This window comes from Lithobates pipiens, unplaced genomic scaffold, assembly GCF_037356315.1.
Source record: "Lithobates pipiens isolate NorthernLeopardFrog02 unplaced genomic scaffold, aLitPip1_a1.2 Scaffold_19, whole genome shotgun sequence".
In the NCBI taxonomy this organism is placed as follows: domain Eukaryota; kingdom Metazoa; phylum Chordata; class Amphibia; order Anura; family Ranidae; genus Lithobates; species Lithobates pipiens.
In genome coordinates, this window is record NW_027507764.1 from 25,729,706 (window position 1) to 25,801,794 (window position 72,089).

Genomic DNA, 72,089 nt, shown 5'->3' on the forward strand with positions numbered 1-72,089 from the left:
AACAGTGCGGGTGAAAATTGTAGTACATACACCCTTACCTGAAAATGTTGCTTGTTTGTGAGTGTTTTTAATCTTACCTTTTACCATTAAATAGTTAACTCACTGCATTTAGAGGGCACCGTTCCTTGTCTTTTACTATGTTCCAGAGTCTCTTCTAGCTTTTGAACTGGCAACCTCCTAAAGACAGCAAACCACGCTCCTCACATGGACATATTGTCATATATATGGACTTAGTTGATCACCCAGCCCACCCCCTTGTTGCCAGTAGTATACAGCCATATCCTGAATGTGCCATATTATCCAATTGTTTGTAGTTTTTTATATCTATATACAAACGTTTTGCCTTTGATTTCTATTTTAAACTGAATGGGTTGTTTTGCAAGGTGAAGGTTTACCTATACTTTAACCCATTCCTGCTCACCATGTAACAAAATGGCAGGCGCAAAGTGCTTAAGTTATCCTGACTGGACGTCATATGATGTCCAGTAGGATAAGCTGATAGCTGCTCGCCTATAGGGGTGCGCAGCACAGCGATCGGTAGTGTGGTGTGTCTGTCTGACACACTGCATCTCCAATCCTGGTAAAGAGCCTCTGACATAGGCTCTTTACCATGTGATCAGCTGTGTCCAATCACAGTGTAAACAGGAAGAGCCCTTTATCAGCTTTTCCTCTACTCGCACTGACAGACGTGAGTAGAGGAGAGCCGATCGGCTGCTCTCCTGACATGGAGGTCTGCGCTGATAATCAGCGCATTGATTATCAGTGCAGACCCATCAAGGATGCCCACTAGAGACCACCAGGGATGACAATCAGTGCCCATTAGGATGGCACTCTGTGCCCATCAGTAATTGCCTGGCAGTGTCTCCTGATCAGTGCTGCCCATCAGTGCTGCATATCAGTGCCTCATCATCAGTGCCACCTCCTCAGTGCCAATCAGTGCTGCCTCATCAGTGTCCATCAGTGCTGCATATCAGTGCCTCATCATCAGTGCAACCTCATCACTGCCAATCAGTGCTACCTCATCAGTGCTGCATATCAGTGCCTCATCGTCAGTGTTGCCTCATCAGTGCTCATCAGTGAAGGAGAAAACGTACTTATTTACAAAGATTTGTAATAGAAGTGAAGCGCAAAAAAATAAAAACCCCAGTGGTGATCAAATACCACCAAAAAAAGCTCTATTTGTGGGAAAAAAAATGATAAAAATGTAGTTTTGGTACAATGTTGTATCATCACGCAATTGCCATTCAAAGTGTGACAGCGCTGAAAGCTGAAAATTGGACTGGGCAGGAAGGGGGTGAAAGTGGTTGTAAAAACAGATAACAAAAATTAAACTGAACATTTTAGCTAACTCAGCAAACCAACACAACTCATTAGACATGTGCAGAATGAAAAAAAAAAATTGTTTTGTTTCAATTCATTATTTACATAAATTTGTTTAGTTAAATTCATTTAATTTGTTTCATTCGTTTGCGGGATTAGTTTGGTTTATTTGTTTTCAAGTCGATTCGAAAAGTTTTCTAATCGAATTCGAATAGTTTTAAAATTCAAAAACTTTTCAAATTAAAATAGTTTTCCAATTTCCAAAAATAATAAAATAGAAAATAAAGGAATAGAATAGTTTTGAAAAAGATTCGAATTCGAAAACTATTAGAAAACTATTTGAATTTCATTATTTGTGATTCGTTTAAATTCAGTACCATTCTAATTGGAAAATTCAGATACATCTGAATAATAAAAATTTGTCCGAATTTCAATTCGGAACAAAACAAACTGCACATATCTACAACTCCTTTGTGTACAGTCTGGCAGGGAAACGAGGGGCCTGTCATCTGTAATTTTTCTTGCTTTGTTACTGAAAAAAAAATATAACACATGCAAAAAAAAGAAAGGTTGTAGCTGGGTGTGCTGGCCTGTAACTGGTCTTTTGCAATATTGTGGATATTTGGCTGGGATGATTTTAAAAGATTGTGTTGTACTGATGAGCAGAGTTTCTTGTGTAATTTTGAGCTGTCAGTGAAGACAAAGTCTGTCATTATTTTCCTGTTTTGCTGAATAAAATGAACTTTAAGTTGACTGACATCTCCCAGCCCGTTTATCCCTCAGATCCTGACAATTGGTGGAGAATGCGGGCAGTTTGAGGGGATCAGGCCAGTGCCATGTCCTGGGTTAGAGCTAAACAGGCTGTGAAAATTTCTGAAAAAGCAATGGAAGAACTGATTAAACAATTAGCAGTGACTAATGCACAGGCAGTTGCTACTCAGCAAGACCCAGCAGGCTGAATGGGTGAGAGGTGACCCCATTGTGAAGGGTGACCCACGGAAGGCTGTACAGTGGACCCTGCAAAAGATGACAGCCACAGATAATGTTGATGCTCACTTGGCGATCTTTGAGCAGATTGCAACAAGGGAAGGACTGCCTGAGTAAGACTGGGTGGATGTGCTGGCTCCTTTCCTGACTGCAGATCCCCAACAGGCATACTGTGACATGGCCCCAGAGTCAACATGGGACTACAAATTGCTAATGGCAGAAATATTAGCCAGGCTGGGAGTGACTGTTGATTTAAGGGCATGCCAAGTTCATGGCTGGCGATTTGACAGGGCTAAGCCTTCTGGTGCGCAGCTGTATCATCTAATGCTGCTGTTTCAGGACTGGCTGAAACCTGAGGAAATGACACCAGCTAAGATTTTGGATCGAATTTGCCCTAGACTGTTTTTTGCATGATCTTCTCAAGGATGTGCACTGATGGCTGGTACAGTTGGAGCCTCAGTTCCTGAATGAGATGGCTTCCGCAATCTAAACAATCTAAGTCTGCGTGAGTGTGCGATGTGGGTTAATGGACAAATGGTGGTGGCACTCCTCAACTCGGGGAGTGGGGTTACCCTGCTCTGATCGGACAGGTTTCAGGGAAAGCTGATACCTGGGAAAAAGATTGGGGTAGTGTCTGTACATGAGGTTGTCAAGGACAATCCAATGGCCCCAGTAATCCTGTCCACATCAGCAGGTACTGCTACATTAACCACTTGCTGACTGTCTCACGCTGTATGGGTACGTATGAACCTTTAAGGGAGATAGCAGGCTCACGCACTCTGCCATAAGCGTGCATGCGCCCACTGCACGGTGGGAAACCAGATGCGCATGGCCGGCGGGCTTGATTGTCAACGGCCACACGCGATCGCATGCACGAGAGCAGGAACAGGAATTTGTGTGTGTAATCCTTGTTCTGTCAGGGGAGAGGAGACAGATCGTTTGTTCCTACTAAGTAGGAACAATGATCTGTCTCTTCCTCTAGTCATTCCTATCCCCTCACAGTTAAAACACACCTAGGAAACACACATTTAACCCCTTGATCGCCCCTAGTGTTAAGTGTTGAGGTGCAGGGATGCTTTTTGATACACTGTATGCTACAACAAGAGTCTATGCTCTTTTGTGTTGGAATATTTTTCTAAATAAACATACTTTTTTTTACCTCCCAACAAGTCTCATCTCTGCCTAATTAACCTTCTGGCTGCCCATTTTGGGTGTTTTACTCCCTTCAGGTGCAGCTTCTTTCTTCTTTTTTGTTTCACTTACATTCTTGGTTCGAGGACACAGCACCAAATGGTGGTTGAGACATTGGTTTGGTATTCATTTACATTCCTCCATTCTTTTCTAGTTGTACCCTTTCACATCACAGCTGTGTTTCTGTCCCCCTTCACAGCTCTGCCCCCTGAAACAAATTTTCAGCTGCTGTTATCTTGTGTGTCGTTGAACTTGTCAAAAGTGACTCTGCTGATAACATAGGAATGAAGCACCAGAAAGACACAGCACTCAGAGCTTTGGAGACAGATCAGTAAACATTACAGATATATGTGCTTAAGTCACATTTAATGAATGGGGTTTGCAACCACTTTAAAAGCTGGATGTGAGGCTGGAGGAGGTAAGTAGGCATTGTGTGCTGTCATATACTTAGATCTTTATGGTATAAATTCTGACAAGTACTTCTTGTATTATGACAAGAGATCTATGTGTGTCATTTATATATTTAATTTCTCATATTTACATTGAATAATAATATCCCATTAAAATATTTCCCAACATCTTATCCAGATCACTTATCGAGTCCTTGACACTCCCCTGAGTGATGGAAAAATATATCCAACTTTATTCCATATTGTACCAGGCGACCGGGTCCGTTATGCAGCTATTTTTAAGTTATTTCAGCATTTTGGGTGGAATTGGGTTGGCATATTCTCATCCGATGATGGCAGCGGTGATGAGGAATCCCAAGAACTGAGTAATATGATGAGCCAACATGGGATCTGCACAGAATATATCATTCCACTCATTGGGGATATTGAAAATGATATTCAGAAATTAAAGATTGTTAGGGAATCAACAGCTAAAGTTGTCATAGTGTGTGGACCTTACACACATGAATTACATCGGTTTGCTAATCGTATGCAGTGTGTTATAGGAACTATCACATTTATTTTTCCACCATCATGGAGTAAAATAAGTAGTCAGTATCTCGGTGACTGTAGACTAATCAACTGCAGCTTCATATTTTTATGGCCACCAAAATGCAACCTAGCCAGAAGTACTTATTATTATAGCAATTTTCCTAAGCGCTTACATGACCCAATACTGGAAGATATTTCTATTTTCAATTTTAGGTGCGCCTCCACAAATATACACAAAAATGATGTTTTTAAAATGATCATTGATCCTATTTTTACACATTGTAATTCAACAGATTGGTCATACATATTAAATATGCATACAAATATACCTTCCTCTGCATACATGGCTGAATATCTTCTGGGCAGAGCTCTACATAACATGTACATGATGACCAATAAATATAAACTGCATGGATTCCAGCACAAAGAAGTAAGTTAAATAATAAGTGTTTATATTATTGTGATCCTATATTATATAAGAATTATGTGAACAAAGTGAGATCCCTCAAAGTGTCCATTCACACTTGTGCAATTTCAAAATCATGTGATTTTCATTGCGACTTTACAGTGTGACTTGATGTGGCTTCAATGCAATTTTGATGGGACTTTGAATGAATGCAACTTTGGCTTTGACCAATGTGATTGTTTGTGCTCTACAGAGTCACATACAAGTTGCATGTGTAACATGCAGGTGTGGCTTTAATGCGACTTGAGGGTTTACATTGAAGCCTATAAATGACACTCAAGTCACATGAAAGTCTGGACAAAGCAGTGTAGGAACTATTATGAAGTTGTTGCTATTTAATTCACACAGATATGAATAGTGCTCATTGGGAAACATGTGGTGCGACTTGTCATGCAACTTTACGGTCCAAAGTCATGCAAGTGTGAACGTGAATTTACTGTGTAGGTGATCATGAAAACTGCAATCACCTTTTTTTTGTAATTTATTGATTTTTCTTTTACTATTTTTTTTTAATAAAGAGAGTATATCTCTTTAAAGATTTTGTGCATCTTGATTATGAGCCGCTGTCTCTAGGACTAAAGCCATTAGGGTGAAACCTCTCAGTGAAGGGTGGTCTTCAGGTGAGCCCAGCAGTGTGTCTTTGGGTGGCTCAATAAAGTTTTAGCGAGAAAGTGATGTCACCCTATGCTTTTATACTGAAAACATAGCCATGGTTATCAACAAAATGGTGTCCACCGGTGTCATTTTGTGGAAAACCACAGCAATGTTTTCACTACAGGGCAGCACCTCACCTCCCATCCTGGCATCTCCCCTGCACTCTGGGCACTTGCTACAGGCAGCTAAACTGCCTCCCCTTCTCCTTCCTCAGTAGAGATTGGCTGAACACCCCTGGGTTCAGTTCACGCCAGAACTCTCAAACATCACAAAATTTTGTCCTGAACAGCGAACCCTATTAAAGTCTATTGGACCCAAACTTGAAAAATCAAAAGTCCCCATTTTGAAGGCTTATATGCAAGTTATTGGCCATAAAAGGGGTATGGAGGCCCGGGTACGTCCCTGGGGGACATGTATCCATGCAAAAAAGGAAACTTTAATTGATTTTCCCTACAAGCTTTCTTTATTTTGTAAACAACGGAATGAGGAGCCAGTCTGAAGACTAGAATTTTTTTTCTAGATAAAATCTGGTGTCTCTTTTGCAGATTTTGGATAGGAGTAACAGGTGGGGAAAAATTGGTCTTTGGATTTTGGTGGTGCCTTTACATGGCAAACCTATAGAGATACTCTCAACAAAAGCAAGAATTGGCCTTGCTGTCAAAAATTTAAATTATATGTCCAGGTGAAACACGTGCAAAAAAATTGGTCTTTGGCTGCTGGTGGTGCCTTCACACTGTAACTCTTTGAAGGTACTCTTGATGAAAGCAAGACGTGGCCTTGTTGCAAAACATTTAAATTACATGCACCTGTCAACAGGTGTGGAAAAACTGGTCCTTGGGTGTTAATTGTGCCCATAAATTTTTTACCAAACAATTACTTCAAGATAAAATAAGTACCCACAAAGCTAGGCAGCCTAGACAGTCTTGTACAGATTTGAGATCCCAAAAACACTTAAAGCGGAGCTCCAGACAAAAATGTAACTCCTTTGTAATCATATGTACTCAGCCCCCTCTCTCGTTTTTGAATATTGTTTTTTCTTTTCATACCTTTTTGGTATGTTTCTTCGTGACTTCTGTCCCACGGCACTGTGGGTGGTACATCACTTCCGATGTTTGTTGGTGCCCCCCTCCTTCCCCCATCGCCTTCTGGGACCTGTGTGTGCCCCAGAAGATGATGGCCATGCACAGTATGAAACAGGCTGTAAAGCTGCAAGGCTTCACTTCCTGTTTCTCCTACAGATGCTGGCACTTGTAACCGTAGCCAATCGATGGGTTGGCTTCGGGTACCGACAATGCGCTCCCTAGACATTGTCCTTATATTAAAAGTCAGCAGCTATTTGTAGCTGCTGACTTTTAATTTTTCTCCCTCAGGCTGCAACTCCTCTTCAAACAGGGACATCGGCATCAAGGGTTTGATAGCTGCTGATAATTCTAGACTGATGCATTTTGACAAATGTCAGCCAGTCAATGGAGTCTGTGGACAGGCACACTCTGTTATCTGTCACAAAATCTCTGACAGCAGTGAATGCCCATTCATAAAGCCCAGCAGCTAAATTGTATACTGAGCAAGTTCTGGCCAGTAGTCTATTTTCATGACCCAGTAATCCAGTGGATTGTCTATTTGAAAGCTCACCATGGCTGTTTTTGCCCCTAAATAATATTCCACCATAATATGCAGACGGTGCCAATAGGATGTTGGGTGCTGAGGACTAAAGCATTTTTAAAATACATCACTGAGGCTGCCTCCTTCTCCACTGCTTTTCTCTTGACCAACAGAAGCCTCAAAACTAGCTCACAAGACTTTCCAAAAGACTGTAACCTACCAGAGTCTGGAAAGGTGTTACATCAACTCCTCTTTAAGGCGTCCTCAGGATATTTCATCCTGTACTCCCTCTGCGAAGGCAGGATGAATTCCAAGACTTTCTCCTTGTAACGATGGTTAAGAAGGATTGCCAACCAATAATGATCCTTCTCCTTGATGCCACAAATTCTCAGGTCCCTTTGCAGGCTTTGAAGAATAAGAGAGCCCATGCATCACAGAGGCCTTATAAGCAGAGTCCTTGGGGTCACTGAAGATTACAGTATCTGGAACTGCTTTCTTGGGACCATGTACTACTCCCAAAGTTTCTGGGGACTCAGAACCATCTCTCAAGGTTTGACATATGTCTTTCTCTGCTTCAATGCCTCCAAAATTTCCAGAATCCTCCTACTCATCCTCAACCTCCTCCATCTTCTCTTGTGTGTTCTGTGGCATTGCTAGAATGGTGTTTGCATAAAGCGGGCCTCTCGCTGCTCTGCCTCGTGTGCCCTGTCCATAATGCAACGCAAAGTATTTCCCAGTAGGAACACAAGAGTTATTGTCACTGTCACAGTCACTGATGCGTGCATTTTCATGGCTCACCATCCTTGTTACCTCCTCAAATGGTGACAGTACAGTGCAGAAAAAATTTCTGAGCTCCCCTGAACCTGTCCTTGTGCCATACTCACACAGGTAGTCATTAATGGCACCCTGCTGCATGTGCAGCCACTGCAGCATTGCCAAAGTTGAGTTCCACCTGGTGGGCATGTCAAAAATTGAGCAGTTTATGGGCATGTGCAATTTCCGGTAGATGTCAGCCAACCGGACACTGGCTGCATCACACCACCCAAAATGGTTACAGACTATTCCGGCCTGCCTTAAAATATCTTGCAACCCTTGGTACCTGTTTAAGAAATGCTGCACCACCAAATTGAGGACATGTGCCAGGTATGGCACATTTGTAAATTTTCCCTGTCGAAGGGCGGACAGGAGGTTAGTGATATTATCGCATACCACCATTCCTGGTTTAAGCTACTGTAGCGTGAACCACCTCTGGGCCTGCTCCTGCAGGACTGAAAGAATCTCTGCTCTGTGTGGCTCCTGTGCCCTAGACAGACCAGCTGAAGCACTGCATGGCATATTTTAGCCTCATTAAATAGCCTCTTGATTACTTAGGGGAACTGGTGGTTCATAGGACAATTCAGCAGAGGAGGGCATGGAGGAAGGAAGAGGGGATGGAGCTGACAGATCTCGCATCATCACCACCAGCTGTATGGAGTCATGGCGGCAAAACAAGCTGCAGCACTGAGCCCTGTCATGCATCCTTCCTAGTTGCAAGCAGAGTTACCCAGTGTGCTGTGAATGAAATATATTGTTCCTGACCATGCTTGCTGGACCATGTGTCAGCAGTAATGTGGACCTTCCTGCTGACTGCCTTGCCCAACCATGCCAAAACATTGCCTTCCACATGATGGTACAGAGCTGGAATGGCCTTACGTGCAATAGAGACTGAGAACCTGCCATTGTGCTACATCACATTCTGTGTTCCAATAATTCAGCTGACTCCTCCATGCATGATGCTGTGACTATGCCAGGAGTAGCTGTGGACAAGGAGACAGAATAAGCCGCTCTGGCAGCTGCGATGGACTGCGCACTAGTGTCAGGTTGGGTCAGGGGCATTGCTAGGTCTTCTAAAGATCTGGAGTTAGAGCCCTTAGCAGTGAAGTAAAGAAAGCCATAAGCTTGGGTGGGCATACACATGTATATATGAAAAAATGTGTCACCAGCGCAAACATATATACAGTAAATCTATAATAATGTGTGATTTTACCTTTTGATTTTAAATAGCAGATCTGCTGCAGTTATAGAGCCGCAACAATAGTGTAGGGTAAGCAATGTTACAGAAAAAGGTGTAATGCCGCGTACACACGATCGAATTGTCCGGCGGACTTGGTCTGGCAAACAATCTGGCAAACAATCCGCCGGACTTTATAACGAACGGACTTGGCCACACACGGACACTCCGAAAGTCCTGTGATTTCTAGCACGATGACGTACAACACGTACGACGGGACTAGAAAAAGGAAGTTCAAAAGCCAGTGGCCAAAAGCTTCCTTCTCGTACTTGCTTCAGAGCATGCGTCATTCTTAGTCCGCCGGACTAGCACACTGTCGAACGGATTGTCCGCTGAAAGCCAAGTCCGGCGGTCAAAACTACTTTCTAAGTCTGCCGGACTTTTACGATGAAAAAGTCCGCTGGAGCCCACACACGATCGAATTGTCAATTCAATCGTGTGTATGCGGCATAACAGTGCCGACCCTAAATAGTATATTTATCTTACCACATATAAAAAACAATCTTTATCAGCTATTCATCATCATGAATTCAAATAAAGTGCATATTTAGTGAACTGCAATATTATAAAGGAAATGATCCTTCTTAACCAAGAATAAAATAATTTAAACAAAAAACAGCCCCAATATTCCTCTTCAAAAGATGGTTATCTGAATCCCACGTGCACAAATCCACATTCGTGATTGGAAAACTTTCACCAATTTGTGAAACACCACCACCTTCTAAAATGGACACTCACCAGAAACAAGGTAAAAAGATGCCTTTGGTTTATGTTGGGTTAACCTCTCCACTCGTTTAAGCATGCCTGAAGATTTCTCAATTGAATGCCAGTAATCTCTCCATGCATCTCCACCTTAATCTCAGAAAAAGCAAACAGCATCATTGTGCAATATTATAATTTATTCAATCATTAAGTATAGGGAATTTTCACTCACAAGTGTGGTGCCTAAAGTGTGGTGCCTAGACCGGCACTAAGTCTTTCCAGCAATGTTCTTAGGGCTAGCAACGTTGTTCCGTCTCCCAGGATTGGTTGTACGATCAATGCCTCGATTTGGTGCGGGTTGGGACAAAAAGTGACGTTGGCGTCACCCAGAAGTCTCTACGCGTTTCGCATCCAATCATGCATCTTTGTTTAACACATGATTTTATTCTTCATTAAAAAGGATAATTTTCTTTATAATATCACAGTTCACTAAATATGCACTTTATTTGAATTCATGATGATGATACACATGTATATAATGTGTGTGTGTGTGTGTGTATATATATATATATATATATATATATATATATATATACACACACACACACACACACAGTCAGGTCCATAAATATTGGGACATCAACACAATTCTAATCTTTTTGACTCTATACACCACCACAATTAATTTGAAATTAAATGAACAAGATGTGCTTTAACTGCAGACTTTCAGCTTTAATTTGAGGGCATTTACATCCAAATCAGGTGAACGGTGTAGGAATTACAACAGTTTGTATATGTGCCTCACACTTTTTAGGGGACCAAAAGTAATGAGACAATTGGTTGACAATTGGTTGTTCAGCTATTCCTTGGCCAGGTGTGTGTTATTCTCTCATTATCCCATTTACAAGCAGAAGATAAAAGGTCCAGCGTTCATTTCAAGTGTGCTCTTTGCATTTGGAATCTGTTGCTGTCAACTCTCAATATGAGATCCAAAGAGCTGTCACTATCAGTGAAGCAAGCCATCATTAGGCTGAAAAAACAAAACAACCCCATCAGAGAGATAGCAAAAACATTAGCTGTGGCCAAATCAACTGTTTGGAACATCTTTAAAAAGAAATAACGCACCGGTACGATCAGCAACACCAAGATCAAAAAATACCTGGAAGACCATGGAAAACAACTGTGGTGGATGACCGAAGAATTCTTTCCCTTCACAACAGTTGGCCAGATGAAGAACACTCTCCAGGAGGTAGGTGTATGTGTGTCAAAGTCAACAATCAAGAGAAGACTTCACCAGAGTGAATACAGAGGGTTCACCACAAGATGTAAACCATTGGTGAGCCTCAAAAACAGGAAGGCCAGATTAGAGTTTGCCAAATAACATCTAAAAAAGCCTTCACAGTTCTGGAACAAAATTCTATGGACAGACGAGACAAAGATCAACTTGTACCAGAGTGATGGGAAGAGAAGAGTATGGAGAAGGAAAGGAACAGCTCATGATCCAAAGCATACCACCTCATCAGTGAAGCATGCAGCTTAAGGGGCATAAGTCAGGTATGGTACATACATATTTATATTGGTCCAGGTACACTCTTCCCAGGGATGGAGCCCGACCTGAAAACATCTAGGGGTCAAATGGCAAACAAGCGGGACTGCATAGAGCTATGCAAAGCCTGTACTTCCTCCCAGCTCTCTAATCCTTGCTCCCAGAGCTGAGCTGACAGATGCCGCTGTCACTAATTCTGCCAGTAGGCGGCGCCCCTCTCTGTGCGGCGTCTGGGGCAGGTGACACCCCTGCCCCCCCACCCCCTAGTTTTGTCCCTGCTTGTTAGTAGCATACTGAGCCCTGCTCTATCTCCAACAACACACTGCAAAAGGTTCCGCTGGGAAGGAACCTTTTATAGTGTTTGGTAGCACAATGAGCACTGAGCAATAATTGGGAAAAGTCATGATGACTTTGTCCAATTATGGCTCTGACAGTGCTCTGTGCTCTGATTAGGCAAAGCCCTGCACCTGACCTGACCTGATAGTAACCATGGCTTTCTCATTTGTCCACTTCTACCTGAGGATAAAACACAGGTGCCACTCTAAGTGCAATATACAAGTAAATTTAATAGACGAACGGGTGTAGGTACTCACAAGAGTAAAGTAGTAAGAGGCAGGCCTGAAGGAGGGGTGCATGCTCCGCAAACGTGTCACCTATTGGTGCACCATATCCTTGAAGTGACATCATCCCCCGGCTCGCTGTTTGTTCCAGATCAAGGAAGTGTCGGCAACCACCAGTGTGGCCCACTCTGAACCACCAGTGAGAAGCCTCTCAGGTGCACTCTCTCCATGGGCAGCCGGCAATTTGTGCCCAATGCTTTTTACTACTTTACCCTTGTGAGTACCTATACCCGTTTGTGTATTAAATTTACTTTTATACTGCAGTTAGTGTGGCACCTGTGTTTTATCCTCAGCTATTCCAGAAGTTACCTTTAACCTTCCACTGGGCTGCCTTTCAGGTGCTATCACATGGACTACAAGGACTTTTATTAGTCATTTTTTAAATTCCTCTTGACCATCTCCATCCTCATGATGTCCAACAGGCTGGCGTGCTAACACTTAGCTTGTCGCAAGAGCCAACTTATCTCTGTTTCCATTTCTACCTACCTTCCATCATATCTTACACACTCCTCTCCTGCATATAGTGCTTGCTGTAATAAACTCCTCTCCTCTACATACTGCCCTCTTTCACGCCCTCTACACTTATCTCCTGTACATACTGCCCTCTGTCATACCCTCCACACTCATCTCCTGTACATACTGCCCTCTTTCATACACTATACACTCCTCCTGTACATACTGCCCCTTGTGATACCCTCCACACTCATCTCCTGTACATACTGCCCACTGTCATACCCTCTACAGTCATCACCTGCACATACTGCCCTCTGTCATACCCTCTACACTCACCTCCTACACATACAGTTCACCTTCATACCCTCCATACTCTTCGCCTACCTTTATTTGTGGACTCTCACCCAACAAGGTGGCCCCACAATTGACCTGGGTAAACTCTGTCACACCAAGCTCTTTGGAGGTTTCCAGGGACACCTCTGCTGTCTTAGACACTGTTGCGAGGGGAGATAATACATCCTGCTGAGTGGTCACCCCTGCTACATTTAGCTCAGCATTTGGTCTACATGACACAGGTATTTTCCCAGTAGCAGTGAACTTCATATTGATCAGTAATCAATATCACATATGTACCAAGCATCAAGCATCTTTAACTCTTTCATTCTCACTAAACAGCACATTGTAAAGAGTTGAGTGTCTCTCAAGGTAACATTCAGTGGGTCTCCAAACTGGGGTCACACCTACATCACAGTGGACAGTCTCGCAGTCAGTCTCTCACTGCATTAGCAATTCCAGCATTTGAGTCATGAGCAAGGGTCTTTCTCATCAGCATAGTAGGCCTCACCATTTTCATTTGAGTGTGTTGGATCTGGAACTAATCCAGATCTATCCCATGTCATGGATTCACATCCTTGTTCTTGCTATTTCCTTTCCCATGTAGGCTCAAAGGAACTTCTGCACTGTTGCCAGGTATGAAAGCAGACATTTTAGATATAAGACTGGGCTTGCAAGTAAAATCCCTTGCCCAGCAATTTTATCTCTAGCCATATTCCAAAACGTGGAAAATGTCCAGGCCATATTATCCAATCTCCAGCCATATTCCAAAACCTAGTCATGATATCCTACCCCAACTGATCACAGTCCAAGCATAGTAACAGATGACTTTTCACCAGATGACTTCTTCCCTCCTGGCGACTCCCAAGTAGAGTAAGATGCTGAGCCACATCTCCCCTGAAGTTCCTCCTTCCTGGCAAGACACTTTCTCTCATTGCCGGGAGATGACTCTCTCTCAGCTGAACCTTGCTGACTCTTTCAAGCATGCCGATTTGTCTCTCTTCCTCTTTACTTTGGCTTCATCATCTGTAGGCAACATCTTTAACATAAAGTCAGTAGGCCCAACCTCACCAGCATTGCTACGGGACACCTGTTATACTTCTGGTCAGCCTCCCGCTCTTTCCTGGCACTCAGAGCAGGCTTTCCAAATGCCTGACCATGTCGCCTTGTGCTGTAAGTTGGAACAAAGAGCACTTGGAGACAGCATGCCCCCACTCAATGCACTGCAAACAATACACTTGACTCAGTGTCTTGTTTGGGCTTCCCACGCTGAATCCCCTTGCATGCTGAGGACTTTGTAAATGGATAACTGGTCTACTTGCACCAGCATTGCCAAGGTCAACAGCATGTGCCTCCTGGATATGGACAGCCACTGGCACTGAGAGCTGGCCTGCCTTCCTCCATAGCTGTGGTTACTGCTCCCAACACACGTTGACAATATTTCACAGCAGACTCGGAAGCAGGAGGATTCTCTTGATAGCAACCTTCAGCACTTGAACAGGTGAAGACGAGACACTGAGGCAAGTTCAGACATGCAATACGTGTACAGAAATAATTTTACTTTTGGAAAAAGCATTTGGCCGCAGCCTTTATTGTTGGTTTATTTAATTTTTTTAAGGGCCTCTTCCCGACAACCCTGGCCGTTGGTTGACGGGATCTGCGGGCGGGGGGCTTATCGGAATCCGGGAGCCCCCTTTAATAAGGGGGCCCCCGGATACTGGCCCCCCACCCTATGTGAATGAGTATGGGGTACAATGTACCCCTACCCACTCACCTGTGAAAAAAGTACAAAAAAAACACAACACAGGGTAAAAATAGTTTATTGCACAGCTCCGGGGGTCTTCCGTCTTCGGGGGTCTTCTCGCCGGACTCCTCCGTTATCTTCTGCTAGCTCTTTTGCTAGCAGAGGAGCCCGGCTTTCTTCCTCGCCGCCGGCCTCTTCTTCCGACTTCGGGGGTCTTGTCCCCCTCTTCGGTGGTCTTGTCCCCCTCTTCGGTTCTTCTGCCGGGCCACAGTGCCTTCTTATAGCTCTTTTACAGGCGGTGGCCCAGTCTTCTGTCGCCGCTGTCGTCATCGCCGCCGCCTTCTGTTCTTCTGTTCTTCTCTTCAGATGTTGACTCGTCGCATCCTCCTCTCACAATGGCTCCGACGCGATGCGCGGCAACTTATATAGGGATATCACCGGATGATGTCCCCACCTATTATGGTGTCACAGTCCCAGCATCCTCTGTAAAATCTCTTTTTTAATTGGAATATAGATTAAAATTGCACTTACAGACATATGGAAAAAGTTCAGACATCAAAAGTGGGCAGCGCCGGCCGTACGCATACCCCCACAGACTGTCATGCTGTTTATCACCTCGTTTTCTTCTAATGCATGAGACTGGGAAAGGAGAAGTCTGTGGGGGTAATGCGTATGGCCGGCGCTGCCCACTTTTGATGTCTGAACTTTTTCCATATGTCTGTAAGTGCAATTTTAATCTATATTCCAATTAAAAAAGAGATTTTACACTATTGGAGCGCTCTCTCTTCCTCTTTATGGTTAACCACTGATAAAACTCACCGAGATTGGGATATCCTGTGGCACAGTAGTCGGAGTGGACTTGTGTGGGAGGATTGAGAAATCTGGACTATATTATCTATATGCTGTTCATTCTTAAGCATCTGGTAAGGAGCCAACTTATATGTTGGTGGTGGTGAAGTTTTCCACACAGCGCACATTGTGGACATGGATATGAAGCAAAAGACGTCTTACATTGCTAATCACTGTTTCATCACGTGGTGGAATTGAGTTTGGATTTCTTATGGTTGGACTATTTAAGGACTAATTCATTGAGATTTATGAACTTTATATATTTATTTAATTTCTTACACAATTATTTGGGTATTAATACTTTGTTATTTATATACGTTATAATAAGGGTAATGTGATTAGGTTTATCATTTGATTTTGCATATATGGTGTTTGATTTTTGGTATTAATTTTGGCTCCATCCATTATTACATCTATACGCTAATATATCCCCTCTCCCTTTTGCTATTATAAGGGCTTAAGGGGATCGGTGAGCTTAAAGTGTCTCTTACTTGGGTATTGTTGGAGGGAGCGCGGTTCTTTACATATTTCCTCATTTCTGTTTGTATCGTTGTCACAAAACACAACTGCAGCTCCTAGAAGGATTACATTTCCGAATATTTTTATATATTTTGCATTGACTGTAGCGCAATTTTTTTCGTGTTTTTCCATTAGTATGGGAATGGGCCTGCAGTGTAGAAGAGGAACAGTTTATCTGGGGAAGTGCCGTATAAGACCACCGGGTGGAAGATGATAATCTGAGATGTTCTTAGAGTCCATTCACACAGGAGCAACTTTGGATCCGACTTGAAGTCGTCCCAAGTTGCCTCAAGTCGCGCAACATGATAAAATCAATGTAAGTGAATGAGAGCCGTCTTAATGCACACTCCGCTCCGACTTCAGAAAAGGTTCCTGTACTACTTCAATCCGACTTCTAGGCAACTTGTACCCATTGATTTCAATAGAAGTTGCCTCCAAGTCGGATCCCCTGTCTTAACTGAAGCAACTTTCCAGGAAGTAAAAATAGTTTTCTAGGCAAACCCCTCCCTCCCACAGAGCTGAATATTATGTGATTGGCCACTGGTAAAGTCTCCTCTCCTGGAAGTAACTTCAAGTTGCCTTGTAAGTTGCCTCAAGTCGTGCAGTGATTCACACTCAAGTCGTGTCCAAGTTGCCTCCCAAAGTCTCGCTCAAAGTCGTGTTGCCCCTGTGTGAACGGACCCTTATGGTTAAAGTTTTGATACATGTTTTATATATTTGTAAATAAAAGGCTGCTTTGGCCAGTTATACCCCAAGTAAAGTGTGGTCTCGTTATTTTAGTTAGGGCCGGTTCACATTGCAGGCGATGCGAGGCGACACCGACTTGCCTCGCCGCGACCTGCCGCAACTTGCAGATGACTTCTGTATAGAAGTCAATGCAAGTCGCCCCGAGGTCGCCCGAAAGTAGTACAGGAACCTTTTTTCTGAGTCGGAGCGACTCGAGTCGCTCCTCTTAGAACGGTTCCATTGTACAGAACGGGGGCGACTTGTAAGATAGCGGCGAGGCGAGTCGTGTCGCCTCGCATCGCCCGCAGTGTGAACCGGCCCTAAGATGAAGGGGAAGATGTTTGGGGGGGGGGGGTATGGTAAATGGCAGCAGCCGTTATGTAAGGAGGGTACCTCTTATCTAAACTGGTCATGATGATTCCTTCATTTGTATTCACATTTATAGAATAACTAGTACATTGAATCTGACCACTTTGTATTTTATCTCAGACGTTGTATAACTCTATATAATAATGTGTGTATTTCTGTCTTCCATGAAAAGCTGCACAAATATATGAAAACTGTTCATTATATAGACGGAACCAAGGTCTACTTTAATAAGAGGAATGAACTTCCAACTAATCTTATGTTTCACAGCGTGGTTTATCCTAAACCTAAATGTTCCATTATTTATCTTGACATAATTTCCACTCTTTCTGGCCCAGACTATGTGCCTAAAACATTTCTTAATAGGAGTAATCACCGCTACTGGAAAACCGGCAAAGTAAGAAATGACTCGATGTTTTCTGTTTTTATATTGTTTGCTGAGGAGGTTCATAAATCTGGTGCCAAAGAAAGTCACCAACGGTGAACATAACAAAGGCACTAGCAGCGCTTTAAAAAAAAATAAAACTTAAACATAAAACTATAAGTATGAATTTAAAATGTAATACAAAACTAAGTATATGTAAACATCAACCTACACACAGTAAGAAACCTTATAATATAAAAAAAATATGTATATGTATAATTACTTTCAAACAGCATAAATACTGTATGTTATTTAAACTTAATTCGTTCCTCTATGGATCACTCTGCATACACATTCCTCATATTCAATAGGCATATGTCTATTCATATATTTGGTTGCAATACAAATGCAAGAAACCAAAAAAACGCCCTCGGACGAAAGTGATGACTGAAATGCGTCAGAGCGTAGGAGCGTAGTCACGCAGCTTACCTGATTGAATGATCGTTTGACAATCTACCCTTCCCGGGAACACCGTGGACGGCGGTGTAAGGTTAGACTGGACCGATCGTAATATGGTTTGAATTTTATGTGCTATTCAAGATGTTGATTTTGCGAGTGCGCATTTTGATGAGCTTTTAATATAAATAAATTGTTTGATACGAACGGGATTGCGCTATGTAGTTTCTTTATTCCTTCACATGTGCAAATCACCTTTTGGAAAAGTGATTAATATTTAACCGATGGGATATATCCGATGCCTTGTCATATGTGAGAGCTGAAGATACGATCGGTCATCTGTTGATAAGAGATGTGCTCTTGAACCAGGTGCTTCTGGTAAGTGCATAACCCATAGGGATTTGCACAGGAGGTGTGATGGTGGACTACTGAGATTCTGAATGATCTGCTAGCAACACTTGCCACATTTTTATATACCGTATTTATCAGCGTATAACACGCACCTTTTTCCCCTTAAAATCAGGGGAAAATCGCGGGTGCGTGTTATACGCCGATCCTCCGCGATTTCTGCGAGATTTTTGGGCTATGGGCGGATTTCAGCCGCCTTTGGCCTTTCTCGCGGCTTTCGGCCGAAAGCCGCCGAGTGCGGGCAAAAGCCGCCGAGTACGGCCGAAGGCGGGCAAAAGCCGCCGAGTACGGCCGAAGATGGCCGAAAGCCGCCGAGTACGGCCAAAGGCAGCTGAAAGCCACCGAGAACTACCAGGCGCTGCCGAGATACACAGGACATCTCGGCGGAGCCATTTTTAAAAATAAAAGTTGACATAACTGAGGGGACAACGATGCACAAGGCTGCAATGACAGACAGGCTGCATGACGGACAGGCTGCATGACAAGGCTGCAATGACAAGGCGGCAATGACGGACAGGCTGCATGACAAGGATGCAATGACGGACAGGCTGCAATGACGGACAGGCTGCATGACAAGGATGCAATGACGGACAGGCTGCAATGACGGACAGGCTGCAATGACGGACAGGCTGCATGACGGACAGGCTGCAGGACGGACAGGCTGCAATGACAAGGCTGCAATGATGGACAGGCTGCATGACAAGGCTGCAAATTACACTGACAAGGCTTCAGATGGACACTGATAAGGCTGCATTGATGGGCATTTAAATGTAAGTTTTTTTTCCTTAAATTTCCCTCCTAAAAGTTTTTTTCCTTTTAAAATTCCCTCCTAAACTTGGGGTGCGTGTTATACACCGGCGCGTGTTATACGCCGATAAATACGGTATATTTTTCTGCTTGCATTAATTTTATGAATTATTATTGAGACATTGATGTTTTTTTGTTTTGTTTTTTGTTTTTTTTGTTTGTTTTTTTGTTTCTGGCATATGTAACGGACTTTTTTCTTATTTATTTTTTTTGGTTTCTTGCATTTGTATTGCAACTAAATATATGAATAGACGTATGCCTATTGAATATGAGGAATATGTATGCAGAGTGATCCATAGAGGAACGAATTAAGTTTAAATAACATACAGTATTTATGCTTTCTGTTTGAAAGTAATTATACATATATTTTTTTATATTATAAGGTTTCTTACTGTATGTAGATTGATGTTTACATATACTTAGTTTTGTATTACATTTTAAATTCATACTTCTAGTTTTATGTTTAATTTTTTTTTTTTTAAAAGCGCTGCTAGTGCTTTTGTTATGTTCACCGTTGGCGACTTTCTTTGGCACCAGATTTTTTGAGTAATATAGCAGTGGCTATAGTTTAGCACTTACCGTGAGCGCTGAGGGAGTGGGATTTTAGTCTTCTAATATCTTGCTCATATTTCCTTGAGGAGGTTCATAATTTGGATTTATTGGGATCTTCTAGCCTTGTTCTACTAGTAATTGTGGATGTCCATGAAAGGGCTTATTTTTTCGAGTCAGTGAAGATTGTTGATTACGGTCATTTTGTGGATGTAGAACATTTCTTACAAGATACAGTATTTATATTCTATTTTGTGTATAGATGTGTTATGGAATAAAGTTGTTATAGAAGGTAATGGGGGCTGCAAATCTTTTGGAATATGTGACATGAGATGTAATTATTAAAGAGAAACAGCAGCACTGAAATCAAGAGATTGTCAGTAATACATCCAATGGGGCCCTCAAGAAGTTCAGAATTTCCTTACATGTTCTTAGCACTTCTTGAAATCTAAATGGAAAGAAAATAAGTTCAATGCCGCGCACACACGAGTGGATTTTCTGGTACCTCCTGGGTTCGGAGACTCTGTCTTTGTTGGCTGTCATTTGCTATTTTTGGAATAAAATTGTCGGAACGTTGCTGTGGTGTGCAGCCGTTCTTTTTTTATTATTGATCATCAGTGGCGAGCCGTGGCGAGCCGTGGCTTGCACCCAGTGCATCCGAACTGTAGTGACTGCTCACCTGGAGCGGCGTCTTCTAAATCTTCTACCCCATCGTCTGACATTTCTTAAATAGTTATGGGTTGGGGCCCCTCCCCCCCGGTGATCTTTAAGGCTGCATGCTCGGATAAGGGTCTGGTATTGTCAGAAACCATGAATCAGACTGAGACAGAAGTACAATTAAATCACACTTGTTTATTAATAAAAATAAAAAGGTAAATAGGAAAAAGCGTGGCCAAGCATAGCCAGAGTCCAGTAGCCAGATCGGGTAGTCAGCCAGTCCAAAGTTCATTAACCAGATCGGGGAAATCAGCCAGGCCAGAAGTCGGGGATCCAAGGAGAGCAATTACAAGCAGGATAAGAAGCCAGGAGGGATGTCAGCAAGCCAGTCTTGAAACAAACAGCAGGAGATGGTTCCTTGTGATGTGACCAACGCGAAGGCAAAGGAAAAGTGAGCTGGAAGGCTTTAAATAGGCAGGTGTAACGAGCATCATTGGGAATAGCTGGTAACTGTGGAAAGAGAAGAGAGCTGGCAATTAGCCGACAGCTGAGCAGTCAGCCCAGAGGAGGAAGGGCTAAGCCAGCCCTGACAGGTATGGATTTGAGGGGGATCCCAAGCCAAAATGAAAACAAAATTATATGGGGTCCCCTCCAAATTCATACCAGACCTGAATTGGACTGGTATAGATTGGAGGGGGGGGCGACCCACGCTGTTCTTTATTACAATTTTTTTAGCCGGCAATTTCTTTTGCCCTGCTGACAGCTGATGGCTCATCAGTTGTTAAGGATGTGGACGTGGTGGCCAGCTTCCCAGCCCACTGCTTAACAATCAGCTATACACTTTTGGTGTGTTTGCAGCACTTTTCTAAAATGCAGGGCATGCATTTTCTGTGTGGTTTGTCATGCATTCGGAAATGCACAGATGTGAATAGAGCATTATTGTTCTTGTGTAAGCACACCAATTTCACTTTCAGGTCCCACGCTTAGTTCTTTGTCTCTTTTTTCCCGTGACACGCGCGTACACGTGGCAATGTAGCTCATGGGACATTTTGGCATGTTACAGGCTGCATGTTTTTTACTGTGCGTTTTGATGCATTTGTTGCTCATTTTTTAATGTGGCAAAAGTGTGTTTGCTCCTGTTTTTAGTGTGCCGTTGATGGCACTGAAAGCGCAACTAGTTAATTTTAGATGTATGATGGTGGCCATTCATACATCTCCTCTTAGATTAACCAAAACTATATAATAGGAGGGCACACCATCTATCCAATCACTCTCTATATTCAATCAGGCAGGCCCCTGCACTACATACACTATATTACCAAAAGTATTGGCACTACATACACTATATTACCAAAAGTACTGCCTTTACACTCACATGAACTTTAATGGCATCCCAGTCTTAGTCCATAGGGTTCAACATTATTTGGTGGAGGGGGGATTATGGTGTGGGGCTGTTTTTCAGGGGTTGGGCTTGGCCCCTTAGTTCCATTGAAGGGAACTCTTAAGGCGTCAGCATACCAAGACATTTTGGACAATTTTATGCTCCCAACTTTGTGGGAACAGTTTCCTATTTCAACATCAGTGCCTGACCTCACAAATGCTCTTCTGGAAGAATGGTCAAATATTCCACTTGACACACTCCTAAACCTTGTGAACAGCCTTCCCAGAAGAATTGAAGCTGTTATAGCTCCAAAAGGTGGGCCAACTCAATATTGGTCCCTACGGACTAAGACTGGGATGCCATCAAAGTGTATGTAAAGGCCGGCGTCCCAATACTTTTGACAATAGAGTGTACTTTGCTTCTGCAGCATTCCAAATGGTATGTAGTTGATGGTAGATCTAAAGGATATTGTGAGCTTTGCAGAACCCAGGACATACTTCCCCTATTTTCAATATTACAGCTCTATCTACATAGGCTGTTATCTGATCGCTCAGCTCCTGCACACTCTGCCAAATGAACGATCTATGGCTGTGTATTTAGTGACAATGGTATTCACTAATTGCATAGAAAAAAACGCACACCTGGGGAGGGGTGGTAGCGATGTGGGGGAGTAGGAGGGTAGATGATGCAGGGTGTGTACTAATGAGGTCAGCTGGTAAACTCCTTCCAGGGTCACATCCCAAGGTCTGTCCAGGAAGTAATGGAGAATTTTACATCCAGCTAGACACTGAGGTAAGGGATGTGTAAGATAAATATAAAGCTTTTTTATTTCTGGAAATGTAGTACATTAATGGTATATTGGTACATAGGGGAGCTCCCCTATAGTTACATAGTGGAGCTGGAATTTAGAAGAAAAAAAGTGAACTTTAATCAAAAATAGAGGCTCTATCAACATAGAACAAAAATCAATAAACACCACAAATGAATGAAAACCCACAAAATACCGACCCCTGAATGGATCTCAGACCTGCAGAATTCACCTTGAATCCATTGGAGAGGAAAACCTGAACCTCATTCCTATTTGTAACACTTAGTTTGTATAGCCTCATGAGAAATGATCAACATTTACATTATAATAATGATAATATCTGATTTCAGGCTCCGGTATCTCGGTGCTCAGTTCCCTGTCTACCTGGCAGCAGAAAAAAGTTTGGATCTTCCATCCATAAATGCTGCTATGAGTGCGTCCCATGTCCAGAAGGAGAAATCTCCAACATTCCAGGTACAGTTTGTACACATTTTTCCCTGGTTTTATCACTTTAAAGGTTCCTGCAAGTAAATAAAGATACCTGTTGATCCTGCCAGAAATGTATTTAGCCCCTAAGTCTTGTTGATGGCTGACCGCACACAGGATTTTGTGGACTGAAATCAGAAGAATGGTATCAGCCCTGCCCAGTTATATTTTGCTACTACTACTTATTTATTACAGGTACTTATATAGCACCATAAATATACGCAACACTTCACGTATACACTATATTGGTGGTATGTAGAGGGCGCTAGTGAGATAACCAGTGGTGATAACAATAATCAAAAAAATGAATTATATACGTAACATATTATAAGACTAAAAATGAAAACACCAAGTGATAAAGATTAATGGTTGCCAAAAACACTATGTATATGTGAAAAAAATGATTGATCATAAAAATAAACAAAAGTGATGAAATAAAGTCCCAAATGTGAAGAACAACAAACAGAGTGGTCTTCTAGGTGTATAGACTCTTCTGTGTAGATAGTGGGAGTTCCTTCAGCAAGAAGCAAAAACGACACCCCACAGTGCTGAGTAACAAATCTGCTTACCGGATACAATTGACTTCTTTAAGGCCCCTTTCACACTGGGGCAGGAGGTGCGTCGGCGGTAAAGCATCGTATTTGCTGCGCTATTCGGCCAATTAAACACGTGTATCAAACACAAAAACAGTTCATGGGTGAATTAATCCAACAAAGACGTGTTCACAAGCAAAATCCAAATAATGAGTTTCCACCAATAGTGCAGCCCGTCACCTAGGAATAAGCAATGGAGGCTTACCAAAAAGCCAGGGACCATCCTTATTCAGGGGGGGGTCACATAAGGCTTAGTAGAGCAGCATGGTTGCTGTTAGGATACCACCGACTGTCCTGACAGGTACCAGCCAACGTCTGTGGAAAGTAGTTTCAAAGGCGCTTCTGTCAGGAGACGATCACCGAGCATCAGTGGACATTTCCTTCCACCAGTGGGATATAGTCATCCGATGGATTTCCGCAAAAAAGTTATAGGAAGAAAAAAAAAAGACTCCAATAGTGCAGAGATACCTTTGACTAGTTTTTTCAGAAAAGGTATCAACTGGTTCACAATACATAAAAACGTTCCTTGCAAGGATAAAAGATAAAAAAAAGCTCTACTAATCTCCAAAAAAAGCGATACGCGCACTGCGTGTATGCGCAACGTCCCTACGGCCGTTTCGTCACAGCTAACGTCATCAGGGGTGCGCCTTATATACCCCTCATGGCATGGCGAAGAAGCGAATCCATAGGTTGTTGTGCGTATTATTCACAGCTTATTGGGCAAAGCATAAAGAGCAGTTCCCGCCGATACTGGCGTCATCCTGATCAGCGGAAAACTGCCAATTACTAACACCTATAGGACAGTCATAATACTGCTCCAAAAACACTATATAAAATATTTCATTAAAATAGTGGCATCTTGTGGACAATTACCAAAATACCAAAAAAAGAAAAAAAAAATATATATACTAAAAATTGCTGGCATCATCCTAACCAGCAGAAACCTGCCAATTACTGACGCATACAGGCCAGTTATGGTACTGTTCCAACACGATATAACACAATGTAAAATATATAATATATAAAATAAACACGATATAAAATATTTTATTAAAATAGTGCCATCTTGTAGACAATTACCAAAATCCCAAAAAAGAAAAAAAGGAAAAGGAAGAATATATATATCTAAAGGGAGGGATGAGAGATAGTTTGATCTCTTATTCCCAAACCCATTAAACCTAATAATTAGGCCAATAGTATTTATATTGCAATAGGATGCGCTCCTTCGCAACTCCATAACACAAATATCTAAATCATCTCCTCATTGCCAAACATACAGTCTATAAAACAATGATATATATATAACCAGAGATAATTCATTGCCAAAAAACGTAAACATCATAATTACAATGTTAAAAATAAAATAAAAACATTAGATAGACCAAAGATCATAACAATGGTGAATGTAGAAAGGGACACATGGATCAATAGAGAGATCATCAACAATTGTTTATAAAACAGTTGATGTCCCACTCTACATTTAACCAATTGGGGACATGGGAACCGAGCTTATGGATCCAATTAGTTTCGGATCGGGAAATGGTTCTTCTACCGTTTTCTCCACGCCAATGAGGAACATATTTTTCCAAGGCTATGAAGATGGTACCCTTAGGTTCTCTATCATGTTGAAGGTCATAGTGTTTAGCCCACATTGTGTTTATCAAAACCCTTCTTTATATTTGCAATATGTTCACTTAATCTGACGTGCAACATTCGGATGGTACGTCCCACATACTCCAAACCACAAGGACACCTCAAGAGGAACACGACCGACACACTTAGTGGTGTATGTTATGAATGATTTAATGGGGTACGTGACACCCGTAGCCTCCTAAATAAATTCAGTTAGACTCCTAATCCGCAAAGCATTTACCTTGCATACTTTGCACCTTTTGCAAGGAAAAAACCCTTCAAATCCCCAAAAAAGGTTGGACGTGTAAGGGGTCCGGAACATTGGGTGCTACAGTGCCTTGCGAAAGTATTCGGCCCCCTTAAACTTTTCAACCTTTTGCCACATTTCAGGCTTCAAACATAAAGATATAAAATTTTTATTTTTTCTGAAGAATCACCAACAAGTGGGACACAATTGTGAATTGGAACGAAATCTATTGGATTTTTGAAACTTTTTTAACTAATAAAAAAATGAAAAGTAGGGCGTGCAAAATTATTCGGCCCCCTTGCGTTAATACTTTGTAGAGCCACGTTTTGCTGCGATTACAGCTGCAAGTCACTTGGGGGTATGTCTCTATCAGTTTTGCACATCGAGAGACTGAAATTCTTGCCCATTCTTCCTTGCAAAACAGCTCGAGCTCAGTGAGGTTGGATGGAGAGCGTTTGTGAACAGCAGTTTTCAGCTCTTTCCACAGATTCTCGATTGGATTCAGGTCTGGACTTTGACTTGGCCATTCTAACACCTGGATACGTTTATTTGTGAACCATTCCTTTGTAGATTTTGCTGTATGTTTGGGATCATTGTCTTGTTGGAAGATAAATCTCTGTCCCAGTTTCAGGTCTTTTGCAGCCTCCAACAGGTTTTCATCCAGAAGGGTCCTGTATTTGTCTGCATCCATCTTCCCCTCAATTTTAACCATCTTCCCTGTCCCTGCTGAAGAAAATCAGGCCCAAACCATGATGCTGCCACCACCATGTTTGACAGTGGGGATGGTGTTTTGAGGGTGATGAGCTGTGTTGCTTTTACGCCAAACATATCGTTTTGCATTGTGGGCAAAAAGTTGGATTTTGGTTTCATCTGACCAGAGCACCTTCTTCCACATGTTTGGTGTGTCTCCCAGGTGGCTTGTGGCAAACTTTAGACGAGACTTTTTATGAATATCTTAGAGAAATAGCTTTCATCTTGCCACTCTTCCATAAAGGCCAGATTTGTGCAGTGTACGACTGATTGTTGTCCTATGGACAGACTCTCCCACCTCAGCTGTAGTTCTCTGCAGTTCATCCAGAGTGATCATGGGCCTCTTGGCTGCATCTCTGATCAGTCTTCTCCTTGTCTGAGCTGAAAGTTTAGAGGGACGGCCAGGTCTTGGTAGATTTGCAGTGGTCTGATACTCCTTCCATTTCAAAATGATCGCTTGCACAGTGCGCCTTGGGATGTTTAAAGCTTGGGAAATCTTTTTGTATCCAAATCCGGCTTTAAACTTCTCCACAACAGTATTGCGGACCTGCCTGGTGTGTTCCTTGGTCTTCATGATGCTCTCTGCGCTTTCAACAGAACCCTGAGACTATCACAGAGCAGGTGCATTTATACAGAGACTTGATTACACACAGGTGGATTCTATTTATCACCATCAGTCATTTAGGACAACATTGGATCATTCAGAGATCCTCGCTGAACTGAGTTTGCTGCACTGAAAGTAAAGGGGCTGAATAATTTTGCATGCACCACTTTTCAGTTTTTTATTTGCTAAAAAAGTTTAAAATATCCAATAGATTTCGTTCCACTTCACAATTGTGTCCCACTTGTTGGTGATTCTTCACAAAAAATTGTTTGAAGCCTGAAATGTGGCAAAAGGTTGAAAAGTTCAAGGGGGCCGAATACTTTCGCAAGGCACTGTATTAAGGTTAAAGGTTAAAGGCCCCCCTAAACAGTACACAAGGGTTTTCAGCCAACAAAGGTCCGAAAATCCAATCATTTTTGAGAACTGACCAATGCTTTTTAATTATTCGTTTTATGGCTCAACGTTGGCTGGAATAGGTGGTAAGAAAGGCTAGGCCAAAGTCTTCTTTATTTTCAACTTGGGGGGCTTATCCCCCAATAAAGACTGACGATCCCCGTTCCCTACCTCGAAAATCAATGAATCAAGGACCGCTTGATCATAAGCTTTATTCAGGAACCTGGATTTTAAAAACAAAGCTTCCCTACGAAACGCTTCCACATTGGTACAATTCCGCCTTAAGTGTAAGAATTGACCCTTTGGGACCGCCGACAGCCAGGAATCCATTGGGATATACCCGTTCCTGTTGGTCGGTTTAAAAAAGGTGGATGTCACAATCCTGCCATCCTCAATGTCAATCCTTAAATCCAAAAAGTGAATTTGAGTAGAACTGACCTCATAGCTGAGTATGATACCCCTATCATTATTGTTTAAGAAGGATAAGAAGATGGCTACAGATTCGGCATCTCCATCCCATATGCACATGACATCATCTATAAATATTTTCCACATGACAAGTTTTGGAGACTTGTCATGTAGAACCACATCCTCCTCCCATTTACCCATGAAGAGATTGGCCATACTGGGAGTAAATTTTGCTCCCACGGCTATTCCCTTCGTTTGTAAATAATGGGTACCATTATGGCAAAAATGAATTGTGTTCCATCGAAGTCCAATAGTTCCATCACAAAATTTTATTGCATGATGGAAATATTGGAGTCTTGATAAAGGAAATGACGCACGGCCTCATGGCCCAATCTGTGAGCTACCGCCCTGTAAAGCGATGCGACATCCGCAGTAACCAACATGTAAGATGTCTTCCATTCAATTTTGCCCAACAAATTTAGGACATGTTTAGTGTCTTTGAGAAATGAGGAAGTGCCCACCACCAGTGGTTGTAGATAATGATCATAATGTACCCACACATGACATGATAGAATCTATACCACTGATGATGGGCCTCCCTGGAAGATTAGTTAAGGTCTTGTGAATTTTGGGCAATATGTACATAACTGGTAACCGAGGTGCTAAGGGAACTAAGTGTTCCCTTTCTTTTTTATTTAATATGCCCATATCATGACCCTTGTCAATCAAAACCTTAAACTCACGTTTGAATGAAAGAGTGGGGTCAGATGACAAGGGAGAAGAGGTATCGTAATCTGAAAGAATCCTACCCATTTCGTTGAAATAGGAATCCTTATCCATGACAACAATAGCCCCGTCCTTATCAGCAGGGTGTATAACTATGTCTTTCCTTCTGCATAAAGTTTCAATACCAGCCCTAATTTCTTCTTGAGGTTGTGCCGACTTTGTTCTAAGATTGGCCAGGTCCTTCAGCACCAAATCTCAAATTACATTGATATTAGGTGCCTGATTCCCTGGGGGATTAAAGAGCGAGGCATTAGACATCCCTGAATGGACAATCACAGATGCTTCTCTCGTTAATTGTCATGCCAGATTTGTCAGGACATACCGTTTAATGTTAAGTTTACGCGTATACTTTTGCACATCTATAAAAGTCTGAAATGTATTCAAAATCCCGGGGTGGGGCAAACTTTTTAAATACTTTTTCAAACCCCTTTTTAAATCGGGGCATCCACCAGTGAACTTGGCATGACTTGGCATGACCATTGTATCGACTTTCAGGGAAGCCACTATTTTAATGGCAGCCTTAGTTCTTGTTTCAGGGAGGCCACGTCTAGGGCGAGTTCCCTTCAGGCTGTGTGTATGGCTGACAGCGGCAAGGGGCTAGGGCCTCCTTATTCATGTGTGATGGATCATACATTTTTGTCATTGCCACAGTTGCTTCCGTATCTTCCTGGTCTTACACAACCGTGTCAACCACAACATCATAAAAAGAGATGGCAAGTTGCACTCTGAAGGCTGGCCCAGTCAGGAGGGCCCTGCAGGAGCGAATCAATCCTATCACTAACTGGTTCCTCAATAGGTGATCTGAGTCAGTGATAACAGCACAGCCATGTGCATCCGTCTTCTCCATTCATTTCCAGAGGCTCTGGAGTATCACTGCAAAATGAGTGATGCTCTCATCCTCCTGCTGCCTCCAAACAAATAATCTGTGCCTCAATCCTGTGACTGTCACATTCTCTCTGAACTGGCCCTCCAGGCGTGTCACTATTTATTCAAAGGTGGCCCGGTCCACTTCCGGCAGTGCAAACACTGCTCGGCTAGTGTCATCCAGCTCCACGATCAGCCGGGTGGGAACTTGATACAGGTACGCAGCACTTTCTAATTTCTCTTCCCACTCAGCCAGAGGAATATTGGAGCCATTAAACTTGGGTACCAGGGCCAAAGCTGATGCCAGCTGTGCCATGATGGTTCCTGCTCTTCCTTCTGCACCTGCTGCTGCAAAGGGACATATGCTGCCGCCAACTTCGCGGAGGTTCAGTGTGGTGCTGGGTCAGTAAACACTGATAGCCCAGTTGCAGAGAACAGAACTTGTGTTAATGTCAGAGTCCAGTAATTCACAAAAAACCCAGTGGGAAGGCATCTGACCGGGAACAATCACAGAATGTATCAGCGCTGTGTAGCAGAGCAGGTCTCAGAGGTGCAAACAGTGTCTGTCTTGAGGGATGGACTGTGGTCTGGTCAGTCCTTACCAAAATCGGGAGGTTTCCAGGAAGGATGGTGTGTCTCTATCCTTTCCCTACTTTTCTGGAACCTCTCCCTGCCACTAATCACTGTCCCTGTCAGACGGGTGAAAAATCCCTACACTATCCACCCTCGAAAAGCACACCAAACCTGGGAGCTAGGGCCTTAAATAGCATCTGCCTGACCCAAGATGGTTGCCAGAGTCACATAGGGTGGCAGAATTTAATCGGATAGCTTCCCTAGTGACTTGGGAAACCGGAGAGGAGCCAAGTTCCTCTTGACTTCCCCTCCAACTGCGTTGCCATTGCAGTTGATCGCCATATACACTGGAGAAAATTGACTGCTATATGATCAGACTAAAGAAAAGGGAGCGTTTCCACTGCCATCCTCTTCCTGAGAGCAATCTGACTTGTAGGAAAGATATCAAAGCATTATGACGCAGGCGGCACTAAGTCAGGGACAGCGGGCAAGCCAGAAATGGAGAAGCAACAGGGAACCCTCTAAACTTCTGATATCAACATTTAACATCATTTTAATGTATAACCAGTACATATTGCTCTGGGATGGGAAGGACCGGGCATTACATGAAGAGGAGTAGGTAGAGGTGTTCCCTTCAACTAAATTATCACGTCTCATCTAGAAAAAAAATTGAATGGGCAACAATGTAGTAGGACCTCCCAGAGATCTCTAAAGAAGATTCAGAGATACAATGGGCAATAAAAGTAGAAGTGAACGTACAATCAAATAATAGGCTTGCTTTGATAGATCCCCCAAGATGGGAGCAAACAAAATCATGATCCCTTAGTAAGTAACCAGGAGCATGGCTTTCATGTCACACTCCTCAGTGTGGGGAGTTCCGCTGTGGATATGAAGAGGTGTTGGTTACTGTGAACTGAGGAACTCTTGAAGAAAATCCAACGACAGTAATACACAACATAATAGGTAACAGGAGAAGTTACATAAACAGAACACATCTAGCATGTCTAACTTAATAGAACACTCACAGAGCGCTGACCCTGTGAACTATATACATCCAAATTCACCTCCGAGTAACAGAAAATAGATCAAGTGGTTAGTGTGCCACTGAGCTTAGTGTCACACTAAGGCTAATCTGTTAGATGTTGGCTAATCTGTTAGATTTTTGGGGAAGAAAATCAGACGTACCTAGAAATAGAACATGTTTCAAATCTATCCGACGGACTAAAATCTGGAAAACTGTTCGTCTCTGTGCTGGTCCGACGGACCAAATACGACGCAAGGGAAGCTATTGGCTACTGGCTATTGAACTTCCTTATTTAGTCACATTTACGCCATCACGTTCAAAACGAACAGACTTAGTCCATTCATGTGTGGTCAAGTCCGTTAGTTTGGAAAGTCCGTCGGAAATCCACGGAAAGTCCGTCAGGAAGACCATCGGACCAAGACTGCCGGAAAGTCTGGTCATGTGTGTGCGTGGCATAACCGTAGCTTTTTGCAGCCTACATATATAGAACACAGTAGGCATCTTAGATCTGCCAGAAATCAGTGAGGCAGATGATCCTGAAGACTCTGGCTTGGCCCAGTAGTTCTTGATGGCCCATCAGTCTTCCCTGTTAGAAGGCTGTAGTAGCCATCCGTTTGAACGTTGATGCGGTGTCCACTGCATTTGTGGGCACGTGGAGGTCCAAGTCTTGCAGTAAACAGAGTCAGTGATCTAGATGGAATTGTGGGATCCTCAGGTGTTCCATAGTAGGAGGAACATCTGTCATGGAACGGATCAAGAATGTATCCGTACCCTTCCGGACTATCAAGTGCAGCGGTTACCCCCACTAATAAGTAGCACCGATCACACAAAGCTTATCCAAAAGGGGTTTCAGGATCACCTGCTATCGTAGGGTATTTATGGACAGGTCTGGGAGGATTTGCAAGGTGGCTGTATTAAAGTCAATCCTTTGCATTTGCCAAACCTTATGGAGCACGTCCTCTTTTTGTTGCGGAAGAAAATGAATGTGGCATAAAACGTTGTGCGGACAATGATGGGAATCCCATTGACAATTTGTTGCTAATGTGTAAGGTATAGTCTAAAGGCCTAGAAAAATCAGTTTGTAAATGGATAGAAAACTGTCTAAAAGACCAAATTCAGAGAGTAGTGGTTAATGATTCATACCCTGAATGGTCTAAGGTTATCAGTGCTGTACCCCAAGGTTCAGTATTGGGACCTTTACTTTTTAATATCTTTATAAATGATATTGGGTCTTTGATTAAAAGTAGCATTTCTGTCTTTGCAGATGACACCAAGCTATGCAATGGAATAACATCCTTACAGGATGTCTCCAATTTACAAGCCGGCCTCAATGCACCGTAGACATGTGTGGTTCATTTCGTACAAATCGAAAATTCGTACACTCGGAGGCATCCGAAACACAAATTTCTATGCTTCCGAATTGTATACGAAATTTTGTTGACGAATTTCGGATCCAAATTCTGTTACAACGGAAACATGACTGGTGTTTTGTTGACCAATCAGAGGTTTTCTTCTGCTGCTGAGTGAGGGTTGGGAAAATTACCTTTTTTAACGTGGGAGTGGGAGACTGGAATGGTAGTCGCTGGGAGATTCAGAATCGGACAAAATAAGAATGTTTGTTTGTTAATATCATTTTATTATTGTCATAATAATTACGATTATTCGTTATGATGAAGTTAAAAACCGAGGAAATCAGCACTCGACTCAGCAATCGACGACAGCCATATTGAGAACGGTATTTTTTGCTTTTTAAATTCATCATAACAAACGTTCGTAATTGTTACAAAAAGTTAAAGAAAATTCATATTTCTACGAATCCAAATTGAATTTTCGGACACAAACTATGAAATACGAATTAACGGCTAATACGAAACGGAACGGAACAAAACAAATTTATTGAATTAATAATGTCTAATTTGGCAACTATGTGGCAAATGAGGCTTGATGTTGATAAATGTAAAGTTCTGCACTTGGGGGCTAAGAATATGCATCATACATGCTAGGGGGAGTACAACTGGCAGAATCCATAGTGGAGAAGGATCTGGGGGTTTTGGTAGATCATAAGCTTAATAATGGCATGCAATGCCAAGCTGTGGTTTCCAAAGTGAGCAAAGTCCTCACAGGTTCCGGATAGCAGGAGCCTCCGGTGGCGTGCACACGCCCACTGCATAGTGGGGGTGCCAATGCTCGTGGCCAACGGTCGCGATGACCGCCGGCCACGAGCGATCGTGACCAGGAGACACAGAACAGGGACGAGTGTATGTAAACACGCACTTCCCTGTTCTAACAGGAGTGACAGATTGTGTGTTTCTATTAGCTAGGAACCACGATCCATCACTTCCTCTCGTTAGTCCCCTCTCCCTTCAGTTAGAATTACCTTCCAGGGAACACAGTTAACCCATTCACCGCCCCCTAGTGTTAACCCTTTCACTGGCAGTGACATTTTTACAGTAATCAATGCATTTTTAATTGCACCGATCGCTGTATAAATGACAATGGTTCCAAAAATGTGTCAAAAGTGTCCGATGTGTCCACCATAATGTCGCAATCACGATAAAAATCACAGATCGCCGCCATTACTAGTAAAAAAAAATAATAATAATAAAAATGCTATAAATCTATCCCCCATTTTGTAGACGCTATACATTTTGCGCAAACCAATCAATATACGCTTATTGCGATTTATATATATATATATATCGGCCTAATCTGAGGGAAAAAATGTTTTGATTTTTTTTCTAAATTGTCACTCTTTTTTGTTTAAAGAAAAAAAAATAAAAACCACAGAGGTGATCAAATACCACCAACAGAAAGCTCTATTTGTCGGAAAAAAGGACGTCCATTTTGATTGGGTACATTGTCACACGACTGCGCAATTGTCAGTTAAAGCGACGCAGTGCCCAATCCCAAAAACTGCTCTGGTCAGAAAGGGGGTAAATTCTTCTGGGGTTGAAGTGGTTAAAAAAAAGTCCTGGATTATTTTCTAACTACAAAATATAACATTTATAGGTAAAGTTGATCCAGGGAATATCTGATTGCCTCTCGAGGGATCAGGAAGGATTTCCCCCCTGCTGGAGCTTTCCTTGGGTTTTTTGCCTTCCCCTGGACCAACTGTGGGTATAGGATTGTACCAACCAGACTAACTATGTTTTCTCAGAAGCTCTGACCCAGATGCTCATTGTGTTTATATTGTTCTTCCTGCAGACAGTGAAAACTGCGTGAAATGTCCTGATGATGAATGGCCAAATGAGAAGAAAAATCAGTGTGTTTCAAAATTGGTGGAATTTCTCTCCTACACGGATGATACAATTGTTGCAGTATTTGCAGCTGTCTCCATCCTCTGTTGTCTCCTGACTGGTTTAATATTGGGGTTATTTGTACATTACAGGGACACCCCCATTGTTAGAGCCAATAACCGGAACCTGAGCTATCTTCTCCTGGTCTCCATCATGTTGAGCTTCCTCTGCGTCTTCTTGTTCCTTGGCCGTCCGGTAGATGTGACCTGCATGCTACGTGTAACCTCTTTTGGTGTCATCTTCTCAGTTGCTGTCTCTTCTTTACTTGCCAAAAGTATCATGGTGTGTATTGCTTTTAAAGCCACCAAACCTGGGAGTCCCTGGAGGAAATGGATGGGAACAAAACTGCCCAATTGTATCATTTGTGTCTTCTCACTGGTTCAAGTCATAATCTGTGTCTCTTGGTTGTCTATTTGTCCCCCCTTCCAGGATCAGGACACTCACTCTTATCAGGGAAAGATCATCATTCAGTGTAATGAGGGTTCAGTTATCGGCTTCTACTCTGTCCTGGGATATATGGGGCTTCTGGCAGCTGTGAGTTTCATTATAGCTTTTTTAGCCAGGACATTACCGGGCAGTTTTAATGAGGCCAAGTACATCACCTTCAGCATGCTGGTGTTCTGCAGTGTCTGGATTGCCATGATCCCGGCCTATCTGAGCACCAGAGGGAAATACATGGTGGCTGTGGAGGTGTTTGCTATAATGGCATCAAGTACTGGACTTCTTGGATGTATATTTTTCTACAAATGTTACATAATTCTGTTCAGACCTGACCTAAATGTAAAAATAGTTATCCACTAATATTTATGGAGGAACATTGGGTTACCAGTAGTTATATCTTTATCTCTATTATTGTTAATTTTAGTATTTTGTTAGTGTATTGAGAATGAACATTATTACATTTAAACTTTTAATTTACCGGAAAGGTAGATGGTGAGTCAAATTTTTGCTCTCTTGAAGAACTAAGGACACCGCTGGTATCTGACACTTTGGGTTTGTTGGAAACCTTGTCCCCTGCTGGGTGTAGTGGTTCCTTCCACCGGCTGTTACATCACTACAGGACAAAGTAGTCACTTAGTGAGGAGGAACCACAGAGTCCAGACGGGAACAAAACCATCACAAAGTGTCAGATACCAGCACCACCCATCGCTCTTCAAGATGGTAACATTTTTACTCACCACCCTCCAGAAAGGTAAATATTAAACATGTTCTTTTATAAGCTGCTTGTAATATCATAATTAATATTTATTATTGTATGCAGATGTATTCAGCTATATTAATAAATTAATTTGGCTTGGTGTATTCTCCAATAATTTGTAATATTAGTTGAAGTTGATGAGAACATGTTCTCAGTAAGTTCACATTTTAAGAGATGAGTTGACTTCATTTTATTTACAATAGTTTTTATTGACTTTATAAAACAGTAGAGGGGTACAGAAGGATGAAGCCGTACAAATTACAGCAGCATGAATGATAAGAGCAGAATTATGGAGAAAAACAATCATTTAATGAGTTGGTGAGGCCAGATGGAATTAGTAGACTGAAAATAAGCTTATAGCTTACAGTAGTGTTGGTGTAGAACCGATGTCTTCATCCTGGGGATGTAGGGGGAAGGGGGTATAGTGAGGGAGGATTAAGGATCGGGGTTAAGCCTGGGTAGTAGAAGGAGGCAGTGGGGGGGGGTAATCAAATACGGGAGTGAACTAATAAAACAAGGAAATAGTTCCAGTCAGTAAGAGAAGGCAATGTAAGTGCATGTCATCCATCTTATACAGTACAGTTGGGTTATTTAACCATATGGACCAAGATAGAGCATATTTTTGGTAGTAGTAAATTTTTTGATTCTACTATTTTTCTCTTTTCAGACTGATAGTATAAGTCTCTAATGTCTCATACACACGATAGGATTTTCCGATGGAAAATGATTGATAGGAACTTGTTGTCGGAAATTCCAACCGTGTGTAGGCCCCATCGGACATTTTCCATCGGAATTTCCGTCACACAAAATTTGAGAGCTGGTTCTCAAATTTTCCGACAACAAAATCTGTTGCTGGAAATTCCGATCATGTGTACACAATTCCGATGCACAAAGTGCCACGCATGCCCGGAATCAAGCAGAAGAGCAGCACTGGCTATTGAACTTCATTTTTCTTGGCTCATCGTAGGTGTTGAACGTCACCACGTTCTTGACGTTCGCAATTTCCGACCAACTTTGTGTGACCGTGTGTATGCAAGACAAGTTTGAGCCAACATCCGTCGGAAAAAAACATGGATTTTGTTGTCGGAATGTGCGATCATGGGCATAAGAGTGTTGAATATACTGGGTTGTGAAAGGAAATTCAAAAGTCTAACAATATTGGGTTTAGCAGAAAAGAGTAGGTACAGAATTTAGCATTCATTGGTATTTGTTCAATACCTGAATGCAGAAATGCAAACGTAGAGTCAGGTAAGGTCCGAGTACCTATAATATTAGAGTGTAGAGTATTGTGGGTACTGCCAAAAATGTAAATACCGTATTTAGTGCCATTTTCCCTTGAATCCGATAATAGAAGAATAGTGTAACCAGGAGGGGCTTTTCAGGTACAATTAATTTGTTTTACAAACTACTGTTAAAAATCAAAAAGCTTTTATTTACAAAATATGGTTAAAAGACATAGGTACAGTATCTCACAGAAGTGAGTACACCCGTCACATTTTGTAACTATTTTCTTCTATCTTTTCATGTGACAACACTGAAGAAATGACACTTTGCTTCAATGTAAAGTAGAAAGTGTACAGCTTGTATAACAGTGTAAATGTGCTCTCTCCTCAAAAGAACTCAACACACAGCCATTAATGTCTAAACCGCTGGCATCAAAAGTGAGTACACTCCTAAGTTAAAATGTCCAAATTGGACTCAAAGTGTCAATATTTTGTGTGGCCACCATAATTTTCCAGCACTGTCTTAAACCTCTTGGGCATGGAGTTCACCAGAGCTTCACAGGTTGCCACTGAAGTCCTCTTCCCCTCCTCCATGACGACATCACAGAGCTGGTGGATGTTGGAGACCTTGGGCTCCTCCACCTTCCGTTTGAGGATGCCCCACAGATGTTCAATAGGGTTTAGGTCTGGAAGAATGCCTGGCCAGTCCATCAGCTTTACCCTCAGCTTCTTTAGCAAGGCAGTGGTCATCTTGGAGGTGTGTTTCGGGTCGTTATGTTGGAATACTGCCCTGCGGTCCAGTCTCTGAAGGGAGGGGATCATGCTCTGCTTCAGTATGTCACAGTACATGTTGGCATTCATGGTTCCCTCAATGATCTGTAGCCCCCCAGTGCTGGCAGCACTCATGCCGCCCCACACCATGACACTCCCACCACCATGCTTGACTGTAGGCAAGACACACTTGTCTTTGTACTTCTCACCTGGTTGCCTCCACACACACTTGACATCATCTGAACCAAATAAGTTTATTGGTCTCATCAGACCACAGGACATGATTCCAATAATCCATGTCCTTAGTCTGCTTGTTTTCAGCAAATTGTTGGTGGGTTTTCTTGTGCATCATCTCTAGAAGAGGCTTCCATCTGGGACAACAGCCATGCAGACCAATTTGATGCAGTGTATGGCGTATGGTCTGAGAACTGACAGGCTGACCCCCCACCCCTACAACCTCTGCAGCAATGCTGGCAGCACTCATACGTCTATTTTCCAAAGACAACCTCTGGGTATGACGATGAACGCGTGCACTCAACTTCTTTGGTCGACCATGGCGAGGCCTGTCCTGTTAAACCGCTGTATGGTCTTGGCCACCATGCTGCAACTCAGTTTCAGGATCTTGGCAATCTTCTTATAGCCTAGGCCATCTTTATGTAGAGCAACAATTCTTTTTTTTAGATCCTCTGAGAGTTCTTTGCCATGAGGTGCCATGTGGAACCAGTATGAGAGAGTGAGAGCAATAACCCCAAACTTAACACACTAACAAGTCACATGACACCAGGGAGGGAAAATGGCTAATTGGACCCAATTTGAACATTTTCCCTTAGGGGTGTACTCACTTTTGTTGCCAGTGGTTTAGACATCAATGACTGTGTGTTAAGTTATTTTGAGGGGACAGCAAATTTACACTGTTATACAAGCTGTAGACTCACTACTGTACATTGTAGCAAAGTGTCGTTTCCTAAGTGTTGTCACATCCATCCACATTTCCGGCACTAGTAGCGGCTGTAGCCAGCGGGAGGGGGAGGGGGAGAGCCGGGTCAGCAGCTGCATGGAGCAGCCCCCACTTGCCATCCATCCATCCACATTTCCAGCACTAGTAGCAGCTGTAGCCGGCGGGAGGGGGAGGAGGGAGAGCCGGTCAGCAGCTGCGTAGAGCAGCCCCCACTCACCCTCCATCCATCCACAATTCAAACAAAAGCAGCAGCTACTGCCAGCAGGAGGGGGAAGTGGGAGATTTGGCCAGCAACTGCAAGGAGCAGCCCCCCTCTCCATCTACATCTCCCACATTAGCAGCTGCTGCAACCGGCAGGAGGGGGAGGTGGGAGCCAGGAAGGAGCATCTGGCAATCAGGGAGGTGGGGGGTGCTAAAGAAGGGGTCGGAGGAGCAGAGAGTGGGGAATATATTTGGACAAACCGATCCCTCTATGGATTGGGTTTGCGGGGTCAGTGCAGCGGGGTGAAGTGGCAGGAAGAGGGAGCCTGGGGGCAGTGCAGCCCCCCTGAAAACTGCCGCACAAGGCAAATGCCTTGTTACAATAACCAAGGAGCTTAATGTGCTTTTCTTGCTCATAAGGACCCCCTGAGTGGTGATGTCTGCAACCTATAAGATCTCCGGGTCAGATGTGTCAAAGAAAAAGCTAAAAAGATCAAAAAGTAACAATCGCCCCGGACCCTTCCCATAAGTATTCAAATCATACACTCTAAAAACAGTGCAGTTCAAATGCCGAATCCAAACTCCGCTGAACTCAAAAGGATTTGAATGTTAAACAGTTCTATGCTGTTAAAATTTTCTATGCTAATAACCAAAGAATTAATAAAGAAACTAAATAAAATAAATTCCATTTGGCTGGGTACAGTGATATTAGTAATACTTAAAGTAAAACATTACAAAAGCAAAACGCCATTAAATAACATGCCTGGCGGGTGTTCTGACCCTGCCTGTGAAGTGGTGTATCTGTACAATGTATACAACCTACTACAGCAACACTGACATGATGTAGATGTTAGCGGGGTGCTCCCAAACAAAAAGTCCTTCTGAATTTAAAGGGGGAATCCCACACAAAAAGTCAAGAAAAAAAAAAGTGTCTGCAGGAACAGGCTGGGGGGATTATTGGAATCTGGAAGCCTTCTTTAAAGAGGAAGTAAACCCTGATGGGTTTACTTCCTCTTTTTTTCCCTGCAAAGGTAAAGCATAATGGACTACTATGCATCGCATAGTAGCTCATTATGTGTCACTTACCTGACACAGGAGCCAGCGAAGTCGCCGCTGATCCCTGTAGTCCGCCGCATCCATGTTGCTGGTGGCGTCTCGCAGCTCCGACGAATCACAGCGGCGAAGCCGCGATGACGTCACTCCCGCGCATGCGCACGGGAGTCGCGTCTCGCAGCTCCGCCGCTGCCACTCGGCGAAGCCGCGATGACGTCACTCCCGTGCATGCGCACGGGAGTCGACAAATTAGGCAAATCCATTCATGGATTTGCCGCATTTAGTGCGCCTGCGCGCCGCTGTCTACGGCGCATGCGCCGTAGACAGCGGTGCCCATTTTCGGGCAAATATCTCCTAAACCATATAGGTTTAGGAGATATTGCTTGGACCTACAGGTAAGCCTTAATCTAGGCTTACCTGTAGGTCCAAGTTGTTTGGAAGGGTTTACTTCCTCTTTAACAATAATGGACCAGCCAACTACCAGTCCCTCCCAAGTGAATGAGTGAGGGGTGCAGAGCGCTCATACTCATTCCCAAAAAAGTAAAGCGTGAATGAAAACAAAGTGACAGATTTTGACAAGTTCTTTATTAAGAAAGCCCACAATTTCCATTCACTCATGTCAATCGTGTCATCCAGCAATGTACAGCGATCCATGTCATTCACAATGCTTCCTGAGGTTACCTGCCCTATTCACTTATACAGCCGTGAATCGCTGGCCACGCAGGCAAATTGGTGGGCATTGTAGGGTTAAATCAACCCAGATATGTCCATGAACCATCGGGATTAGTCGTGTGCACCAGGATGAGGTAAGTCATCAGAATTTTTCTTGGCAAATCGTTCAGGGTTCATCCAGAGCGGGGCTGCGGGTGTGACTCCCAAATAACTAGGTGATACCAGGGTAGTAGGAATCTCCCAGCCCCGAATGGTAGCTTTCATTGAATCAGTTATGGGCAGGCATGTTTTTGGGCCCCTGTAGAGGGCCAATCTTAGGCTCTCATAAGACCCCAAGAGTGCCGCCTCCAGAATCGTAGCTGAGTCCCCATTATCCTCCGTCATCCACCGCCTAGCAAACGCAATCTGGCCAGCCAGATAATGCCAGTCTGGAAGTGCCAACCTCCCCTGTCCCCATGGCTCTTGCAGGATTTTAATACTAATGCGAGGTGACTGAGGGGACCATATAAATGATCCTATTATTATTAAGTGTGTTATAGAAAGTTTTAGGGATCCATGTAGGAGAGTGATGCAGAAAATATAATATTACAGATAAGAATTTATTTTTAATCAGGCTAAATCTACCTAACAGTGAAAGAGGCAGTTTCTTCCAGACCTGAGTTTTTTGTTTCAGTCTGGTCACTAGTGGGAGAAGGTTTAGTGTCATATAGTCCTGAATATTAGCCGTTATTTTGGCACCCAGGTAAGTGAAAGAGGGGACCCATCGCAGTGGCAGAGCATCGTCTCTCTGCCTGTGCTTTGGGACCCAGTGGTAAAATGGACGACTTGCTCCAGTTCAGGCCCAAAAGGGAGGCGAACTTGTCCAGAATCAGAAGGGTGGCTCTAAGAGATGGCCCCGGATCCCTGAGGAACAAGAGCAGGTCGTCTGCATAAAGTGCTACACATTTTTTAATTGTCCCCACCTGTATCTCTCCCACCTCCTCAGACTGTCTCAGTGCCCTAGCCATGGGCTCCATCATCAGGGCGAAGATAAAAGGGAAAAGTGGGCATCCCTGTCTGGTACCCCTACCAATTGCAAAAAAATCAGAAACAGTCAAGCCTAGCCGGATTGCTGTCCGAGGATCACTGTACAGCATCGTGATCCAACGACGGAACCCAGGGCCGAAATCCATTGCCTCCAAGACCTTGTACATGTATAGCCAATCTATATAGCCAAAGGCTTTTTCGATGTCAATGCAAACAACGACCTTAGCTGGAGATCCAGTGGTGTCTAGTTGGAGATGGCTAAATAATCTCCTCAGATTCGTGTCTGTTGACATACAAGGCATGAAGCCCGTCTGGCCAATGTCTACCACCATTGGAAGAACCTTGGCCAGCACCTTAGTAAGGATCTTCAGATCCATATTAAGTAATGCAATAGGGCGATAAGAGGAACACTTGCTATATACCATTTTTAACAGGACCCCCAGTATACATAATAAAATCTAGAAATCAACATTAAATTGGCACCCAAAAAAGTTGTATATTTAGGGCAGTAATACATTATTTGTACCAGGGCCCAAACTGAACAGGACTCCTAACAGCCATTTTGAAATCTAGAAATCAACATTAGATTAATTAGTCACTTAATCAAAGGAAAAAAGCCCCCCTCCCCAAAAAAAAATTATTGCACCTATGTGCCTAGTATTACATTATTTGCACTAGGCCCAAACGTGTGCTGGATCCCCAATGTTCATTTTAAGTGCTAGAAGTGACTTTCTGGATTCGGCACCCAATGGGATAGACACGTGTTCCTGAACTCCATCCCACCACCACTCCGAGGACAGCTTGCTACTTCACTGGACCTACCATAAGGAGAAAAAGACACCCGCACCTCCACAACACAAGGGCACTAGGCTGCAGTTGGTGAGATGAGCATTACACCCCTTCACAGTACGGGAAAGGGAACCCCACCAAGATGGTGGAAACTGAGGAGTCACAGCATGGCACTTTATCATCATTATCATCTCCTTTTCCACTGCAAAAAGGGACATGCCAGGAGGTGCCCTTAATCTGTAAATTAAAATTGAATATCATGTTATATATTGGGGCGATTTATATTTTTTGTATAAATTGCTTTAAAACTAAGGTGCACCTGGAAGGGCTTTGCACAGAATGCAGAAATGTTACCAGCACGCTAACAAGCTAGCCAACCAGAAAAAAAAAAAAAGTACACTGTCTACTAATTTACATTAAAAACAGAGGTTTCAGTTATACAACATTTGCAGATTTTTACAAATATGTGTGGAAGTCGCACTGCCTCTTCAAGGCTGCTCTGCAAAGTGCGATCCTTACTTTGATATTTGAGAGTCTCCATATTGGAGCATATATAACAATAGATAAAGTAAGATTTTAAACTGAGCTTATCTCCTATCTAGGTGTTCCTATAACTAGACAGATACAGAACATATAAAGACTGAATTACAAGTTTATAACTCAAATAGTTACAGAATAGCCGTCATGGAAAGATTTTCCTATATATCGTCCCTGGGAAAATGCCATCTCATTAAGATGGTCGGCTTTGCTAGGCTCTTGTATCTTTGTGCAAACTATTCCACTCCTAATATTACACAAAGACCTAGAAAGATTAAAACCTACCTGCACAGGATTGGATGAACAACACCTCCTACTATACTAACACCCTTATTGAAAATTTGTAAAGCTGTGGTCACTGCTTAGAGTAGTATGTACCCCCTGAAGACAGATACCTACCCATACTGAACACAACACTTTCCTACAAAACACACTAATTACATGATGGGAAATGGGGAAGATTCTGCAGTTCCCAGGCCCCATCTCTCCGTTATGCCCCTCACATGTTCCCCTGCTTTTCCCCAGGGATCTGAGTCACCAGTATTTAGGCAGTGCCAACTGAAGGGAATCAAATGTATTCAACAAATTCTAGGCATCCAAGGCCACCTAATAACGTTATCATCTATGCAACAGGAATGTAGGGTGACCCCCTACATAATTCCCACAATATGCCCTGATCCAATGTTTTCTTTCTATTAAAATTTCACATCAACAGGGTCTCAATGTCCCCCAAGGACTTTCCCAGGTCTTATAGGAACCCTTGAAAAAAAGGAACATATCATGGTCCTACATGACCTTCAGAACTGCCCAGTGCCTAATTCCCCATTACCATGGGAACTCCTAACCAAGTGGACTACATTCTCGAATCTCTCTGAGAAGGCCTGGTTAACCCTTCAGCAGAGCTGGCTACACACAAAACAATCCACTATAATTGTATTTCCCTCCTTCCTTCCCTTTGAAAAACATACTCAGGACACCCCAAGCCTTTAATATACCATATTTATCGGCCTATAACACGCACTTTTTTCCCCTTAAAAGCAGGGGAAAATTGTGGGTGCGTGTTATACGCCAATCCCCTGAAATTCGGAGCCTCTGGGCGGCTTTCAGCCGCCTTCGGCTCTTTAAGGCGATTTCGGCCTCCTTCGGCCATTATCGGCGGCTTTCGGCCATCTTCGGCCGTTCTCGGCAGCTTTCGGCCGCCTTCAGCTCTTCTCGGCAGCTTTCGGCCGTTCTCGGAAGCTTTCGGCAGCCTTTGGCTCTTCTCGGAGGCCGAAAGCTGGCGAGAATGGCCGAAAGCTGGCGAGAAGAGCCGAAGGCAGCCGAAAGCTGGCGAGAAGAGCCGAAGGCGGCCGGATACACATCCGGCTCTGTATCTCGGCGGCGGCATTTTTAAAAAATAAAATAGACACGGCTGCAATGGGGGACAAGACTGCATAAGGCTGCAATGGGGGACAAGACTGCACTAGTGGACAAGACTGCATAAGGCTGCAATGGTGGACAAGGCTGCATAAGGCTGCAATGGTGGACAAGGCTGCAATGGTGGACAAGGCTGCAGATGACACTGATGGGCATATAAATGTAAGGTTTTTTTTCCCCCTTAAACTTCCCTCGTAAAAGTTTTTTTCCTTAAAATTCCCTTAAACTTGGGGTTTGTGTTATACGCTGGCGCGTGTTATACGCCGATAAATACGGTACCTTTAAAGATCCCACTGATGGCCTTGCTTGTTGTCCTAAATGCAAACTAGACCACCCCAACTTTACTAATCTGATGTGGCAATGTCCAACCATTGCAGGTTACTGGGGACTGGTCATCTCATATATATATATATAGGGCCTCGGGTAACACAGACAGCTCCCTTATATATATATCCGCTGTAAGCACATGGATAGGGGATGTAGACATATCCACTTGAAAACCAGGCCTTTTCTGGTTCTTTTTGCTTAGAAGTTTAAATCAGAAAATTACTTATAATCCCCGAACATTATACATATATTTTTTAACAGAGACCCTGTGGAATAAAATGGTTATCTTTTCAACTTTTTGTCACATGGTACTTTTGCAGCAGGTTTTCTAACAATTTTTTGGGGGAAAATATAGACTTTAATACATAAAAAAACACAATATATGCCCCAATTACTGTAGATACCTAACATGTCATGCTTTAAAATTGCGCATGCTCGTGGCATGGTGACAAACGATGGTACTTAAAAATCTCCATAGGGGACCCTTTAAATGCCTTTACAGGTTACATGTTCAGAGTTACAGAGGAGGTCTTGCACTAGAATTATTGCTCTCGCTCTAACATTCGCAACAGTGCCTCATATGTGTGGGGCGAACACCATTTACATATGCATGTGTGACTTACGTATGCATTTACTTCTGCACACGAGCACGGGGGAATGAGGGTACTTTAAAAAAAAAATATTATTTATTATTTTTACACGGCCGCTTGAATTTTTTTTTTTTTTTTATCACTTTTTGATTCCTTTTACAATGAATGTAAAAATCCCTTGTGGTAGAAATAAGGATTGCAGGTACTCTTTATAGAGAGATCTGGGGTCAAAAAGACCCCAGATCTCTCCTTTACCTTTAAAAGCAAAAGAGCAAAAAAATAAAAAAAATTTAATCTTTTGCTTAAAAAAATATGTGTTTACTTCTGGTCTATAGCAGAATTAATGTCATGACATTGCTCCAGCCCTCCAATACCATAGAGGCAATCAGAGATGATCTAGTCTATCACCACCTCTGTGACCAGCCAGCTGCACAGTCAGATCATTTCTAAGGTGCACCGGTGGAAACGGTAAGCCTGAGAAACACAGGCGAGTGGCAGGAGGGGGTGGGGACTTCTCCTCCTGCCACTTCGGAAAGCAATCAAGTGTGATAATGATCACTTTTTTGAGAAAGCCAGCCACCGACTGAGAAAAAAATTGCTTCAGCCACAACCATGGTAAACCAATTGCAAACTGCAACGTATAAATACTGTATGTATTGTGGTTGGCAAGTGGATATCTGGGGCTTTTTGTACTGCTAATGCATGTTTACTTGTACTATTCTCTAGCCAATTTATGATAAACACTCATATGCTGTAATCATTGCTTTTTTATGACAGCATAGTGTACTGAAATGTGTTTGATGGTTCTGTGCCCTATATGCCCACATCCTATCAAATCATGACATTTGTATTGTCTGACACTTCTACCCTTCCATATCTCCAAACCCTTCCCCCCCATTAACCAGACCAGACTGAGTTTGGAGTAAATGGCCAACGGCCTTGATTTATTAACCAAAATGTATAAATAACAAATATATAAACTTTTATAAATAACTTTTAATAATAACACCTTGTAAACTTTCCCTTTAACACTGGAACATGGGTCCTTAGCATATCAAGGACCCTACTGGTCACTGCACCATCTATTTTACCTCTTGACCTCCAGACGGTATCCCCTGTCTCGGAGGCTAAACCCAAACCAAGCAGTGACCCACCCCTTTTCTCCTCCGGTTACCCCCTTGTAACCAGGAAGTACATCAACCACCATCCCCATCCCCCTGGATGGGTACAACCTAATTACCACTAAACTGACCCCCCAAACAACCAGCACACCCCTACACCAACCTCCTACCAAACCCCAGGGGAGGGTGGGTGGGAATCGCTTCCTCCTCCGCTCCACGAGTGGCCTAGCTTCCGCTCGGCTTCCCGCTGTACGCCTAGGCTCCGCCCCCTGCTGCCCCGCCTCCCGACTTCTTAAAGCGGCCCCTTGTAATATGTTAAAAGCGGCGACAGTGCATGCAAACGAAATGTCATGCTGTCCCTCCGCTTAGCAGCCTACGGCTGCTGCTCCGTGCCTCTCTTGACATTTGTATTGTCTGACACTTCTACCCTTCCATATCTCCAAACCCTTCCCCCCCATTAACCAGACCAGACTGAGTTTGGAGTAAATGGCCAACGGCCTTGATTTATTAACCAAAATGTATAAATAACAAATATATAAACTTTTATAAATAACTTTTAATAATAACACCTTGTAAACTTTCCCTTTAACACTGGAACATGGGTCCTTAGCATATCAAGGACCCTACTGGTCACTGCACCATCTATTTTACCTCTTGACCTCCAGACGGTATCCCCTGTCTCGGAGGCTAAACCCAAACCAAGCAGTGACCCACCCCTTTTCTCCTCCGGTTACCCCCTTGTAACCAGGAAGTACATCAACCACCATCCCCATCCCCCTGGATGGGTACAACCTAATTACCACTAAACTGACCCCCCAAACAACCAGCCACAGCTCGAAAGGTGGTAAAGCCTTACCCTTTCGAGCACCGCCACACACACAGTCCCCTCTGAATCCCCTCCTGCAGGCCCAACGCCCACAAGTCCGTCCCCACCTCATTTAAATGAACCCCGTCACTTCTCAAGTATCGCCAGGTCTCACACTCCAACTCCCGATGCCTGATGGCCAACCCCCCGGTCCTGCCGAAAAACCTGCTGACCTCTTTGTTGACCTTGACCCGGGCCCTATCCACCTTCTTGTCTGACTGCGCCCACCTCCATGACATCCTGCCCACCATGTCCGACCATATCAAGACCATGCCTGGGTAGGCAGCCTTCAACCGAAGGCTGTCGCACTTGATATCCCGTATGAGGTCCCTCATGGACCTGACCCCCATGTCATTGCCCCCCACATGGAGGATCAACACGTCAGGCGGCCGGTCCAAGCGGGCAAACCTGTGGACTTCCCCCAGCACCCTGTTCCATCGCATACCAGGGACCCCAATCCATCGAACCTGGGCTTCTTGTCTGGGAATCCCAAGCTGTCTCCCGTTAGGACGAACATCAGCTCTCTTCGCTCCCCAGAACACATATGAATGTCCCAGAATCCAGACCAAAGCCACCTCCGATCCTGTAAATAAAACCCAGTAAATACATAACAACCAACAACAGATGTGCTATGTCGAGTATGTCCCCCCCTGTTCCACCCCCCCCCCCCCCGCCTGATCCGGCCTAAACCAACAGCTGTGGCCGAACATACAGCCTAAACCTCCCAGATTCCCACCGTCCTATTCTCTTCACCGCCTCCGCACTGAGCCCGGCCCTGGCCGCCTCTGTAGCCGCCCCTATTCGAAAAGAGTGCGACGAAAAACGGCCCCGGTCAAACCCCGCTGCCGTGACGCACTTCTGCAATATGGCATTAAACTGAAACTTGGACAAAAAGGTACCATCCGCATGTATAAAAAAGGGGCCCGCCACCCGTGGCCGGACGCCCAGGAAAGCCGCCACCGTCCCCACCGGACATATGTCCCTCTCCGCAATGGGGGCCACTTCCACCAGTACCCCACTCCCCTCCTGATCCGTCTTTGACTTGCGCAACCAAATTCTGACCCCCTCCTGACCCCATTCCACATCGCACGCCTCCAACCCCCCGACCCGATACTTGGCCGGGCAGAACAGCTCCCCTATCCTGAAAGCCCCAAAAAACATCAAAGAAAAAGCCACCCTAAAGAGGCACTGTTCGTAATAGGACCCGCACACCGCCTCCACCACCTTGCACAGACCCCGAAGCATCTGAAAGGAAACCGGGCACCGCCCGTCCCTCCGTCTATGCTCCCTTCGATACCCCTTTACCGCCTGTCGCAGCCAAAACTCCTTAGTAAAATCCGGACTCCCTTCCCATTTAAACAAGAAGGCCAACCCAGCCAGCTTCCTGTCTATGGATGCCGCCGAAACCCCCCTGTCCATATCCCTGCAAAGAAAGTAAAATACAGCTTGAGCCATGCCCGCCTCACCCGGGGCCATGCCGATCGCCGCAAGACATTCCAACCACTCCTGCCAAACCTTTGAATATGCCCTCCATGTTGCCTTACACACCGACCTCTCAATCAACCGCGCTGCAATTCCACTGCTATGTTCCACATCCAAGCCGGGCATGCGACCCCGTGACGCTCTGCCTCCGGTGCCAGCCCCCGAAACCTGTCCCACTGAAAACGAGACAGAGCGTCAGCCAAATTGTTCTCCACTCCCGGCAGATGCACAGCATAGATGAACGCATTAACCTGCAAACAACGCAAAACCAAGTGGCGTACCAGCCTGACCACCGGCCCATGAGGCCGCCGTCAGCCGATTAACCACATGCACCACCCCCAAGTTGTCGCAATTGAAGCGTACCTTCAAATTCCGAAAAGACTCCCCCCAAATCTCCAAGGCCACCACAATGGGAAACAGTTCAAGCAACACCAGGTTCTTCAGGAGCCCGGCATCCGCCCACTCCGCAGGCCACGGTGCTGCACACCACTGGCCCTTAAAGTAAGCGCCGAAACCCGACGACCCCGCCGCGTCAGTGAACAACTCCAGATCCCAATTGCTGATGGGACCCGACATCCACATTGCACGCCCGTTGAAGGAGGCCAAGAAGGCCTGCCACACCCCAAGATCGTCCTTGTGCTCCTGTTTTAGAGTCACGAAATGAGTCGGTGACCGGACCCCCGCCGTGGCCGAGGCCAACCGGCGGCTGAAAACCCGCCCCATCGGAACAATCCGACACGCGAAGTTGAGCTTGCCCAATAAAGATTGCAACTGCCGTAATTGCAGCTTGCGAACCCCAATTGTCGCCCGCACTTCCTCCTGCAAAGCCTCCAGTTTGTCCCGCGGCAACCTGCATTCCATCCTGTCAGAGTCGATCACGATCCCTAAAAACGTAATGCAGGCCGTGGGCCCTTCCGTCTTCCCCGGCGCTAGAGGGACCCCAAAGCGGCCCGCCAAGTGTTGTAGCGTCCCCAAGAGGACTGTGCAAACGTTCGATCCGGCCGGGCCTATACACAAGAAATCATCCAAATAATGAATGACTGAGTTGATCCCCGACACGTCCCGCCCGGACCACTCCAAGAAAGAACTGAACTGTTCAAACAATGCGCAGGAAATGGAGCAACCCATGGGCAGGCAACGGTCGACGTAGAACCCCCCCTTCCAACAGCACCCGAGAAGCCAAAAGCTATCCGGATGCACTGGCAAGAGCCGGAAGGCCGATTCGACATCCGCCTTAGCCATTAAGGCCCCCCGTCCGTACCTCCGCACCAAGGACACCGCCGCGTCGAAGGACGTGTACGTCACTGCACAGTCCTCCGGCGAGATGGCGTCGTTAACTGAGCCTCCTTTCGGAAAGGACAGGTGATGAATCAACCGGAACTTGTTGGGCTCTTTCTTGGGGACTACCCCCAGCGGTGATACCACCAACCGGGGGAGGGGCAAATCCGTAAACGGGCCGGCCATGCGGCCCAATGCCACCTCTTTGTTCAACTTGTCCGTCACCACCTCCGGGTGCTCCAGCGCGGACTTCAAATTATTGGCCACTGGAGGAGGGGCAGCCAACGAACTGGGGATCCTAAAACCGACCGTAAAACCCTCCTCTAGCACCCGTGCCCCCCCCCCGATCTGGATATCTATTGAGGAAAGGCCGCATCTTTTCCACCCGCACCGGGGTCGTCCCTCTTCGGGACAGCATCTCCCGCGCGTCCCTTCCCTTTTTTAAAACATCTGGTGAGGGGGTGGGACCCACCGCAACCCGAGCACGAATGCTTGAAGCGGCAGGTGGGTCCAAATTTGCAGGTGCCCTCGTTGAACTGCCAGCAGTAACCCCAGCGCTTCTCGGTCGGCTGTCCGGGGGTAGCTGAACCTCCGACCCCGTGTTGAAAAAACGGGTTGGGAGCCCTCGCCGCCGTCATCAACTTCATCCACAGGCTGATGTCCTTGTGGTCCCAGCGAAGCGAGGGTCTGACCGCCATCCGTTGTCGGAACTGTTCGTCATACCTGAGCCATGCTACCCCACCGTACGTCCTATGCGCCTCACTGATAGCCTCCAGATACACGAACAACGCAGAGCAATGCTCCGGTGCCTTCTCTCCCACGACGCTCGCCAGAATGGCAAACGCCTGTAGCCAATTAGAAAATGTCCGCGGAATCAACCGATACCTCCGCTTCTCCTCGTCCTCCTTCTTCCGCTCCTCCGGCTTCAACCGGTCAAGGTTGAACTTTTCCAGAGGAAGCAGGGTAAAGATCTCGATGTACTCACCCTTCCAGATCTTCTCCTTCACCTCCTGCTTCAAGTGCGCCCCCAAGGGTCCCTCGAAGCAGACGTACACCTCGCTCTTAGCCGCGTCCGCCAACCTGACCCGGTCCGCGCTCTGATCCCCAGCCTTCGGCGAAACCCCTTCAGCGGCGGGGGCCGCCTGTGCTGCCCCCCCCGCTGCTGGGACCCCCAGAGCCACCGCCGGCGCGGACTCCGCGTCAGAAGAGACCGCCCCGGCGGTCGCCGAGGCGGCCGCCGGTGCCCACGCCTGGGCCGGCCCTCCCTCCAATCCCCCCTCAAATTTCTGAACCAGTGCCTTCAGGCCCGCCAACAACCCCCCTAGGCCCTCCTGCTGCCGTCCCGCTGCCGGCTCCCCGGGTTTTGACGCACCTGCCACTCTCGCAGACCCACTACCGGCCGCCGGCGCACCCCGTCCACCCCCCTGCCCCAACAAGTCAAGCAACAGTGTAGATATGGAAAAAGAAGAGTCACACTCACCGGGCTGCCCAGGACTGGGCCCTGCAGCCGCCGCTCCGGGACCCATCGCCGACTCCGCGTCACGGACCTCACCGCCATCGGACTCCGACAGTTCCCCTTCCGATCGGTCGCTGGCCACTGCCGTCTCCGGTCTGTAAGAAGGATACCCCGATGGGCCCGCTCCGCCATCCGGGGTTCTGCGATGCACTTCTCTAGGGGCCCGGCCCGCCCGACCGCCCGCTCCACCCACGGCGCTAGCTGAAGGGCTCCTGCAACGCACAGCTCGCCGGCTCCTCGTCCCCTGCCCCACGGCCAGGCTGCGTCCATCTTCCAGGCTGCCACCGGAAAGCCCTCCTTCTCCCCTGGGACTGGGGGCCGCCACGCCGGGCCGTACCCCCACCCGCTGTCCAGCCGAACGCTGGGGACCGACCTCTCTCTCCCCCCCGGCCTGGCCCATGCATCTACGTCGAGCAGGGGGCGCTGAATCCAGGGGCGATCCCCCTTGCCTCCCAGCCACGCTCCCCAGACCCCTCCTCCTGGCCCTGCTCCTGGCCGAGTACCTGCTGCTCCCTTCCCCCGATGGGGTGGAGGTCGCCGGCCCAGTCCTCCGCTGTGGATCCCGCTCGCCGCCATCCTCGTTCGCTGCAGACGTGGGCACCCCCCGCGGGGGCCCCACGCGGCCCGCTCCGGGACTGTACCGCTCGGGCGGCCTGGAACGCCGCGCCCGGGGTGTCACTGGCGTCCCCCCGTCCGTCGCCGACTCCCGCTCTGCCGCCAAGGCCGCCACTTGCCCCTGTAGCCATGCGGCGCCCTCCTGTGCTATAGCAGCCCTGAGCTGGGCCATCAACTCCGCGGACGCCATCTTGGATTAGCTGAGGAGCGGCGAGGGTACGTCCAATCGCTTCCTCCTCCGCTCCACGAGTGGCCTAGCTTCCGCTCGGCTTCCCGCTGTACGCCTAGGCTCCGCCCCCTGCTGCCCCGCCTCCCGACTTCTTAAAGCGGCCCCTTGTAATATGTTAAAAGCGGCGACAGTGCATGCAAACGAAATGTCATGCTGTCCCTCCGCTTAGCAGCCTACGGCTGCTGCTCCGTGCCTCTCTTTCTCTGCAGCTATTACCTTTTGTACCACCACCCCCTCCCTTTAGAATGTAAGCTCTACGAGCCGGGCCCTCCTGTACCTTTTGTATTGTACTGTAATTGTGTTGTCCCCCCTATACATTGTAAAGTGCTGCCTAAACTGCTGACGCTATATAAATCGTGTATAATAATAATATAATATAATAATCCTATAGTCTATATACACAACATCAAAAACAATGTGTAGTCATTGGACTTTTTAGGGGCATATAGAAAAAGGCACTACATCAATGATCACTAATAAAAAATGGAATTTATTATACACAAAGATTCTTTAAAATGCATGTCCATTATGGAGTTCATACATTTGCATCCAACAATCCACATGCCGGCTCGACGCACCCAATGTCTTAAAATCAAGGATATAAATCAGGGATATGCAATTAGTGGACCTCCAGCTGTTGCAGAACTACAAATCCCATGAGGCATAGCAAGACTCTGACAGCCACAAGCATGACATGCAGAGGTAGAAGAATGATGGGACTTGTAGGTCCGCTATTTGCATATCCCTGATATACATGGTCTGCTGGGATCAACTTAGTGTGAAGCATTTTTTCCACAGAGGGGCCAACACGGGGTGAAGAAAAGTCAAAGAACATCACATCCCTGCCCAGGGATGCCAACATGTATACACAGCCCTGTATTATTTAGATCTCCGAAAAGTTGCCTCTCTTATTTTCTGCGGTAGACTAGTAATGCAACAATACCCATATAATGTCCATTTGGTGATTTAGGTGAATAATCAATCAAGAAGTATCATGGATAATCCAGCGTATCCCAATAAGATCCCATAATTGTATAACCTTGATTTTAAGACATTGGGTTCCTTTATACTGATATTATTCACATGTACTCCTGATCATTTGAAATGCGTTGAGTCCACATGTGGATTGTTGGATGCGAATGTGTGAAATGTGTGATTCCCGCAAATTGGTATGTATTTTAAAGATTTTTTTGTGTACAATAAGTCTTGTGCTTTTATATAATTATTAATGTGGTGTATTAATCTACATGCCTCTAAAAAAGTCTGAAAAAGTTGAGCAGTTGAGTGTACAGGATTTTCAATGTCGCGTCATTTTACAATTTTGCAGCACAGAAAGGAGGTCACATTCTTTTATTTCTTTATTTTTAATTGAATTCATCTTAAGTAAAGTGCTGATCTGCTTTATGTATTGCACCTTTTGGGAAAAAAGCATAACAGCAGCAATAGTTGGATGTTCAACACCAATAGCAAACTAAGATTACAATGTACACATTGAAAATCACTTTACAATTCAAGTATTTGCATTATACAAGTAAAAAAAAAAAAATCTACTACTACTACGACTAATAATAATAATAATAATATTATAGTAATAATATTGATATTTGTATTATTATTATTTTATTATTTTATTTATTTGTATGTATCTTATTGCTATTCACCTAAACTGGATAGTTAAAGTGAAGAGACATAATAAGACTCGTATGATGAGAGTTTGTATTGGAAAGCAGATGGTGATCAGTAAATTCAGCGTCTGTTTCCTGGGGGGAATCCGGCAGAAACTTTTATCCAATAAAATCTCAGGTTTCTTCTTTGGTGAGTTAGTTGTTGTATTGTGAATGGAGCCGTCCCACCCCTGCAATTATGTGTCGTCTTGTGGACGTCTCTAGCGATCGCTCAGCTCAGGTGTCAGTAGTCCCGGGAGAACCGCACACAGAAGGTTTAGAATCCTCTAAAAATGAAGAATGATGTCACCGGCTTTACTATTCTCTACAATCTGATGCAATGTGTGAGATATTGTTTTCTCTCAGTCCGCATTTGGTGATCAGCCTCCAGAATATGACCTATCAGGGGAATCCAACACAACAGTCATAGTAAAAGATTTTACTGTATAAGACACAAGAAATACCAAATTCTAAACCTTTCTCTAAACTTTCATCCAATAGAATAATCTCCGGCTGTTCTCTGAAGTGGATGTTTAATAATATTTTACTAAGGAACTACTTTCCTGTATGAGCAATGCTGAGAGAAATAAAAGTTATAAAATGTAGTTGTTTCTTTTGCTAAATATTCAGTATATATTACATTTAAAATTCAGATGCAAGAATACAAATTAATGTAATTCTTATTAGCATGTAAATTATTAAGAAAATGTATATGATAATTAAAGATAAAATGTACTATTCACAAAATATCAGTGATAATAATAATAATAATAATAATACAAATTACAATAAATGCTTTAAATAATGGACTTATGATTTGAGAAGAAAAGTGTATAATACATATGGATTTTTTTTTTTCAATAAAATGCACCTACAGGGCCAAATTCAATGCTTTTATCTTTGTAACCACTTCAGCTTGCACACCTGTACACCACCTATGAACCTTTTTTTTACATTTCACTATGAGCTTAGTGATTCAGCAATAACTTTTGTAATAGCGAAGTAATACTTATATCCTTTTTCTTAGGACAAAAAATAATAATTTTATTGCTGATACCGCCTTCTTTTTATTTATAAAAACCCAGCAAACTTAAAGCCCAACTCCAGGATAAATAGAAGCAGTAGAAATACCACTTCTATATATGATGCTCGGCTCCCAACAAGTGACTAAATGAATAAAAGTTTGGGCATTTAGATGAACACCTGAACAGACAAATTTTGGTCCGAATCTCAGTTTGGACCAAACCATTGGCTCATTCGTATTCTTCACCCATAAGCCCATCCCTGTCTTCCACCATCACGTGGAAGGTAAGTTGTTTCACCATGCAGTAAACAGGGTCAACCTGACCCAAGACACATGGTCCAACAATTAATGGCAGGGATATTGTATATTGTTCATTGCAACTTTTCCTGGTACAGGGTGAAGTGACAACTCTCGGTCCGCCCCTGCAGAGCTTACAGAATTCCTGCCCCAGTGTGGCTCCTGTTCCCTGGACACAACAGCTGTGACACTGCATGGCATTATTTTACCTAAAGCCATTGCATAGTCTCCTTATTACAATTTATAACACTTGTCCTCTGAAACACCATCCCCTACAACTCACATGATGCAATCTGCTTGTTCTATGGCCAACATATAGTAGCTTGTCCAAACAGGCCTAAAATCTGTGGTGAAAATCTACCACAACCTTAATTAATTAAAAAAGGTGCAGATGCAATCTGTGTATTTTTGCCTCATAATTTGTGGCCTTTCTAATGAAGGCTTGAAAAGTGTGGTGCAATTCTGTTAAATCTTTCTGTTTTAAAAAAAAAAAAACATAGTTCCATGTGGAAAATGCCCACTCAATCACTCCCCATACACGCTTAATGTCAGTGGAGCAAATCTCTAACCTTTTCCCATCTTAAGTATCCAAAGACACTTGTTTTTTTAATTCTACATATAATGTGCTTGCCCACTCCCTCAGAAATTGTGGCCTATCCAATTAAAAGTTTCAGTCTGTGCAACCTGACATTGCGCTCATCAGGCGTGATCTTGATTACTTCCGGAAACACATTGCTTCGGCTGAGCTCCAGGTCCTGGGTGTAGAGGACCACCAGAGGGACCACACTGCTGACCCCCATACCCTTAACATCAAGGTGCACCACTTCGAAGCCTGTGCTGAGGACATGGAAAATTGGAACCTACGGAACAATCTTTGTATCCTGGGCCTCTCCAAGGGAGCAGAAGATACTGAGCTCAACAAGTTTACTGAGCAGCTGCTCACTAAGCTCTTGCCTAATGCCCAGTTTTCTTCCTTTTTCTCAGTGGCATGGGCCCACTGCATACCACCTGTGTACAGAGGAGCCCCAGTGGGACCTGGGTCCTGTCCCAGGGGACATGCATCAATGCAAAAAAAGTTTTAAAATCAGCCGTTTTTTCGGGAGCAGTGATTTTAATAATGCTTAAAGTTAAACAATAAAAGTGAAATATTCCTTTAAATTTCATACCTGGGGGTGTCTATAGTATGCCTGTAAAGTGGTGCATGTTTCCCATGTTTAGAACAGTCCGAGAACAAAATGACATTTCTAAATGAAAAAAATCATTTAAAAGTACTCGTGGATATAATGAATTGTCGGTCCCGGAAATATACATAAAAGTTCATTGATAAAAACGGCATGAGATTCCCCCACAGTCCATTACCAGGCCCTTTGGGTCTGGTATGAATATTAAGGAGAACCCCGCACCAAAATTTAAAAACAAAATGGCGTGGAGTTCCCCCTCAAAATCCATACCAGGCCCCCAGGATGTCCCCATGTTGATAGGGACAAGGGCCTCATCCCCACAACCCTTGCCCAGTGGTTGTGCGGGTCTGTGGGTGGGGGGTTTATCGGAATCTGGAAGCCCCCTTTAACAAGGGGACCCCCAGATCCTGCCCCCCGTGTGAATTGGTAATGCGGTACAAGTACCCCTACCATTTCACAAAAAAGTGTCAAATATGTTAAAAAAGACAATAGCCGGTTTTTGACAATTAATTTATTAATTTCTTCTTCTTTCCCCGCTTCTTCTGGTCTTCCTTCAGTTTTATTCTTCTTACTCCATCTTGTTCTTCCCCTGCTTCTTCCTCTAATTTTAATGAGTGGCTGCAAGTCTTGTTAAACGCCCTTCCGTGAAAAAGTTTTATCCCTATTGTGGGATCACCAGTACGGTATTTGTATTTTGAAATCATATCCCCTCTCAAGCATCTGTTCTCCAGAGAGAATTCCCTTTTTAATTTATGCCAATATTCTGTTTGCTTTGTTAGCAGCAGCTTGGCATTTCATGTCATTGCTGAATCTGTCATCTACCAGGACCCCCAGGTCCTTTTCCATCCTAGATTCCCCCAGAGGTTCTCCCCCCAGTGTATAGATTGCATTCATATTTTTGCCACCCAAATGCATTACTTTACATTTTTCTACATTGAACCTCATTTGCCATGTAGTTGCCCACCCCATTAATTTGTTCAGCTCTTTTTGCAAGGTTTCCACATCCTGCGGAGAAGTTATTGCCCTGCTTAGCTTAGTATAGTCCGCAAATACAGAGATTGAACTGTTTACCCCATCCTCCAGGTCATTTATGAACAAATTAAACAGCACAGAACCCTGGGGGACCCCACTACCCACCCCTGACCATTCCGAGTACTCCCCATTTATCACCACCCTCTGAACTCACCCTTGTAGCCAGGTTTCAATCCATGTACTCACCCTATGGTCCATGGCAACATACCTTATTTTGTACAGTAAATGTTCATGGGGAACTGTGTCAAATGCTTTTGCAAAATCCAGATACACCACATCTACAGGTCTTCCTTTATCTAGATGGCAACTCACCTCCTCATAGAAGGTTAATAGATTAGTTTGGCAAGAATGATTCTTTATTAATCCATGCTGATTACTGATAATGATACCACTCTTATTATTAAAATCTTATATATAGTCCCTTATCATCCTCTCCAAGAGTTTACATACTATTGATGTTAGGCTAACTGGTTCTTAATTCCCAGGGATGTATTTCGAGCCCTTTTTAAAAATTGGCGCTACATTGGTTTTTCTCCAATCAGCTGGTACAATTCCAGTCAGTAGACTGTCAGTAAAAATTAGAAACAATGGTCTGGCAATTACTTGACTGAGTTCCCTAAGTACCCTATAGTGATATGGAAAAGCATGGGGAAATGATACTTGAGGCTTGGTTCACATTGGTACGACAAACGCTCCGACATTGGGAGCACAAGCCGCATAGGGTGTATAAATCAATGGTTCCCTATGAGAGCCATCTTGACTGGTCTGACACAAGTTGGTCCAACTTTGAAAAAGGTTCCTGCACTACTTTGGTCCGACTTTGATCCTACTTCAGCCCATTGCAACTCATTGAAGTTGGATCAAAGTCGGATCATCATCTTAACTGATCCGACTTTGGCACGTGACTTGTGCTCTGATGGTCTTGAAGAGGAACCCCACGCCAAATAATTAAAAAAAATGACAGAGTCCCCCTCCATGCCCCTGGTGGTGATGTCACAAGGGGCGGGGCCACCGGATAATGTCGCCGTGTGGCCCTGCCCCATGGCTATACAAATAACAACACACGGCAGCCATAGCATTACACCGGAAGAGAACGTCGAGAGAACATCGGAGGGAGCACAGAGGGAGAAGACAGTGGAGAGAGAAGAAGAACCAGAGAATGAAGACATCGCTGGAGGAAGAAGAAATCGGAAGAGACACCGGAGTTGCTTTAATAAATTACTTTGTCAAAAACCTGTATACGGTTTTACATTTTTTACTATTTTTTTGGGGTGAATGAGTAGGGGTCATTCCTTCCTTAAGGGGGCTTCCAGATTCCAATAAGCCCCCTGCCCGCAGAACCTGACAACCAACGACCAGGGTTGTCAGGAAGAAGCCCTTGTCCCCACCAACATGGTGGTCTGGTTGATGGAAGGTCCCTGGAAAGGCATATTCTGGGTCCAAAGAGAAATAGAGAGGAGCAGAACATGCAGGCAACTGTACAAGGAGAGGTATAAGTTGGCTCTTGGAGGTCTTCACAGGCACAGGTAGCCTTCAGAAGGACTGGCAACAAGAGTCTGATTACTGGCATATACTTGAGTGTGATCCTACGACCCAGGCAACCCAGAATTCCCAGGCAATAGACTCTGCCCCTTCCCAGACAGCCACATTAGGAGCACAGCTGGGGGTGAGCTCTTTGTCTCTAGCAGGTCGCAGTGCCAGAAGAAGAGCATTCTGAGCAAAACAGACCCTGGCATCTGGGGGAAGAAAGTCTGCACCCAGTATAAGTGTCAGGGCTGGGCTCAGCCCTCCCTTCTCTGAGCTGGCCGCTCAGCTGTTGGCTAATTGCCAGCTCCTACAGTGGTGTGAAAAAGTGTTTGCCCCCTTCCTCATTTCCTGTTCCTTTGCATGTTTGTCACACTTAAGTGTTTCGGAACATCAAACCAATTTAAACAATAGTCAAGGACAACACAAGTAAACACAAAATGCAATTTGTAAATGAAGGTGTTTATTATTAAAGGTGAAAAAAAATCCAAACCATCATGGCCCTGTGTGAAAAAGTGATTGCCCCCTAAACCTAATAACTGGTTGGGCCACCCTTAGCAGCAACAACTGCAACCAAGCGTTTGCGATAACGTGCAATGAGGCTTTTACAACGTCCTGGAGGAATTTTGGCTCACTCATCTTTGCAGAATTGTCCTAATTCAGTTACATTAGAGGGTTTTCGAGCATGAACGGCCTTTTTAAGGTCATACCACAACATCTCAATAGGATTCAGGTCAGGACTTTGGCTAGGCCACTCCAAAGTCTTCATTTTGTTTTTGTTCAGCCATTCGGTGGTGGACTTGCTGGTGTGTTTAGGATCATTGTCCTGCTGCAGAACCCAAGTTGGTTTCATCTTGAGTACACGAACAGATGGTCGGACATTCTCCTTCAGGATCTCTTGGTAGACAGCAGAATTCATAGTTCCTTTTATCACGGCAAGTCTTCCAGGTCTTGAAGCAGCAAAACAGCCCCAGACCATCACACTACCACCACCATATTTTACTGTTGGTATAATGTTCTTTTTATGAAATGCAGTGTTCCTTCTACGCCAGATATACTTGGACACACACCTTCCAAAGAGTTCCACTTTTGTCTCATCGGTCCACAGAATGTTGTCCCAAAAGTCTTGGGGATCATCAAGATGTGTTGTGGAGAAATTGAGACGAGCTTTGATGTTCTTTTTGCTCAGCAGTGGTTTTCTCCTTGGAACTCTGCCATGCAGGCCATATTTGCCCAGTCTTTTCCTGATGGTGGAGGCATGAACGCTGACCTTAACTGAGGCAAGTGAGGCCTGCAGTTCCTTGGACGTTGTTGTGGGGTCTTTTGTGACCTCTTGGATGAGTCGTCGCTGCGCTCTTGGGGTAATTTTGGGCGGCTGGCCACTCCTGGGAAGGTTCACCACTGTTCCATGTCTTCGCCATTTGTGGATAATGGCTCTCACTGTGGTTCGCTGGATTCCCAAAGCTTTGGAAATGGCTTTATAACCCTTTCCAGACTGATAGATCTCAATTACTTTCTTTCTCAATTGTTCCTGAATTTCTTTGGGTCTCGGCATGATGTGTAGCTTTTAAGGATCTTCTGGTGGACCTTACTGTGTCAAGCAGCTCCTATTTAAGTGATGCCTTGATTGTGAACAGGTGTGGCAATAATCAGGCCTGGTTGTGGCTAGAGAAATTGAACTCAGGTGTGGACAACCACAGTTATAGTATGTTTTAACAAGGGGGGGCAATCACTTTTTCACACAGGGCCATGATGGTTTGGATTTTTTTTCACCTTTAATAATAAACACCTTCATTTACAAATTGCATTTTGTGTTTACTTGTGTTGTCCTTGACTATTGTTTAAATTGGTTTGATGTTCCGAAACACTTAAGTGAGACAAACATGCAAAGGAACAGGAAATGAGGAAGGGGGCAAACACTTTTTCACACCACTGTATGTCTCCACAGTTACTCAGCTGTTGATGATATCCTGCTCATCAGTCCTGCCTACTTAAGCCGTCCTGTCCAGATCAGCTCTGCCTTCACCTTGGTCAACATAACAGAAACTCCTGCGATACTGTTCAAGACTTGCTTTGCTGACATCCCTTATGGCTCAAGATCCTGCTTGCTGTTCCACTACATTGATCCCTGACTTCTGGCTTGGCTGACTATCCATTCCGGTTACTGAACTTTGGCTATGTTTTGACTATGTTTGTTCTTTTTACTTTTATTATTAAACAAGTGTGATTTAACTGTACTTCTGTCTCGGCCTGATTTCATGGTTTCTGACAGTAGGCGAAGTCCATGAATTCAGAAGATGCAGTCAATCCACTTGTTGGTATTATTTTTTCCAGATTGGATGAACTGGATGACTGCATGGATCAGTGTGCCGTAGCGATACAAATGCTCCTGAGTCCCACAGCTCACCTGGAATCTCCCACTGTGGCAACCCTGGTACAATCTATGTTGCAGGCCGACCCTGCTGCAAGCACCTGCCTCAAGTATTACCTCTGTAAGAATTATGTCTGGGGTTCCTCTCCACTTCCCCAGCGATTTGGGGACAATTCAGTTCAATGCAGAGGGTTTCTCAACCAGGTTGAGATATACTTTGAGGTGCTGCCCCATGCATTTCCCATGGACAGAAGCAAAATAGGTTTCGTGATATCTTTGCTTTCTGAGAGAGCCTTGACCTGTACAAACCCTCTATGGGAGACGCAAAAACCTGTTGTCTTGAGGTACCCTGAGTTTGTGGCTTTGTTTGGCAGCTCTGCTTCTGCTGCCAAGTGCCTCCTGTCCATTGAATAAAGTTCAAGAACTGTTGACGACTACGCCATTGAATTCTGTACTCTGGCATCAGAGGCTGCGTGGAATAATGAGGCCTTCGTGGCTGCTTTTTCTCATGGTCTCTCGGATACCATCAAGGATGACATAGCAGCCCGAGATATACCCTCTGAGCTGGAGAAGTTGATCACTTTTGCCATCCTCATTGACTCCAGACTCAGAGAAAGACTCTCTTTTAAGGAGCACTTGCAGAAGCCTCCTGTACATTTGTCTCCGAGCTTTGCAGTCCCACCCATGCCTCCCTCACCTCCCATGCCTCCTGGTACCGAGTCGGTCAGTGCACTTGGGTTTCCCGCGTCTCTCTGCGGATGAGAGAGCCTTTAGGAGGAGGGAGAGATTGTGCCTTTATCGTGGCCAGGCAGGTCACTTTTTGAAGTCTTGTCCTACCCATCCAGGGAACACCCGAACCTTGAGGTCCTGTCACGGACAGACCTTAGGCGGCGCCTGTTTCATCCCCAGTTATCCAGAAGGATAAGCCCCCGGTTTCAGTCACCCTTTCTTGGGCGGAGTCGTCCGTCGAGATACAGGCTCTAATTGACTCTGGGGCTGCAGGCCTGTTCATTGATGCTGCCTTTGTATTGCAGCACCCGATTCCTCTGCAGCTACGTGACACTCCACTTGTCATTGAGGCTCTTGACAGGAGACCTCTACAGCCATCCCGTGTGACTCATGACAGTTCCGTTGTCCGTGGCCGTAGGGGCTCTTCACAATGAGATAATCCAATTCCAAGTTATTTTCTTACCTAAGTTTCTGCTGGTTATTGGTTATCCTTGGTTACAGAGGGACAACCCCTCTTTTGATTGGCTCCATGCTGAGGTTCTCTCCTTGTCACCACAATGCAGTGAGACATGCTTCCAGAAGGTAGCCAAGGTCCTGTGCACCTCTTCACTCTCCTCCCTGCTGGAGGAGTACTGCGATTTTAGCGATGTCTTTAACAAGGGTCAAGCCAGTAGTTTGCCTCCACACCGGCCGTATGATTGCGCAATTTACCTTCAACCTGGTGCCATACCCCCTCTTGGCTGGGTTTACCCTTTGTCGGTCTTGGAGGATAAGGCCATGAAGGAGTATATTGCATACGTACTTTCTCAAGGTTTCAACTGAAATTCCTTGTGTCCTGCTGTTGCTGGTTTCTTCTTTGTGAAGAAGAAGAGTGGTGAACAGAGACCTTGTATTTATTAAAGGGGTCTCAATCGTTTCAAGAATGCCTGAATCTGATTCCGTTGTTTATGGAATTATTTGACCGCCTCAAGGGAGCAACGGTTTTCACAAAGCTTGATTTGAGAGGGGCATACAATCTTGTGAGAATTAAGGAGGGCGATGAGTGGAAAACTGCGTTTAATACTAGAACAGGCCATTATGAGTACCTCGTAATGCCTTTTGTCCCTTGTAACGCCCCAGCAATTTTCAAGGAATTTATTAACAATGTCCTACGAGATTTGTTGCAGTTATGTGTGGTGGTTTATCTCGATGATATCCTCATATTTTCAAGGTCCTTGGAGAGCCACCACACAGATGTCTGTCGTGTGCTTCAGAAATGAAGAGAGAACAATCTCTATTGTAAACGGGAGAAGTGCAAGTTCCATCGTGAACAGGTTAAATTCCTGGGTTATGTCATTTTCACTGTTGGTTTTTCAATGGACCCAAAGAAACTTTCGGCAGTTCTACAGTGGCCCTGACCCGTGGGTTTATGTCCTCTGCAGCGTTTCCTGGGCTTTACCAACTATTATCGGAAGTTTATTTACAACTTCTAGTCTCTGGTCAAGCCCCTGACTGATATTACCAGAAAGGACAGTAACTCACAGAGTTGGTCTCCGGAGTCCATTAAGGCCTTTGAGAGTCTCAAGGCTGCCTTTGTTTCTGCTCCTGCTTTGGTACATCCTGATCCTACGTTACCTTTTATCCTTGAGCTTGATGCTTCTGAGACTGGTGTTGGCGCCCTTCTGTCTCAACATCCTACCTCTGAGTGCACTATGCGTCCTTGTGGCTACTTTTCTAAGAAATTGTCACCTGTGGAGTGCAATTACGAGATTGGTGACAGAGAGCTGTTGGCAATCATTTTAGCCCTGAAAGAATGGAGACATTTCCTCAAAGATACCATTGTGCCGGTTCTCATTCTTACTGACCATAAGAATCTCACATTGGTTGAGGATAAATGCCTCTCTCTGAGAAGGGCGCGATGGGCTCTTTTCTTGTCAAGTTTAAGAAGCTTAAGAAGTTGCCCACTTCTAAGGAACTGGCTTCCATTTTTGTTCGGGAGATCTTTTGCTTACATTGACTAGCCAAGGTGATTGTCTCGGACAGGGGTAGTCAGTTTGTGTCTTGGTTCTGGCAAGCCTTTTGTGCACAGTTGGGAATTCAGCTTGCTTTCTCCTCTGTATATCGCCCGCAGTCTAATGGGGCACAGAGCGAGCCACTCAGTCCTTGGAGCAATTCCTACGTTGCTACATTTCTGACCATCATAACAACTGGTCAGACCTATTGCCATGGGCAGAGTTTGCTCACAACAGTGCCTTGAATTCTGCTTCCTGATAGCCCCCATTTATGGCGAATTATGGTTTCCAACCTTCCATGCTGCCTGACTCACTTGTTCCACAGAATATTCCTGCATTAGAGGAGCATCTCCGTGGTCTTCATTCCACTTGGGCACAAGTCCAGGAGACTTTGCGACATGCTAATGATAGGTGCAGACTCCATGCTGGCCGCAGACACCTTCCTGCGCCTTCCTACTAGGTTGGGGACAGGGTCTGGCTGTCATCTCACTACCTCCGACTTCGTGTTCCCTCACTGAAGTTCACACCTCGGTTTATTGGCCTTTCCGTATTCTTCACAGGACATTAGACCTTCCTTCTAATATGCGTATTTCAAAAGTATTTCATGTCTCCTCATTAAAACCTTTGGTCTGCAACCGCTTTACCACCTCGGTGCCATGTCCTCACCCTGTACAGGTTGAGAACCATGAGGAGTAGGAAGTACAGTCCATTGTTGACTCCTGTACGTTCCGTGGGCGCATACAGTACCTGGTGCATTGCAAAGGTACGGTCCAGAGGAACGCTCTTGGGTCTCATCCTCAGACGTACATTCCCCTGTCCTCCTCTGTGATTTCCATAGACATTTTCCCCTCAAGCCTGGTGGTCCTCTGAGGGGGAAAGGTTATTGTAGAGGGGGTACTGTCAGGGATGGGCTCAGCCATTCCTTCTCTGAGTTGGCCACTCAGCTGTCGGCTAATTGCCAGCTCCTATCTCACCACAGTTACTCAGTTGTTGATGATATCCTGCTCGTCAGTCCTGCCTACTTAAGCCGTCCAGTCCAGAGGAGCTCTGCCTTTGCCTTGGTCAACATCACAGAAACTCCTGCAATCCTGTTCAAGACTTGCTTTGCTGACATCCCTTCTGGCTCAAGATCCTGCTTGCTTTTCCATTACATTGATTCCTGCCTTCTGGCTTGGCTGACTATCCATTCCAGTTACTGAACTTTGGCTATGTTTTGACTACGTTTGTTCTTTTTACTTTTATTATTAAACAAGTGTGATTTAACTGTACTTCTGTCTCGGCCTGATTTCATGGTTTCTGACAATAAAGGAATGCACACACCAGCAGCAGCAGGGGTTCTGATAGCCTGGTACCTCGCACACAAGAGTTGTGGAGAGGGGCAAACTGTGTGTATGGTGTCAGCTTTTGGCTGCATGCCTCCCTGCACATATGTGGTGTGGGGCAGTGGGTGATGTGCAGAGAGTGGGGAGGAAGCTAGGTACTTTGAGAACCCCTTCAATTTATTTTTATTTTTTCTTCTTTTCAATATTTTTATTGAGTTTTGACAAATAACAGAGAAATGCAAAAAATGTACATAGAAATTGTTGGCCTGCAGAGCCGAGAATAGTAGAGTACAATTACCAAAACAAAACAGATAATGTAGACTTGAAAGATACGGTAAGTAAGTCAACATGGTATAACACGGCTAGAGGAGGGATTGTTGCAAGAATATTCTCACAGTCTCTTCCAGAATAGGAGTATCGGCTTTCTCCTTAGACCTGAACCTCCCAGGAGTCTAAGACACAGAGGGATCTTCCAGGAGGGTTTGCTAGGCTCCATCTGCCAGGAGGACAGCCACCACACCACCCCTTTGGGGGCACACTGTGGACATGGGGACGCCCTCCCTGCAGACAAGGGGCACACATCCCACTCCCCCCGATCCCGTCAGTTAGCGGGCAATAGGTCTAGTTAGACCAAGGAGGAGCTGGTCCCAGGAGGGTAAGCCTGTCTTAATGCACCTGATGGACAAAACTATGTTTTTAATTTCATGAGTATCCTATCGAGTTCTGAAGCCAACAGTATAACTTAATTTGTGAAGTTACCAAATTGCACCCCCCCCCCCCCCCCCAACAAGAGTCTGTTAGGTAGAGAAATGAGAAGAGAGAAGAGTCAAAGGAGAAAAGCTTCTACCAGGAAGTTTCTACTACTGGGTTGTGGGCAGAGAGGGATTTTAATATAGTCCGCCCATGGCTGCCAGAAAGCCTCAAAATTTGTTGATTTGTCTAGTAGTTTTGCCACTATTTACTCCTGCATCATGATCCAGGAGATCTTCCGTTTAGCTGTTACAAAGGGGGTTGAAGGTTTTTTTCCATGCCCCTGCCAGCACAACTATGGCTCCCAGGAGGATGAAAAAGATTAAAGTTTGTGTGTATTTGGAAACTCAGTCGACCCTGCTTCCCAAAAGGGCTATCGTGGGTTCGTGGGGGACTGTCACTCATGTGACGTTCCATATTAGTTGGAATATTCTGTTCCAATACGATCCACATGGTGCCCACCAGGTTACATCCTCTGTAGCGCAATGGGGAGGAATATGGATATATTGTGACCAGTCTAGTGGGTACATAATACCACCTTGTGAGTACTTTTACGTTTGCGTCAATCAAGGACACATTAATGATACCTTCGTAAGCTCGTTCCAGTGATTGGAACCAGCAAGTCTGATCCCACGAGATCTGTATGTCTAATTTCCAGGCCTGGGCATAGGGTGGTTTGTTGTCTCTGTGTGCCAGTAAGGAGTATATGATTGAGATGCCTCCCCTCTGATCCATGATATTGGAGCACCATTGTTCATAAAGTGTGGAGTGGGGAGGTTCAGATTTATTGCGCCAGATCAAGTGAAGGAAGTGTCTAATCTGGGAAAGTCTGAGGGGGACATATCAAGTTTGCTTGTAAAGTATCCTGGAGAGATAGGGCCTGTTAAGGTAAGAAAGTGGCCTATTCTGAAAAGGCCTTTGTTGAGCCACCAATGAATAGCCTGAATATTCATGCCCGGCTGAAAGGAGGGGTTATGAAACATGTGTGATAGTGGTCTTGTGCAGGAAATTAGTGAGGGTAGTTTATGTATAGTGTCACACAAGGTGAAGGAGTGGGATAAGGTGGGGGCCAAGATTGTGGGTCTTGATGTGGGATTGCACCATAGTAGATAATCTATTGTGTTGAGGGAGATCACTTGATTTTCCATTGTAACCCAGTCAGGTTTAGAACCACCGGCATATATTGTGGAGAACTGTGCTAATTGGGCAGCTTGGTAGTACCACCAAAGGTTGGCTAGACCTAGACCTCCCTGGTTTTTCCCACGGAAGAGGACTTCCTTTGCGCACCTGTAACCCCTTTTCCCCCAAACAAAGCGTATGATATGTGATTGAAACTTAAGAAGCAGTTGTTTCCTTATGGGTATCGGGAGGGATCTGAAGAGGTATAGAAGACGTGGCAACAATGTAATTTTAATGGCGTTTATCCTACCCAGCCAGGAGAGACCACATCTTGACCATGTTTGCATGTCACCTTCCAATTTACAAAACATCATAGGGTAGTTAGCCAAGTATACAGTAGGTTGCTTATGTTCCTCGGAAGCCTAATTCCCAAGTAGGGAATGGAGTCAGAGGACCATGTAAAAGTGAAGTGTTGTTTCATTAGTTCCACCAAGTCAGCAGGTGCCGAAATGTTTTGTGCAACGGATTTCAAAATATTTACTGTTAGGCCTGAGATATTGCCGAAGTCTCTACGTAGCTGATGTAGTATGGGGGTGGTTGTCAGAGGGGAAGTGATAAATAGGAGTGGGTCATCCGCAAAAAGAGCGCATTTGTGTTCTTGGGGACCACAGCGGACTCCTCTAATGTCAGGGTGGTTTCTAAGGGGGAAAGTGGGCATCCCGGGCTGGTTCCTCTATAGATCTCGAGAGATTCTGAGTATCTGCCCATTAAGCATACCTATGCACTCGGAGTCAAGTACAGCGAGGACATAATACCTCTAAAGCCTGGGCCAAACCCCCACTCTCCAGAATTCAAAAGAGATAGGGCCAGGAGACAATGAAAGTCAATGGAGAGGAGGAAGCTTCTTGTGGTGAACCCCCATCCCACTGAGAGTGTAGAAGGGAGATAACGTCTATGGTCCTTCTAACTTGATATGGTCCCTGCCTTCCTGGAATAAAGCCTACCTGATCTTTGTGTATATATTTTGCGATAAAGCCAGACATTCCAGTGGCAAATATTTTGGTCATGATCATGAGATCATTGTTAATAAGGGATATATGGCGATAATTGACAACCTTGCTTGTACTTTTCTCAGTTTTGGGGATGACTGAAATATAAGCTGAGTTTAGATCTTTGTTTAATTTGGTTCCATCTCTGAGGGAATTAGAGAATTGGGCCATGTAGGGGGCTAGACAGTGACCAAATTTCTTGTAATAGCCGAGGAGAAGACATCCGGTCCTAGCGAGGAGCCTAGCTTAAGAGATTTAATGGTTTCTAGAATTTCCACTCAGGCCGCGTACACACGCGGGGACTGTTCGCCCAACTTTGTCCGCTGAACAGTGTTTCGGCGGACAGTCCGCTCGTGTGTGGGCTTTCAGCGAACAGTCCGCTGAACAAGGTTTTTCGGAATTTCCGAAAAACTGTCCGCTGAAACCTTGTTTCAGCGAACAGTTCCCTCGTGTGTAGGCTTGTTCGACAAACTAAGTTCCGCGCATGCTCAGAAAGGCTTTACACGCCAAAAGTTATAATGCAGTGTATAGGACGTCGTATTTTTCGTCCCGTCGTACGTGCCGTTCACGTCATCGCGCACGGTTTCAGCAAACTGTTCGTCCGTCGTGTGTGGCCATGTCCGTCCATGCTAATTTTGAGCGGACTGTTTGCCGAAACTGTTTGACGGACAAAGTTGGGCGAACAGTCCCCGCGTGTGTACGCGGCGTGATGTGATTGATTTCTCAAGGAGTTTCCTGTGGCTACTAGTGAGTTTGGGGATGGAGAGGTCCCCCAAGAAGGCTTTCATTTTATGGGGGTAAAGGGGAGAATCGGTGTTCTAAAGCTTTGTATTAAAGCCTTGGAATGCTGCCATGATCCGAGCTGGGTTCTGAGTCAGGTCTCCTGTTGTGGTGCGAATTTTTGGGAATGTTAGGGTGCGGGGTTTTGGGCTCAGTTTGATTGCCAATGCAGACCCTATCTTATCCTTTTGGGAACTGCACTGTAAAGGGACACTGCAATGAATACAGTGCAGTCCCCTTTATATTAGAATGTTCCAGTCCTATTGTGGCCTAACAACGCTAGTACTGCCCACACTGCTGAGTGACACTGACCTGCTCTCTTTTTGGTGGAGCGGTACAGTGTGGCTCTCTCTCTTTGGTGGTATGGGTACAGCGTGGCTCTCTCTGGTGGTGCGGTACAGCGTGGCTCTCTCTGGTGGTACGGTACAGTGTGGCTCTCTCTGGTAGTGCGGTACAGTGTGGCTCTCTCTGGTGGTGCAGTACAGGGTGGATCTCTCTCTCTGGTGGTGCGGTAGGTGCAGTATGGGGTGGCTCTCTCTCTAGTGGTGTGGTACAGTGTGGCTTTCTCTTTGGTGGTCCGGATACAGCGTGGCTCTCTCTCTGGTGGTCCGGGTACAGCATGGCTCTCTCTATGGTGGTCCAGGTACAGCGTGGCTCTCTCTCTGGTGGCCTGGGTACAGCGTGGCTCTCTCTCTGGTAGTCCAGGTACAGTGTAGCTCTCTCACTGGTGGTGTGATACAGCGTGGTTCTCTCTCTAGTGGTCCAGGTACAGCGTGGTTCTCTCGCTGGTGGTGCGGGTACAGAGTGGCTCTCTCTGGTGGTGTGGGTACAGCATGGCTCTCTCTGGTGGTGTGGGTACAGCGTGGCTCTCTCTCTGGTGGTGCGGGTACAGCGTGGCTCTCTCTCTGGTGACGCGGGAACAGCGTGGCTCTCTCTGGTGGTGCGGTACAGAGTGGCTCTCTCTCTGGTGGTCCGGGTAAAGCGTGACTCTCTCTCTGGTGGTCCAGCATGGTTCTCTCTGGTGGTGTGGTACAGCGTGACTCTCTCTGGTGGTGCAGGTACAGCGTGGCTCTCTCTGGGTGTGAGGGTACAGCGTGGCTCTCTCTGGTGGTGAGGGTACAGCGTGGCTCTCTCTGGGGGTGAGGGTACAGTGTGGCTCTCTCTGGTGGTGAGGGTACAGCGTGGCTCTCTCTCTGGTGGTCCGGGTACAGCGTGGCTCTCTCTCTCTGGTGGTCCAGCATGGTTCCCTCTGGTGGTGTGGTACAGCGTGACTCTCTCTGGTAGTGCGGGTACAGTGTGGCTCTCTCTGTGGTGGTGCGGTACAGCATGGCTCTCTCTGTGGTGGTGTGGTACAGCATGGCTCTCTCTCTGGTGGTCCGGGTACAGCGTAGCTCTCTCTCTGGTGGTCCAGCGTGGTTCCCTCTGGTGGTATGGTACAGCGTGACTCTCTCTGGTGGTGTGGGCACAGTGTGGCTCTCTCTGTGGTGGTGCAGTACAGCGTGGCTCTCTCTGTGGTGGTGCAGTACAGCGTGGCTCTCTCTGTGGTGGTGCGGTACAGTGTGGCTCTCTCTGTGGTGGTGCGGTACAGCGTGGCTCTCTCTCTGGTGGTGCTGGAGCTTTTAGCTCTCTTAGCACAGTCCTCGCTTTTGTTTTGTATGTCTCCTGTAGTAGCTGCTACAAGCACTCCTCGGCTTGTTTCCGGGTTTTCTCTCCCCCCCCCCCCCCAGCAGAGTGCATGCTGGGGAGTGTAGTCATCTCCCTACTGAAAACAATTGGGCCACCTATCTCTGGCACTACATTTCCCATGATGCCCCTCTAGTTCTCCGATTGGCCCCCTGTTGTGACCAATGGTGAGAGAAGAACAATAGGCTGGAAGCTTTCTGCTCACATGTGCTCCCAACAAGAGAAGGGGAAGGGGGAAACGTCTTGACAGCAGCCTTCCCCCTTGCCCCACTATGCGGACACCTTGGCTGGAGGAGAAGGAGCAGTCCCTGGGAGCAGAGAGCAGAACTGTCACCGCTGCTCTGAGGCTGAGCTATGTGTGAGTGAGACACACAGCTCAGCCCATGCAGCCGAAAGTTCAGCCGGAAAAGACACAGGCACGGCCGCTTATCCGTAGCGGCGATTGGCAGCCACGGCCTGTGTTAACGATGTTCAGGCCGTGGTCGCCACTTACCTCCTGCCGTGCAGCCTGAACAGCAACATGCTACGGAGCGGGCGGCCCCGGCCCACCGGGCAAATGCCCGGTCTGCCCTTTGGCCAGTCCGGGCCTGGAAGGACCTGTTAAAGCTTCAGCCCTGGGAATGGAAGAGTTCAAACATCCCGGTAGAGCTGTAGGGAAAGAAAAGCTGAGAGGAAAAGGGAAGGAAGAAGAAAGAGAAGCTGATGAGACAATGCAGGTATATAATGATTCAACAATTTAACACATGAACCTCAATACCCACCCGGGTAGAGGAGGGACCCGCCACTCCCCAGCCCGTGACCTGAATAGGTCAATGCCCCTTAGAACAGGGAACATCAATCTGACTCTGAAAGGAAAACATGTGTCCTGCAGAGACAGATGGAGGTGCATTGAAACCCTTTTGGTCATCCCCGCCTTTAGGATAATCCTGAAACTAAAACAGTATAGTCAACTAAACAGAGTGTTTGTTCCCATGAAGAGGGGGAGAGGTCCAGGACGCCCTATGGTGGCCCCTGGAGGTTAAATCAGGGCAGCAAAATTGGTTGCCTGATCTAGGTGAGGAATCGCTCCTCTCCCATAGCTCTAAAGCAGATTGTAACTAGACTTGTGGAGGGTGTACAAGTAAAATTTTTTGAGCCTAGAACTTTTAAACTTGTGAACTTAGGTCTCACGCCCCAACCCACGATGTCCCTTAGTAGAAATAAAAATAATAATAAAAATAAAAGTACAGATAACTATAAGACATCAGGGATAGAGATGGGATGGGAATCAACTGGTGAGCAAGGACCTCAAAATGGTCCAATCGAGGGAGGGCGAAGCCCTAAGAGTGATGACCTTGCCCGGGAATGAAAATTTCACGGTGGCTGGGATTCCTTCGATCTCTTGGTCTGTTGTTTCTGCCAGACCCTGGTAAGAGGACTGCGGGCGGCGGTCTTTTTGAAGTTGAGGATGCACTTCGGTTGGTCAATAGAGGTTGTATTTACTGAGAAATTAGGCCCAGCTGTAGAAGCAGCCGTTCTTCTTCCTGGAAAGAGGCAAAGCTATAACCTTTG

At 45.1% G+C, this 72,089-nt stretch overlaps 2 protein-coding genes across 2 annotated transcripts; both read left to right on the forward strand.

Annotated features, from left to right (window-relative positions):
- The first annotated feature begins 2,238 nt into the window (after positions 1-2,238).
- LOC143997960 (uncharacterized) lies at positions 2,239-13,643 on the forward strand. Its single transcript, XM_077493767.1, has 3 exons — positions 2,239-2,283; positions 4,087-4,869; positions 13,473-13,643. The coding sequence occupies exons 1-3, from the start codon at positions 2,239-2,241 to the stop codon at positions 13,641-13,643; spliced, it is 999 nt and encodes a 332-aa protein (XP_077349893.1).
- A 100-nt stretch (positions 13,644-13,743) lies between these two features.
- LOC143997961 (vomeronasal type-2 receptor 26-like) lies at positions 13,744-35,383 on the forward strand. The gene is made up of 4 exons (XM_077493768.1): positions 13,744-13,916; positions 17,193-17,466; positions 22,850-22,973; positions 34,064-35,383. Exons 1-4 carry the CDS (start codon positions 13,744-13,746, stop codon positions 34,954-34,956), a joined length of 1,464 nt encoding a protein of 487 aa, XP_077349894.1. The 3' UTR covers positions 34,957-35,383.
- The last annotated feature ends 36,706 nt before the right edge of the window (positions 35,384-72,089 follow it).

What these genes read in the sequence shown, in the direction of transcription:
- LOC143997960 (XM_077493767.1), top strand. Translation starts at nt 2,239, where the DNA reads ATGCACAGGCAGTTGCTACTCAGCAAGACCCAGCAGGCTGAATGG. An exon ending in AGACCCAGCAGGCTGAATGG is followed by an intron (nt 2,284 to 4,086) that starts GTGAGAGGTGAC and finishes CATCTTATCCAG; the next exon opens with ATCACTTATCGAGTCCTTGA. An exon ending in ATGGATTCCAGCACAAAGAA is followed by an intron (nt 4,870 to 13,472) that starts GTAAGTTAAATA and finishes TTTCCCATGTAG; the next exon opens with GCTCAAAGGAACTTCTGCAC.
- LOC143997961 (XM_077493768.1), top strand. Translation starts at nt 13,744, where the DNA reads ATGCTGAGCCACATCTCCCCTGAAGTTCCTCCTTCCTGGCAAGACACT. An exon ending in GCTACTGGAAAACCGGCAAA is followed by an intron (nt 17,467 to 22,849) that starts GTAAGAAATGAC and finishes ATCTGATTTCAG; the next exon opens with GCTCCGGTATCTCGGTGCTC. An exon ending in AGAAATCTCCAACATTCCAG is followed by an intron (nt 22,974 to 34,063) that starts GTACAGTTTGTA and finishes TTCTTCCTGCAG; the next exon opens with ACAGTGAAAACTGCGTGAAA.